At 31.6% G+C, this 58,442-nt stretch overlaps 1 protein-coding gene and 1 long non-coding RNA gene across 5 annotated transcripts; both read right to left on the reverse strand.

The window, feature by feature from the left end:
- Positions 1 to 26,157: 26,157 nt before the first annotated feature.
- On the reverse strand, positions 26,158 to 31,841 carry LOC111711055 (uncharacterized). The gene is made up of 3 exons (XR_002767177.1): positions 31,206 to 31,841; positions 27,041 to 27,141; positions 26,158 to 26,546 (listed from the first exon to the last, which is right to left on the reverse strand). It is a non-coding gene; the product is annotated as an uncharacterized LOC111711055 (long non-coding RNA).
- A 2,230-nt stretch (positions 31,842 to 34,071) lies between these two features.
- LOC111711056 (POU domain, class 2, transcription factor 1) lies at positions 34,072 to 57,925 on the reverse strand. Of its 4 annotated transcripts, none has more exons than XM_023485295.1 (19): positions 57,835 to 57,925; positions 57,118 to 57,191; positions 56,261 to 56,289; positions 56,123 to 56,190; positions 54,116 to 54,193; positions 51,586 to 51,658; positions 50,985 to 51,090; positions 50,111 to 50,199; positions 49,440 to 49,517; positions 48,694 to 48,732; positions 47,017 to 47,061; positions 44,447 to 44,604; positions 42,037 to 42,090; positions 40,590 to 40,669; positions 39,259 to 39,486; positions 38,639 to 38,663; positions 35,804 to 35,914; positions 34,986 to 35,038; positions 34,072 to 34,178 (listed from the first exon to the last, which is right to left on the reverse strand). In XM_023485295.1, exons 1-19 carry the CDS (start codon positions 57,896 to 57,898, stop codon positions 34,128 to 34,130), a joined length of 1,503 nt encoding a protein of 500 aa, XP_023341063.1. In that variant the 5' UTR covers positions 57,899 to 57,925; the 3' UTR covers positions 34,072 to 34,127. The 4 variants fall into 4 exon arrangements, with proteins under 4 accessions (XP_023341063.1, XP_023341062.1, XP_023341061.1 ...); XM_023485294.1 differs by having other exon boundaries at positions 35,804 to 35,911; positions 50,985 to 51,093; positions 57,835 to 57,924; XM_023485293.1 differs by having other exon boundaries at positions 50,985 to 51,093; positions 57,835 to 57,924.
- Between the last annotated feature and the right edge of the window lie 517 nt (positions 57,926 to 58,442).

A 58,442-nucleotide genomic window follows, 5' to 3' on the forward strand; every position in this document is an offset into this window, starting at 1 on the left:
GCATCTAGGGGGGGGAGGAAGGGAAGGCAGTGGATGTAAAGGAGAAGATGTCTTCTGTGAACTGAATTTAATATCTCTAGAGAATTAACTGTGAGAAATTGCAATATAGTAATCACTTCAACTCTACACCTCAACTTTAGTAATATATCTCATTCTCTTCTTCTTCCCATCTTGCATCTTGCAACACAAATTCAAAATGCTCCACACCCTCACCTTAGCTCTATCTTCACAGTAATGTGTAGTACTCTGACCAAAGATAGATATATATTCATAATTAAAGAACATAATTTTACATAGATATATTCTTTAAACTAACACTTTAATGACGGGATTTGCCAAGCCAACATTGGCCGTCTTTAATGGCAAACCCGGATGTTATTGTATGATATAATGTTAAAATCATACAATTGGAGAGGTTTCGTCCAATTTTCCAGCCTTCCTCCAAATACCTTTCAAGTGAAATCTACTTGTATTTTTTGCATCCATAAGTAGGATCAAAATTCTCAAAATATATCGATCTAAAGTTTGAATTTGGTCTTTTATCTTCAATATATAGTCTTAAAATTCAAGACAAGATCCAAATGTAAGGTTGGAGATAATAATAAGTGATCAGTCCAATCCTTTGTGCAGAACCCTGTTATGTAACTGCTAAACAAATCATTATCTAGCTAACGATTAAAAAAATATCTGAAAACAAAAAAATCTATCGTTTTTGAAAGGGATGAAACAAAGTTATGAAAACGAAACGATCATTTTCAAAAGGATCGTTCTGGAAAACGATAGTTTTCAAAAATGGAAAAAATTATTGTTTTGGAGTGAAAACGAGCGTTTGGGAGTAAAAACCATCATTTTTAGAATGAAAATGCTCGATATAAGTGTTAAGTTATCAGTTTAAATGTTAAGTTTATACCAAAAATAAAGCGAAACGGGTTTAAAGCTAGTTTTGCTTGTTTTGTTAAACATTGATATCCCTAATGTAATTAAAAGAAAAAAATGAGTTAAATGGACTGTAAATGAAAAATGAAAGAGGGTATAGGCTGAAAGCTAATCACTTTAGCACTTGATCGCGACCCATGAAAGTTATATCTGATGTTCCTGTCTCGAGAAACTGATATAAAACTGTGTCAATTTTATACGAAAATTCATATATATATATGTCTATATATAAATTTGGCTTGTCTGTTTTGATGTTTGTCTGTCTGTCTGTCTGTCTGTCTGTATCCAATAAACGTCAAAACGGCTGAACCGATCGGGCCCAAATTTTTTGTGGGACATCTAGGGACTCCAGGGAAGGTTTATGAGTCATCAAAATTTCAAATATTTGTCTCCATCAAAATTCGATCGTCATTAAATTTTTTAAAATTTTGAAAATCCGCGAAATTATTTGTGAAAATCCGCGAATTATTTTTGTTTTGTTTTACGATGTACACAACAATTAATTTAGGAGATGGGCGCGAAGCACCCTCTAAGGCTAGAAAGAAGGGCGCGAAGCGCCTTGAATTTCTAGTACATATATATATATATACAATTTTGTATAAAAATGGTAGATTTAAACAGATCATATTCAGCAAATTCACAACCAACCTGAAAACTAAGATATCCCAGAGAAAACTAATTGTAACTTAGGTTTTCTCCAATTATTATTTTATAATTTTATTATTATTTAAAATGGATATAATTAATAATATTATCTATAGGTCAGTATTACATCACAAGAACCTGTGTGCATGTTTTTGGGCAGTATTATGTTTACTAGCTAAAGGGGTGTTTAGATCCCTTGAAACAAAAGTTATTAATATATTTTTATGTTTTCGCTTTCATATCTGTTTTATGTCTAAAAGTGTTTGAATTATCAAAAATTACTATTTATGAATTTGCCCTGAATTTGACAATCTGCAAAAAGCTGGCTAGAAAGTCGATTTAGAACCAGAAAAGAAGAAACAGCTATGGTGTGACCTGAAAAAAAATCAGAATACTGTTTGACCCAAGTGCTAAGATTGTGACCAGACCTGATTAAAAGGAATTGAGTCTTTGGAACAAAATCAAATATTTAAACCACAATATCTTTAGAACTCGATGTTGTAAACCTTTGATATTTCAAACTGAGATTATTTGATCTAACCGAATTCATAGTTTGAAATATCTAAGGTCTGCAACAGTTGGTTCCAAAGATATAGTGATTAGAAAATCAGAGTTTGTGGCAAAAAACTCAATTCCTTTACTTCTATAATTTGCATACCATTGATTTAATAGAGAAAATATCAGGTTGCTGGTTAGACACAAAGAACTTTATATATGCTATTCTGCCATCAAGCCTCCCCCCACACACATCAATTTATCAGATACAATACAATCCAATACAAACTCCAATACAATCATTGACCAAGACTTAGAATAAGTCAATACACAGAAAGAACATGAGTTAAACCCACTGACGTCAACTAAAGATTTGCAGCTCAAAATGCTAATAAATCCTTGGCAAAAAATATATTGAAACAAATTTTATTAATATCATGAGTTACTCTGCTGATAACTCTGGTTTAAAATGTAAACTGTTATTCTTGACAAAGTTAGGTGAAAGAAAACAGTGGAACTTGTTATTTAAAATGTGTTTGAAGTTTTAAAACTTTTTGCATATAAAATTGACAAGGTTTATTCCCTGTAGCATTAAGGAAAACAAGAATCAAACAAGAAAGCAATGACACAAGGGAAACATGTAACCTTTTTTACATTTTCCATTTTAAATAAAATTATTCACTCTTAGGTAAAATTCTAAAGATCCAATACAACTTTTTAATCTAAACATACACATTAGCTCTATAGTTAAACAAAATTTTACCTAGATCTGGACTACATCAATTTTCAAAAACCATTCGAGTTGAGCGTTTGAGTTTACGTCAATTACTTTTTTGTAGACTTTTAGAACTATAATACACTTTTTTAACTTTACACAGCTGTTCTGAAGCCCTATTGGATTTAACCTCAAATACCGAAAAAACGGCTATAACCCCCAGTTAGGTTCATGTCTGGAGGTTATGAAACCACTGCAGTTCAAATGCTTTTATCTTTTTTTTTGAAAATTAATCGCATTTTAGGAAAAATGTCACGAATTTTGACATATCATAAATGACTAAAATGTGAATATCTCCATTGATATTCACCATAGCCGAGTACCAACTATACACATTTACTTTTCAAACCCCTTAAGTTTAACTTGTATCATAGTCGTAGATCTATTGGTTAAGGTAGTTATGATGGTTTTGTAGTTCAACTTTTTAAGGGTGAAAAAGTAAAGTAAAGAAATATATCTTGACAACCTATCTCTATGAGCAGTATTGACTGTTTTAACTAATATTCAGTAACAAAACTTAAAAAAAACACTCACATTTAAGAAGGGCTTGGGACCGAGAGATTGAAGTTTGCAGCAGCAAATTGGGTCTCCTCTGCTGGAGTGGAGGCCACCGGAAGATTTCGTTTCCACTGGAGGGAATATTTTTTTTATTCAGTGCTAATTACTCAATCGTAAGGATGGTAATTTACAATCAGGACACTAATAACTTCATCTGAGGGATGGTAATTAACACGCAGGACACTAATTGCTCCATCGGAGGGATGTTAATTATAGTTGAAGGATTCGATGATTACGTAATAACTGAAATGATAAAAATGTTATGTAATGAGTAATGTTCAATGTTGTCTATTTGTGCATCATTTTGCATATCTTTCTCTTTTCTTTTGGAAAGCTGTATTTTCATAAATTTATTTAAACAAATTTAAACTATACCATTTTTATATGTATTTATATTTTTGTGTGTGAATAAATCTTTATAATAATAATCTAAATTTAGGACACTAATTACTTTACATAATAGATGGTAATTAACACTCAGGATACTCCAAAATTCAAAATTCGCGACGTTTTGCCTAAAATGCAATTTTTTTCCAAAACGTAGCTAGAAACATTTCAGTTGCAGTGGTTAACTAACCTCCAGACAAGCACCTAAATGGGGGTTATAGCTGTTTTTTTTTTGTATTTGAGGTTGAACCCAATAAGGCTTCAGGACAGCTGTGTTTAGTTTATAAGAAGTAATTTTGATCATGTGACTTTATAGATCTGATTCTTAACTCGAACACAACACTGCTTTTCTAAAATATCTACCCAGATTAAACCTAAATATCCTATTTCTAGAATTACTACAATTTATGGCACAAGGATTTATAATAAAATATCAAAAACAAGATCATAGAAAATGTTTTGGAAAACTTGTTTCCACAAAAATTCTTCAAATTAACATTTTTTGAATAAACTTATAAACTTACATATTCTCTCCATCAAAGGTTTAATAAGGTCAAACATATTAGGTCTAAAAGAGAATATTTTTACTTCTCAAATATATAAGATTTCCTGTAATCTTAATATTTTTTTTAACAATTTAAACATACTAAAAATTCACTGAGCTATGAATAGAAACAACCAAGAAAAACTCAATTTTTAGATAGAAAAGCTGGAATAACTCTTTAATTTTTCTCATGCAAAGGTTTAAAGGGTGTTATTGTGAATGGGAGATGCAATCTATTAATGAAGGTTTACTTGAAGGTTATGTTTACAAACCCAGTAATGTTGGACATATATATACCCAGTTTAGTTTAAGAAGAACTTTAATACATAGATTGAAATAATTAAATGTATAAAGTTTTAAAATAAATCCTCTTAAATGTCGGTTAATGTGAATTTAAGTACACTGTGTATAGTAAACATGGTATTAATTAGTAAACTAGAGATTTAACCAGTTTTTTACTTCAATTAGTAAACTAGAGATTTAACCAGTTTTTACTTCAATTCTTTTCCAAATATTTAACATTCTCCCAGTCTGTTACAGGGGATAGAGAACTGAAAAGGTAAGATATAAAGCTTTATGAAAAGTTGAAAAATATGGAAAATTATAAATTTCTTTAGATTCCTTTTTCCTGAATATAAATTATTTATAATAAATTTGTTAATCCAAGCAGTCTGTGCAGCTGAACAGTTTTATTGATCTTGGAGCTATTGCACTCACTAGGGGGCGGAAACGTCATGGGGGTGTGTCTGTACCAAAAGAGTGTGTGTAAAGTTTACCGTACCAAAGGTGTGTACTGTAGGTTTATACAGTACGTATGAATCTCGGTATTTGTACAGTCTAGGAGAGTACATTTGTTTATTGTTAATTGTTTACTTAAAAATAAGTTTTAAATGCATGTAATATATTATTCACATATTTAAGTCAGCACTATAAAGCCAAATTTTCATGCAAAGAATATTACTTGATTAAAGTTTACAATAAATATAGTCGTTATTCAAGCTTAATTATAATTGACAACATTGTTCTGCAATTTCCTTTACTGTAATCATGTTGTGTGTCTGTACCAAAAGAGTGTGTGTAAGGTTACCCTATTGGTCTGCAAAGCAGTGCGACTGGCTTTCTCATGCCCGACCAGCGCTATTTCCTTTCCCTTTATTCCTATTCCCTGCACTCACTGCTGGCTAACAGCTACAAGCATCTTGCCCTTTAAAAGGCAAACACCAGGAGGATCCGTGGATTGAATCTTGAAGTCTTCAAGACTGAAACTTTGTTCCGTGAACAGACAAAATGGTGTGCTGGTATGCTTAGACTAGAGAATTCTAAAATCAAGAAGAGAGCTAGAAATTCCAACCCTGATGCTGATTCATCATGTTCCAAGAAATCTAAATTTGTAGAAGATTATGACTGATACAGTCCTTGATGATCCTGCTCCGGTCCTCACCTTGAGGTTATTAATCCCCCTCAGCCTTTTATCCCTGATCTGAAGATATCCCTGGAGACTATCAGCTCTAGGGTTAAGCAGACCTGGTATGGTTCAAGCTCTGGGGATGTTATGTCAATTCCTGTGTCTGTTTATAGCCCCTTCTCCTGGTCCATTCTTTGAACATAAATGGGCCTCTTGGATGAAAGCTATCAAATCCATGAAGGAGAAGAAACCTATGGAGATCTGTCATTGTGACAATGACATGGACCTTTGCTTGAGTGACGATGACGAGGGGATGAGGAGTTCTGATAAGGATGAGTTCATGAAGGAGATCCAGAAGCATATATAAGTAATTGGACTTTAAGTTTTCTCATTTCTTATATTTATTGGTTCATAATGAGATTAACATGCTCACTGCTCAGTACATTCATAGAAGGTTTTATCCTTAAATCTGATAATTTATCTTCTCATTTATCGTATATTTTGATTCAATAAATTACTCCTGTATATGTCGGCCATGGTCATCCTATACTTATTGCTTTACTGATTATAGTCTACGAACCTGTGTTCTCTTGAAATATATAGAAAAACAATTTACTTAACTCGTAAACTCTTAAAATATTGACCATTTTTTTTTCAAGACAGTTATCATTGTTACATGTTTTAAAAAGATTTGTATGGTCTTACTTAAGTACTTCACTTTTTGGAGTACATATAATAACCCAGGCATTCTAAGCTCTAAGAGGAAAAAAGTGAAAAATGGACCCACCCTAATAAAGCTGTGGTTTTGTAAGTTAGCTACCATTAGAAAAGTATAAAAGCCAGTATCTGAGAGAAATATCTCTGGTCTAATATTGCGGAGAGGGTTAAGAAAGAAAACTGGTATAAAAAGTATAATACTGGTTCTAAACAAAAAAGCCCCGGTCATCAGATTGATGGAGAAACTTTTCCAATTGTGCAGAAACATTATTTTCTTGCTAATACTTATTTCAAAATTCTTGAAATTTGTAACTTTTAATTCAGACGGACACATGACTAATTGACATGATGTTACCGACCTAAAGTGAAGAAATAAATATGTAAGTTTCTTAACAATATGTTTCTTTCCTTTCATTTAAACCTTTCACCTTATTTATTTCTTACTATGAATCCTTTTAGATCAAATATTCTAAGTTTGAAATATCAAAGAATATTAGAAAATTTGAGTTTGTGGCAAAGACTAAGGTAAATAACTAAGATTTCGTCAATATGATATTCAATGTATGTATCAGCTTTAGTAGCACATTTCTTGAATCATACACCATGAAGTAACAGGAATCAATCAAGTCAATCATATGCGTTACAAAAAATATCAAAATCCCTAACGAGAAATGATTTTTTGACGGGTTATCAGATCTGTAAAAGAGATCATGGAGTAAATTTATGCTTTTAAGATTATAATTATTATTTATATTTACACATATTTTAGAACGCTTCAGATCACGCACCTCTGCCCCTTTAGTAAAAGTAAATTCAACATATATGATCAACATATATGAAGCATAAAGTCTGACCGTGTCAACCTTGTTGCACCAGCTAGTCCTGTCCATAGAGCTAGGTACAGTACAAACTGGGACCGGAAAGGTTGACCCGGCTCGGAAATTCAAATGTACTACGGCTGCCCGTTAGATTTTATAGGCAAACAACAATCGATGCATGTTGACAACATTTGATTATTTCATGTTTTTTTTTAATTTTCATAAATTGTGAGGGAAATAAAAATATTTACTTTACGGTGTAACAGTTAATCATGCTCAGTTCGATTTTTTATATCTTTTGGATAGAATATTAGTTCTGCAAATAGCTAGTAGGATATTTGTTTGTACTGGGTTTGTTTTGTAAATTTTAACATTTGATCATTTGACATTTGATATTCTGTTTGAACAGAAACATTCCCATCAAATCATATAGACTTGAGAGCTGTTACTTACGGTACAGCGCGGGAAATAGATCATCAAATATGGACTTGAGAGCTGTTACTTACCGTACAGAGCGGGAAATAAGCTATCAAATATAGACTTGAGAGCTGTTACTTACCGTACAGCGCGGGATGTCAACTATCAACTATAGACTTGAGAGCTGTTACTTACGGTACAGCGCGGGATGTCAACTATCAACTATAGACTTGAGAGCTGTTACTTACGGTACAGCGCGGGATGTCAAATATCAAATATAGACTTGAGAGCTGTTACTTACCGTACAGAGCGGGAAATAAGCTATCAAATATAGACTTGAAAGCTGTTACTTAACGTACAGAGCGGGAAATAGATTATCAAATGTAGACTTGAGAGCTGTTACTTACCGTACAGCGCGGGAAATAGATTATCAAATATAGACTTGAGAGCTGTTACTTACCGTAAAGCGCGGGAAATAGATTATCAAATATAGACTTGAGAGCTGTTACTTACGGTACAGCGCGGGAAATAGATTATCAAATATGTAAATTGCATGGGGAGGACTGAGGAGAGGGAATTATTTGTGAATATTAATATAGAAATCACACACATTATGAATTTGAAGGGTTAATTATAGGGAAAAAAGGAATACTTTTGTTTAACCCTATTTGGCCGGGGGGGGGGCGGGTCAAATTGCCCCTCCCTTATCTTTTTTTGCAATAGCTCAAAAATTGTTTGAGCTGGGAAGCTTAAAGGGGAACAGCTGGGCTTTGATACCTTCTACCTGCATGTCCTCAGACATACTGCCTATGATCTGTTTGATACTACAACCTTAATAAAATTGCATATATATGAATTTTGTATAAATTTGACACAGTTTTATATCAATTTCTCGAGACAGGGACATCTTATTGGTATCGTTCAAAGCCTTAGATTCTCAGGTTTCAGCCTATACCCCCTTTCATTTTTATTTTACAGTCCCTTTGAATTCTTATTTTCAGACATCTTACAAGCAAACTACAAAGTTGAATTTTACAAATACACAATACACATGGCTTTCTTATTGTCTGTAAGTTTTGCATGCATATAATTTAGTTTCTATGCTAAAATTTTTATTCAAGGAGTAGATGAAATTTATAACACTATCGTTTTGGTTCGCAAAAAAATAAAGATTTGAAATAGAAATTTTCTCTTTATTACGAGAAAATTCAAGTTCCAAACATGTCGTGCTAAAATAATAGTGTTATTTTTTTTAGATGTTTGTGTACTTGTCTTGATTCGATGGTTATTTCTGGTTAAAAAAGCCTTTTAACAGTGCAGAAATAAAGTTAAAAGTTAATTTTTGTTTTCATTTAAATTATTTTTTCCCTAGAAATATTCTTAATTTTCTATAAAGAAAATCAGGGAACCAATTCTATTGTATACAGCTGATTTTATGAAGGTTATAACACAGCTATCTATATATATAATTTTCTTGTCTGTTTGTATCCAATAAACGTTAAAACGGCTGAACCGATCAGGCCCAAATTTTGTGTGGGATCTCACATGATCCCAGGGAAGATAGGGAATGATAAAAATTTCAAACATTTGCCTCAAGTAAAATTCGATTTTCATTAAGTTTTGAAAATCCACGAAATTGTTTTTTAAAAACTCGAATTTCTGTTTGTTTTTGCTTTACAATGTATTCAATGAGAAAAAGTTTAATTATAAAAGCCCTCAAGCCTCGTGTTACTGAATTTGTGTTTAATTATAATAAAAATGTTTGTATTTATTTCAAATTAAATTAAATGCAATTTAACAAAATAAAACAATCTTACAAAAATCTTAACACTTTCTGAAATATTGAAATTTAATATTTGGATTTTTCAATTTAATAATCTTTAGATTTGCTTTATAATAACGTTTTAATAGGGATACTGGAAATTCATAATACCACTTTTTAAATGGATTGATGGATAACTTAAAATTACATTTAAAATATATTAAAACTTAAATATCTTGGCATCATTCTTACATTTAACTTTTCCCTTTTCTATTTATACTTAGAGTAAAAACATTAATGTCGTTTTGATGTATTTCAGTAAATAATGACACCAATCTCTTCATATTATATTTGATTCACTTTTTATTAAAACCTGTAGAAAATATTAATAGCTTTCTAGTTTCAAATTCTCCAGTTTTAAAGTTCTCTAGTTTTCAAGTTCTCTAGTTTTCAAGTTCTTTAGTTTTCAAGTTCTCTAGTTTTCAAGTTCTCTAGTTTTCAAGTTCTCTAGTTTTCTAGCTTTCTAAAACTATTCTTTCAAAGGAAGCGTAAACATAATTTCAAGTGAGATTCCAGTTTTAGAGTGGGTGGCAGTGTGATTCACAATGGCACCTTTTAAACCATTTTTAAAGAAGGATGTTGTTATTCTTTCATCTGGACAATTGCTTTAACTGTCATTGCACCATGCATTAGAGAAACCACAATTTAGAATAATACATTCTTAGCTAGAAAACAATGTATATCTCATTCATCTTTGATCAGGAAAAGGTTCAAGATACACCAACTCTGTAAATCAGATTTGTCATTTATGAATGAAAGATCACTTTTAATCACGTTATCAGTCCCCTTTTAAGATCCATAAATTGATATTGATTTTTACAAAGTTTTGGTGGCAACTTATTCCCTTATAAATTGTAATTGAGTTTGATTGCATGATTTTATTGAAACTGAGTATCAATTGTTATCAGTTCCGAGATGGAATTTAAAGAATTTGAGCCGAGGTTTAAATCCGTCAAAACCCGGTTTAAATTTAACGCCGGCTTAAATCTTGAAACATTTGATACAATTTTAAGTGGAACCAAACATATTTAAACCGCGGCTTAAATTTAAACCGCCGCTCAAATTCTTTAAATTCGGCCACCGATTGCAGTAGATTTGCTTGCAATCAAAATGTTACGGATAGAAAACTGAATTGATTGCATTCGTCGCTGATTGGAATTGAGTTGCATTTCAATTAATTGCTTAATTACAATTAAATATGTAATCAGAGTGATTGACAGAGATAAAAACGGACACAGATTACATTACAGAACTTCTGTTGCAAGTAGAATACAAGATGGCAAGAAAAAGATATTGCTAAAATAATAAATTTCAATACTTCCAATTAAACTCTAAAACCACAACGCGGGAATTTGATCTCATTTAAAATGTTTTAGGCCACCATATTTGTTTAACACAAAATTATAATAGAAAATGTAAACCAAAGCGGTTTCATATCTGTTGTGTGTTGTACATAAATAGTAGAAAACACGGACCTAAACCTAATCCAGGTTTTAGTTGGAAGAATGTAAGAATGTATCCACCATCTGAGGCAGAGAGATCCCTGAAGTATTCCATCATTACTCTTATCATATTTAATTACTCTAGTATCGTTATATCTAACGTAATATTGTATTGTTAACACAAATTCGAAATATAAGGATTCTTGGTGAAGCGCTTGCTTATTACAGCTGACCCCGTAAGACTCCCGATACAAAGTTCCTTTTCCAGTTCTCAACCACAACCCCGTCTCAGGAAACAACCCTGGCTCCTTCATGATGGTGATACAGATATCTAAACAGCAGCAGACGATGCCTACATCCAGCCCAATAATGTTCCAAGAGTTCCAACAATTATCATGCGACCATAGAGGCGACACGTAATCCCTCACTCTCGAAAATGATAAACCCAAAAACTCTCCCCAATAATGTGAAGCCTGGAGAGAGCGGAAACCTGTGGTTACAGTTCTAGTTGATCTGCACCACCAACATGAAGCTCTCCAAACCTCCCATAATGTGACCACAGATATTAGTCAATAGTTTCCTTTGTTAATTTCTAACCAACCAATTTCCAGCCCTGTCTAGGGCAAATATTTCAAAACTTTCGTTTTTTAATAAATGTTAAGAAATATCCTTATTGATCTCTTTTATTTTACTAAGATGACTTTGAAGTCAACAATTGTATGTATGTATAATCATGTCATTATTCAATTCAGTTTAGGCTATTTACAGAGATACAGAGAAATGCGTTATTTTTTGAGACAATAAACTATTAACCTAACCTAACCTTAAATCAGCAAGAAGCTGATGAACATGGAGCGTTCTGAATTTGTGTAGCAAGTATATTTCAAGTTTCAAGAAGAAGAGATATGTTGCTAAAGTTCAGGTGTAGAGTTGAAATGATTACTATATTGCAATTTCTCACAGTTAATTCTCTAGAGATATTAAATTCAGTTAACAGAGGACAATGAATGTAAGGCAAGGAAAGTCATTTCAGTGGTGTACGCATTTTTTGTACTGCAGTGTACTGTCTTTGGGTTCTAATATAAACACAAGAGTAGGGGTGTCACAGCCTGACATGGGATCCATCTTTCAAATAAAAAATCAATGATTTATTCTGGTCATAGGAATTTATAACATAAATTATCAAAATCTGCCATCAGACATATAAAATGGGAGTCATTCGATAGTATGGTCTTCCAGGTTAGAATTGTTTAGGTTATAAACTTACACAATTTTATACACCTGTCAGTGCAAACTCTTACTTAATAAAATAAGGACATTTTTTGAAGAATACTGTTTGATTCAATAAACAAATCTGTTAAAAAACCAAAACTATTTATTGCCTAGTAGTAACTTCCTCTAGGATTTAAAGGGTCTAGAAACGATACTTTAAATGACCCTCCATGGATAGAGTGGCATGTGTTCGATTCACAACGACGCTTTGTCTTTATCAAGAATATAAATCCATTTTTTTATTTTAATGTTTTTTAGTCTTAGTTCCTCTGGAAAAAAGTCCCTAGTACATATCTTACTTCAGAAACAATAGAGAATTTATCAGAATTTAACACTTATCCAGCCAGAAAACTATGTCATTTTCCACATTATTAATCAGATTAAGGTTTCAAGGATACAGTTGTTAATTGGGCATGTCCAAGTTTACATACAGGGTTGCTTAAAATAACGACAATGCAGTCCTTTTAAATTTAATTATCTTTGATGAAATATGAATGTTGTCACGACAATTTTGTTTTGGTTTTAACAATTTTGTTACTAGACTTTGATTAAACACTAATTGATAAAGTCTATTAGAAACCTTAAAAGTTTATCAAAACATTAAAACATAATGTATTTGTGTATCAAATCCTTTATTATTATATTTGTTAAAACGAATGTATTGCGCCTCTAATTCTTCTTTTTAAATTACTGATAACATTGCACATAAAAATTGAAAATAGTTTTTGCAATTTTTCCTATTTTTAACACGGTTTTCCTGAATTTCTGAACATCGGTTAAGTCTTTAAAAATTTGGAACAATTCAGTTCAGCCATATTTCAACATTTTTTGAACAATCAAACCATCCGATAAGTTTAATGTAGATTTTTTCAAAATTTCTGATTTATGTAAAATTCCAAAATATGTTTAAAAATGGGGAAAAGAAAACCTGGTTAAATAGTGTATTTAAGGGTACTATTAGAAAAGAAAGAGTAAGAAAACAATTACTGAACTGAATTTAGACAAATTGATGAGATATCTGGATTCTTTAGGTTGAATGGATGTAGAATGGAAACCAATATATCTCAATTCAAGTAAATACACACACTGGTTTAAGTTCTACATTTATCTAGGAGTAGGCTAGGATAGGTAACAAATTCTTTAATACAAGTAAATACACACACTGGTTTAAGTTCTACCTTTATCTAGGAGTAGGATAGGATAGGTAACAAATTCTTTAATACAAGTAAATACACACAATGGTTTAAGTTCTACCTTTATCTAGGAGTAGGCTAGGATAGGTAACAAATTCTTTAATACAAGTAAATACACACAATGGTTCAAGTTCTACCTTATCTAGGAGTAGGCTAGTATAGATAACAAATTTTTTAATTCAAGTAAATACACACATATTTTGTATAATAATTTTTAAATAATTAAATTATCTTTTTGCATTTGTAAAGTAGTTTTTTTCTTTTTTAAATTATATGATTACTATTTGCAAGGCAACCCTTAATCGTTATACTTGGATTAGGTTTTTTAAATCAATTTAAAAGACATGATAATTTTAAGAATGGAATTCTTGCATTATTGTTTGCTTTCCATTGCTTCCATTTGGTGTAAAACTATGTCGAATGTTCAAAAGCCTCTTTGTTGAACAATTGTATAATTCTAAACATTTCATTCAATATTTATAACAGACAAAATAATATACTTCAAAATAATTTTATCAAATACATGATTTGATCAAATACATGATTTTATCACAATAAAGTTAGTTTATTTAATTTTTCTTTAAGTGTCCTTCTATAACTGCAATGCCAAAAATTGACATATACACTAGGATTACTGCAACACCAGGATTATTCTTAGGATCTTAAGATATATATATGTCTGTTTAAAATTTGTATCTTAAACAATTCTTTTTATATGATAAAGTTATCAGAGAGATTTTCGAATATTCTACACAATTTGACCGGTAATAAAAAAGGATCTGACGACAAATAATTATCTTGAAGATTCCTTAATTCTTTAATCGAAAACTATAACCTAGAGCACATTTTTATGTATTTTAAAATGATTTAAAGCACTGAGAAACTCTGATACTGTTTTTTGTACAGCACGCTCTTTAGGGATGCATGTAGTACTTAATACCTTTGAAATGTAATTTGATCTATTTTATTTAATTTTATCATGAAAGTGTTCTGGAGCATGCATTAAACCCAGACAATTCTATTCATATGATTACATTAACATTTAACACATAATCAAAGGTTGAAATATTTTAATTCATTTTATTTTAAAAGAATGTCCATAATTTCAGAAAAGGTGCATCTAATGTTATTTGATATCATCATCAAAACAGAACATTGCATAACTATCCTTCAAGTAATACTATTAACTGTTATACTTAAAAATTATTTTGTTGATTCTTAAGAATCATCGTTAATTTTCTATCTATTTCGTTTATTTTTTCACTAAACAATCGTTCAGCAAAATCTTTTGTTAAATAAAGTTAATTGTTCAGTAAAATTGGGCGTTCAGTAAAATCGTTTGTTTAGGGAAATTGTTTGTTCAATAAAATAGTTCGTTCAGTAAAATAACAATCGTTTTTTAAAAAGTTTGTTACAAAAAATGCTTTGTTTAGTAAAAAACGTTAGTTTTTTCAAATAAATTGGAAAAGGAATTGGGTTTTGCAACAACCTCAAATTTTCTAATTTCTATATCTCTGCAACCAGTGGGTTTAACCCTTTGATATTTCAAACTTAGATTATTTGATCTAACAGAAATAATAGTTTGAAATATCTAAAGTCTGCGACATTGGGTTGCCAAGATATAGAGATAATATTTGAGTTTGTGGCAAAAACTCAGTTCCTTTGTTTGTTTAGTAAAAAAAACATAATATTTTAATTCGTTCGCAAAATTTTTAACCATTCGCTTTTGGTTTTTTTCGTTCGTTTTACAAAACGATCTATTTTAATTCTCTGAATGATCTAAGACCATCGTTCAGAAAAAACGTCGTTTGTTCTTAAAAATTTAGTTCAAAAAATGAATGCCCATCTCCACCTATCTTTTTAACTTTATCAATTTATTTATTCATAATTTTTTTATGAAACAAATTAATTAATACATGTATTTAATGCAGAATGCAGATACTCATTTTTCCAATCTTCTTGTTTCCTGGCTGTCCTGTTTTGCTGATTTCGCTCATTCAATTAGCTGCATACCCCCGCCCCCCCCCCCCCCCTAGGAGGGTTAATATGCAGTTTTGAGAGCTGATCAGGCAATTTGTAGTATTTCAATTTCAGCTCTTGAGTTTCTATATTTATTCCAGTTGTTTTTGATATCGGCCATCTATGCAGGTTTATTGCTGACATTGTTGTATAATGAGAACTTCCCTTTGTCAGCTGCATTACCTGTATCAGTGTCTTGCAGTAATTTAGAAAGAAATTAAAAGACCTCCTAGCCTTAACTGCATTCGGCTAGATTCAAGGTGATTTAGATGTACCCCCTAGGAAAGGAACACCCATGATACCAATGATGATCTCTCTCAGAAAGTTTTTGTTAAGATTCCACAGCAAAGAAGTTTCTGAGTTCTACTATATCTGCTCGTGAAGTAGGATAAGGTTGGAATTTAGGAGGTAGGCGGATGAGGATGGGGGTGTAAGGGTAACGGTATGAGATATACCATAGTCCTCACTTTTAACGTGTATTCCCACGTGGACAGATTTTTTAAAGAAAAAATAACCCGCTAAGCAGGCTGTCCCATCGCTTTAAAACACGGGGAGTGTGTCTTTTGCCTATCATTGTCAGAGGTATTCCATGAGTAATCCAGTTTCCTTTTTGAGAAGGGTGAAAAACCAGTTTATGGTATTTGATTTAAAGTCTATTCAAGGCTCTGTTCCTCCTTAAAACCTGTATCAGCGTATACTTCATCCCTGATCTCCACCTATCTAGTTAAGGGTATAACAGTTTAAATATATTCATTTACCAAAGATAAGAATTTGTTTAATTTTGCCCTTGTTGTAAGTAAGCCTATTTTATAGTAGTAACATATCTAGGTGAAAGTTTAAAACTATCTATCTATCTATCTATAAATAACTTCCAACCATTTACCAAAGTTAGGAATATGCTTAATGCTTCTTTTGTTCTCTTCCTATAATTAGTCCCAGGTTTCATTAACTCCTAATTTACAAACTTGAAATCTGTTTTGTTGAATTTAAACTTATATTTTGAATTTGAATTTATACAATATTCCAAGCTCACTGTATGCATAGAGTATTCCCACAGTGTTATATACAGGGTTGCAATGCAATCATTTTACGTAAGAATTTCATCAGGATTATGCAACAATAGTCAATAATGGAATCATTTAACTGCAAGAAACCCATCCTATTGGGATGACGAAAACACTGTAACTGTTAAAGTTGGAATTGTATTCTATTCTAATTGCATGATGCAATTATTAGTATAAAGTCTACCAAAAATATTTATAAATAAAGGTATTGAGCCAGTTTTCCTCAGATATCTCAATAATTTGATGAGTTTTGGTATAGTGCAGACCATGTAAAAGGCTCTAAATGAATTGAGTCTTAGCCACAAACTCTGATTTTCTAATCACTATGTTTTTGGAACCAAATGATGCAGACCTTAGATATTTCAAACTAAGAATTCTGTTAGATCAAATAATCTGAGTTTGAAATATCAAAGGTTTACAACATCGAGTTCTAAAGATATTGAGGTTTACATATTTGATTTTGTTCCAAAGACTCAATTCCTTTAACATAGAACAATTTTTATTTTGTGACTGTTGAGAAGAAACGCATTTTTTAATGGCACCAATCAATGAACGATTTTTTTAGACAAAAATTAGATTTTCACAAAAAAAACTAAAAAAAAGATTTTTTTTTTACATTTACCAATAATCTTTAATGTATCAGCGGAAACAAATATCGTCACTTTGGCTTATCAAGCTCTATGATCACCACACACTACTTGGACTAAAATTTGCGTTTTTTTTCTGCAAATATCAGAACAGTAAAAATTAGAGTCCTTCTTTCAATTTTCGGGTTTAAAGTTCCCTTTTTAAAGGATTTTTCATTAAAGGTCGGATAAATTTTCACATTTACTCCAAAACCCTGGGAGCACTAAAAAACCCTGGGAGCAATTTCAAAACCCTGAGAGCAGCCATCCCTCCCTCTTCCACCTTACTTGCTTCAAAAATACTGGAGAAACTATCAGAATTAAATTTAAAATGCATAGTTGCCATAATTCTAAATTTTCAATATTTTTCACCACCAAAAAAACATAAACCAAGTTTTCAAAATGCCTTCTTTAAACCAAACACTTAAATCAAAAATTTATTAATAATTCTGTAATGATTTTAAACTTAATTACTGGTGAGAGTTCAATATTAGTTTACTAAGCTTCTTGCAGATTTTGTTTTGAGGCGTTTTTTTAGCCAGGTGTTTCAGTCTCAGGACAATATAAACCAGTGAAACCTACTTCATGAGATTGTACTCGTGAAACTCAGAAGTTCTATGAAAGAATCAGGACAAGATATTTGTTCTGCAGATACCTGGAACTTTTCTTTAAGCTCTGCAATTGTACTCTCCAATTTAGAAACTGACCCCCAGGGTTTTACATCTTTCATTTGATTTATAATACCATTTATGATAACCTTTCTCAGTCGCATCATCAAGCCTGAACAAGTTATTAATAAGAATAATTATGAATATCTTGAATTTTACTTCTTTAAGGCTGATAAATCAAGATATTGGTTTAGCAGGAGAAAAAACTGAGTCCTTCAAAAGACAAAAAAATTTTAAAGGCCAATTAATCTAAGCTAGCTTTATTTAGAATTTCTAAAAACATGGTGTGTGAATATATATTTTAAGCATTGATAAGGAAAAGTAAAAGTAAAAGCGGGGGCATTGCCCCTGTATTCTAAAGAGTTAGTAAGTAAGGGCTAGAAATTAAATCAAAATGGATTATAAACTTTAAGGCTTTTCAAGGAGGCTGGGACGTAGGAGGCCCCCACCCCATAAAATGTTTAACCCCCCCATCATGCCCTGGACTAATCGTAATCAGATTGCAGACTCTCTTTCTCAAATTATTCTAATTAAGAATACTAAAATATTAATTCTTCTTTGAAATCTGGTATATGTCAAACATTCAATACCTTCTCTATAACGCTTTAATATCAAGGGATGTATGTATAGGTATGTTCTGCCAGGATCTGTGTCGAGGTAACTGAGGCAGGCTGGTCTTGGCAAAAACAATGTGGGTTTAGCAGATTTCTATAATTTCTTCTTTGATTTGCTGTAAGAATGTTGGGTTAAATGACGGGAGCAGATAAAAGTTGGAATATTTTTCCAACAGCTCTATTCTGCACGAACATTGGAACTATGCTGATGTTCAAAATTTACTGTCTACTGTTTACATACCTAAGGTCTATTCTAGACACTTTGTTAAAGGTTACCTATTGCCTAATTAGAAGATTTTGACTGATACAGGGTCAGTACAGTGCAAAATTTGCCGGCCTAGATCTGGTTATAGGCAAAATACGAGTACAGTCCATTTTACAAATAGACCAGCTGCTCACCAGGCAAAAGAAGCTGGAATACTTTAAACTGGCTCATTCATCCAGTCGTCTTTGATATGAGAGAACTTGGTATAAATATTTTTTTCTCCAAATTCGATAAACTTGCAAATGTTATACAAATAAAAAGAACGTAGAAATGGAGATGAAATTTTCTTAAAAACAGCTTGAGTCATTTTAAATGAGTTTTTGTCAAATATAACCCTCGATATATTTGACAAAACATCTAATTTCGACGATTTCTCCAGAGGCGTATTCTCAGTGTTGGATCTGATAAGGAAACAGTTTCATGAACAGCTTCGGAACAATGGGATCGTTCTTAATAGTTCTGTTATTTCTCGTGAAAGAACGAGCATTCTTCAAGAACAACACCCAGCCCTAGGTATAGTACCTTTGCACTGGAATTTCAAGCAATAAATCGGCTATTTCTCTGGCCATAGTTATCTTTGAAAAGTAAGACTAATACCAATGAATAGCTAATATAGTTTATTTAGTGTACCATAAAATTACCCAAATAAGTGAATGGTCCCTTTAAACTAAAAATATTCCCTTGGTTCTACCGAGTTCCCAGTTCAACATTTGAGACAAATCAGTCAAGGTGTTCATCGGATTGAACAGATAAACAGAGATAAATTACTTCTTTATATTGTTAAACAATTGTGAGGAAGAATATTTAATGGAATTAAAACTTAAATCTTAAAACCAGTACTTGGGTATTCTATACTATCCTAGGATATAAACTGTGTAGAAGACAAGTATTACAATACATTAAACCTTATCTAAATTCAAATTATTTTATTTTCTTTCCTACTTTACAATTAGAATACTCATTTAAGAAAATAACAATTTCTATTTTAATATTAAAAAGTTTAAAAATTGGTTAAATACAAGGTGTGTAATCTGTCGTCTTTGTATTAAGGACAGAGATCAGGGACAGAAGGGAATCAGTGTTATAGGTATCAATCATGTAGTGACATACAGTACATAGGAAAAGTACGGGTTGTGGCATCTTTATTTATCCAGTGTACACAGATCCTGGGTATGTACAAGGTCGTATAAAGCGAAGCCTAGCAGGTAGCTGAATAAGGAGATTCTACGATTTGCTACAATTGTCAAGGTACCGACACGGATTAATAATTTGTTGAAATTCAAATGTAAACAAATATGGCGGAAAATACTCTGAATGACAATAGATAACATAAATATTTTGAGTGGCTTCACTTCAGACATGTTTTTATGAAATATCAGTTCTCCGATTGACTGCAGCAAAACTTCAAATGTACATTTTTCTGTGAATATTATACAAAGCTTGTGTTTGTCTCGAAAGATCGGAACATTTTAGTGAATAATTTAAAAACAAAGAAATCGGTTTGGACTTTGGAACTTAAGCACCGACATCAAAAAGCTTTTCTTTTTGGTGCTATGGAAACGCCTCACCATGGAAACACTTCAACTAAATAAAGTTTTTAAATTTTTTTGAAAAACGGAAACGCATCAAAAAATATATTTTATAAATATTGGGAAATGACTCTAAAATATTTGGAAATCTGTCACCCTTTCCCAGTTTTAAGGGATTTCCGAAAATAAAACCGAAATTTCTCAAAAGCGGTTTTTGAGGCATTTCCTTGGTGAGATGTTTCCGTGGTGATGCGTTTAATGGTTAAAAAGTACATATCTGCGCTACACTATTCTAAAATTTTATGATCAACAGAAAATTTAATTGTGGTGAAGACTACGGAAAATAATTGATCTAACTTCTATTCAACAGAAAACTATTCATAAGAGTACAATGAAAATTGATTGAAAAATTGCGTTTAATTTAGATTCAATTTGTTTGCATTCAAAGAAAATAATTTTGATTTAGATTATTTGTATAAAAAAATGTGTACAGAAAATTAAAATGTAATTTTACTGTAAGTGCACTTATTTTAGAAATTTAATTCAAAATATAAAAAAATTCTAACATTTTATCATTTAATGGAACAAATTCCAATCCCTAGTTGGATAACAAAGAGGCAATGTTAATAAAATTTAGAGAATGCTCTGTGATTTAATAAAGTTGATTTGTTTGCCATTATTCAAGTACTTTTTATTCTGAAATCTAGTTTTAAAGTTCAGTTTATACTCACTCTCTCTCTCAATGTCTTTTCGTGGTTAACAGAATTCCTTACAAATGTATAGTTATGGGGACGCATTTTGTTATTAATAATTTTTTTTCACTTAAAGCCAGTCTTCCGTGCAATTATTTTACCATTCAAAGATTTTATTTCAGCAAAATAATTTTGTTCTAAAACTTCCGGAATATTGATTTCCCGCCAATTATCCCAACTCGTTTCCGGACTAAAATCGTATACCGGAATTCTGGTGGAAGCCTTATTTTAAGTCAAATAAGATCAGGGGAATAGTGGAGGTTTAGCTTACGGGGGTGCAATTTTTGCACGCGTAAGCGCGCTGAAATTTTTTTTTGAGCACCCCCCTAACGGTTGATGTTATTAGCCAAGAAAAGTAAAAATCTAAATATATAAGTAAGTTTACTGTTTAACTTTTGCTCTAGAGGGGGCCTAGGGGGTGCATGTGTAGGGGGGGCACAGGGGTACCGGCCCCCCACTACGCACCTGAATAAGATTGTTAATGGTTGAAGTGCAAGGAAATTATACACTCATGCCGAAGTATGAATACTAGATAAAATATGTAAATACTTGAAAGTCTTAAAATATTCTTGAAAAGTGAGTTTGACATTTTTATTTGAACCAATATTTAAATGTTGGTTTCTCGTGGAATATTTGTTAAATATAACATATTACTGCTTCTCAAATATATATTTAGAGAAAATGTAAGCAAAATTTTAAGTGAATCTTCCCAGAAACATGACAATGTCTGATTCATAGTTTCTACCATTAAAAGCTTGGTTTGATCAAATATGAATGAAAAATCAACATGCATAACTAGGAAAACTACTTTACTTCGTTTGCGCTTTAAACCTAGAAAAACGACAATATCTCTTTTGCAAAGGGGCATGTAAGTTTGCGAAATTGAAATAGAAACTTATTCAGACGCTTTCTATAATTTGAAAGAAAAGAATTTATTTTACTTATTGCAAATTTATCAATCATTGCAAAACCTTGGTTTTGTTGCAACATTTATATTTTCAATCAGAGAAACCAAATTACCCTTTTTCACGTTCAAGTTGTTTCTCAAGGCTAAGTTTCATGCAGTGAAGTCAACTTGAAAACAAAAAAATGTAAAAATGTTCTGTGTAAATTAATTATTGGTTATGTAGGAACTTAAGAATACAGTTAAACAAACTTTTACAATGCATGTACATTGTACAACGTACATAAAAATATGAGAACCCCGTATATATGGATGGGCTACATTACAGTTTTCTTCGTGTATACACGCAAATCTTTCCCTTAAGTAAAAGTAAATTCAGCCTATATGAAGCATAAAGTCTGACCAGTCAATTTTGTTTCACCGGCTAGTCCTGTCCATAGAGCTAGGTACAGTACAAACTAGGACCGGAAAGGTTGACCCGACTCCGAAATTCAAATGTACTACGGCTGCCCGTGTATAAGTTGTCCTTTATAATTGAAATATCCTGTACAGTGCACATGTTTCAGACTTAGTGCTACAAAAACCTAATCTGGAAAGAAATTTTAAAAGTTTTTTCTTTAATCAATTGCATCAAAATAAATAACATATTGATACAAAAAAAATGTATAAAAAGAACATATAAAATTGTAATTAATTTTTGTTTAGAATATAAATAAAAATTGTATAAGGGTATGAGTTGAAAGAGTTTTGTGACTGTTACTTTCTTATATATTTTCTAATGTGTAAATAAAAATCCGAGAATTTAGATAAAAATCTTAAAAATCAGTTCAATCAAAACTGTTAAATCAAAAGCAGCTGAGTAACTTATGGTTCATTTTATTTAACAAACCATCTTTTAAATGTCTTGCTTTAAAAATTTTTTTTTTTTTTTAGTTTTGGCCCAACACCATCACGGAATTTTAAATTGTTTATTTTTTATATGTTATATATTTCATTGTTTTGTGATGATATGGCAGGGTGTATGTATCTAGTGCTCCAATATAAAGCCTTTTCATTGTGTTAAAAAGAAAAGACTGAAAAAAACATATCTTTTAAATTAAAAATAAAAATAATTCAAATCATTTACAGGCTGTGTAAAAAAAAATCAGGCATTATACACAAAATAGACTCTGGAAAATATCCTAAGCGGCATTTTCATTTATGTGAACTGTTTATTTAATGATTGTAATTTCTAACTATTTCATGCTATGTCCTGAATATTGCCTGATACCTGCTGCTGTATTCCCACCATATTTAAGCAAATTTGAAAATTAAGAAATATTATGGTGCATTAAATACAAGCATGAAAACTATTAAATAAAAAGTTAACAGAAAGAAGGAGTAGTTGGATTACTTTGCTGTTTATATCGGACTCAAGGAAATTTATTTCAGAGGTGTATACATTTTTTATACTGCAGTGTACTTTCTTTGGGCGGAAAAGTAAACACAAGACGGATGTCGAAGCCTGACATGGAATCCATTTTCGCAAAACTAATCTATGACATATTCTGGTCTTAATAAACTATCATGTGAATTTTCAAAATTATCAAAATTAAATGTTTTTATCCCCTCGGATACTAGACGAGCACTGATGCATATATTCTTGTTTACAAATTCCGCCCAGAGAGAACTGGTTTCAATATGTACGTACGCAATTAACTTTCCTTGCATTGGTACTTTGATCGCACTCACCCACCCACCCCAGTCTAAAAGTTTCATGATCCGTGCCGGTACAACATGTACTGTTGTACTGTCCAGTCAGGCTACCCACCACCCAGTGTTAACCCAGCACGTTTTATGCAACAAATGTAGCCTGGCAAGATTACAGTACACCCTTTCTTTGAATCATTTCTCAGTTATCTATTATCTAGCCGTAAACTGCAATTAGAGTTAAGTACGCTTATCACTAGCTCTAAGCCCACGAATCTCCCTTAATTTAGTAGATTCATCTTGAGGTGAACATGAGGTAAGTATGATGTTTCTCAAACTCGGATTTGATTTAATATTTGATTTGATGAACTTCCCGTATATCAACGGAATAAAACTTTAAAATTTAAAGGGACTGTAAGCGTAATTTCAAGTGACCTTCTATTGAAGAGAAGGATCCCCGATTTACAACGGTACCCTTTAAACCTTAATCTACTTAAGCACGTTTAATTGCTTAACACTTAGTTTGCAAAATTCATGCATTTTCAAGGGCTTTTAAAAAATATCTGTCACAAAAAAGAATAAATATCAATATTTACTTTCTAAAAGTGGCAGAAGATGGAAATTTCCTTTTCCTCTGAATGTTTGAAAATGCTGATAAATTAAAACAGTCGATCTATTTTTGAGTGCTCTTAAGAGTTATTCTAAATTAAATTTATAAGTTAAAAACTTCTTTAATCTTGTTAAAATTTAGATCATAAAACGAAAAATCATGAAATATAAGAGGATTTTTATTCCGTAAATGTTGCGGATTAAAAAGTAAATTGGATTAAACTATATTTAGAATAGATAAAGAAACAATTACTTTTATCTTTTATCATTATACATAGTACATCCTTACGATAGTTACAATTAAATTTCAATAGTTGGTGTTTATCTATCTCGTTCTTTATATCAATCTAAAAACGTTAACACTTGGCAATATTGTAGTAAATACCCTACTCCATAAACTGCTCTTGAACATGAATCTATCCAAGTACACCTCAGTTTCACATTGCTGCCAATGTCTAAACCCGCACATTATGTTTGTAAACTATCACTGCCAAACTAATGGGCACGATCTCAGCTCGTATGTTTCAATGAAAACTCGTCAGTTATCTATCTATGTCTACCAGACACTATAAGCTAGTAATCGATCAATGCCAAACCAATGGGCATAATCTCATGACCTATTGATGTCAACCGAACACTAGCTCGAATCAATACCAAACCAAGGGGCACAATTTCAGCTTGTATGTTGCAATAAGAACTCGTCACCTACCAATGTCAACACTGGCACTAACTAGTAATCGATCAATACCAAACCAATGGGTACAAAATTGTCAGCTATCAATGTCAACATGGACACAAGCTTGAAATCCAATGGGCACGATCTCAGCTTGTATGTTTGAACAAGAACCAAATTACTATCTCGCAGAAATCAAAGCAAAGTCTCAATATCAACCAATGTGTTTGAGGTTTATATGTCACAAGTTAAAGTTTAATAGAAGTAATTATAATTCCTACGTCGTTATCAATATCACATGATTAAGACAATCAGGTTACGAATTTACAGCACAGTTAAGATAGGCACAATTAAGATGTACATCATTATATATATAACATGATTAAGCTAATCATGTATTCCATTGAAGCTCAGTTCAAATGAATAATGGGTTTTATGTAGAAGTTTACAAAAGTAGATAGTACAACGTAGTTCAGTTTTACAGAATATTGTGTTACCCAATATTTATTTATGTATTTGAACATGGCCGGGTTGTCGCGCAGAGCTTGTAATTTTAAAAAAAGGTAAATTGAGTTTAACAATGAATTGCTCCACTTTGATTGAATCTAATCAGTTTGGTTAGCATTCCTTTTACTCATCCTGAGACCGAATTTAAAGAATTTGAGCAGCGGCTTAAATCTGGTTGGTTCCACTTAGAATTGTATTCAATTTTTCAAGATTTAAGCAGGCGCTCAATTGAAACCGGTTTTTAGGGGATTTGAGACACGGCTCAAATTCATTAAATTCGGACACTGTCTGTTTAAATATTTCTAGCTCGGAAGGATAATATGTGTTTAAAGTTTACTGTCTCAAAACTCAAGTAATTCAGAGAATTTGTCCAAAAAATGAAAAATTATACATTTTTGAAAAGCCCTTGACCATGCCATTTCAAATATGCAAAAATTGTTGCAAAATTTTAAAAAACCTGATTTTTAATCAAGAAAAACTAAAAATGTGTAAATTTTCTTTGACAGGTTGTTTGCAAAAAATTTGCAATTTTTTTTCGCAAAACTTGTGCAATCCGTTTCCTTATGTCATAGGCTTTCCAAAAAGCTAAATTTTATCAAAATCTGACAAGTGAAAGTGGGTCAAAACAAAGATTTAGTTTGTTACAGGCAAAAGCAGTCATTCAGGCAGTGTGCCTGAGGACTCAGGCAGTTAGTGTTAAAGCCCAGTTTTAGGCCTAAAGGGAGGGCTTTGGGTATGTAAAAAAAGTCAGAAAATTTCAACAGCCTCAGACCAATACTTTTGGAGTTATGTAAAAAAAACTACAGGGGGGGGGGTCAAATTGACCCCCCCCCAGCAGGAATAGGGTTAAAAAATGAAAATTTTGATGCAATATGCAGGCAGGACAATATAGACCTAAATAAGTAAGATAATTTACCCAATGTTGTCGTCATCATATAATCAATAACCTCTAATGTAATAAACTCATTCCCATTTTTAAAAGGTCAGTTATAATCAATCAATAAACCTAATATGCTTTAATATAACATATACATATACATAACATGTTTCGCAACTGGCGTTGCCCTGGGTTATACAAAAATCAAGTATCGTGCCGAGTTTCTTTGGTCCGAACCGTAAGCACCTCTACTCTCATTCCTTCTCATGATGAATCAAAACACAGGAAAAGGCTTCAAGTTTTATTATGGAACAGTACTTCAGTCTAGTAAAATAAAACTTTTAAGGGTCACAGAAAAAGCATTGACGAGCATAATATAAACCATTTCTTATCAAACAAAAGTATTATACCCATCAGGCATTAAAAAACTGTAATCAAGCCAATAATCATAAAATATTACACAAAAACACAAAGAATATTTTCAGATATTCAGATATGACTGCAGTACAGTGACAGTACAACAAAGTGGTGGGTTTACACTTTTTTAAGAGTTAAAAACACTCAGTTTACAGGAGTATATTCAGAAAACTCAAGTACAGGGTGAATTAACCCCCCCCTGAAATTTCTAGTTTTTCTACAATAAATTGTAGTTTAGTATCTTGTATATTTTTATCAATAATATATGAGTTTCAGTTTTCTGTCTTTTTGATTAATTGTATTTTAAATTGTCTATAATTATTACAAATAGGTCTTCAGCCTTCTTTCTTTTGGAATTAATCATAAATTTTTAAATAAATTACAAACTTTAGTATTTATACCTTTTTTCAAATTAATACACAAGAAAGGACCGACAGACGACCCAGGAAACTTTCACATGATATCATTCACATCTTTCACTGCTAAAACCTGCCATCTCCTTCTAGCAAAAAGGGTTTGGGCTGATATCGAATTGAATTCGGAAAAATAAAAGGGAATTTAGAATAATATATCGGAATTGAATTCGATAAAATAAGAGGGGGTATAGGAAGATATCGGAATTGAATTCGATAAAGTGAAAGGGGGTTATAGGCTGATATCAAATTGAATTCGATAAAATGAAAGGGGGTATAGGAAGATATCGGAATTGAATTCGATAAAATGAAAGGGGATATAGGCTGAAACCGAATCATGAATTCGATAAAGTGAAAGGGGGTTATAGGCTGATATCGAATAGAATTCGATAAGATTAAGGGAGTATAGAAACGTATAGAGGGTATAGGAAGATATCGAATTGAATTCGATAAAATGAAAGGGGGTTTAGGAAGATATCGAATTTAATATTACTTTTATCTGATAATTCACTGATTGCATTATTCCACTCAGATAGAAAATAATTAAATTTAATTAAAGAGTAATCACCCAGATATTACAACCTACAGGGTGTCCCACGAAACATGACAGTTAGTAAATAGTTATGAAAGTCGTCTATCATATACTTTATTAGATATTAAAGGCTTTTTGCAGTTTATTTTGTTTAAAAAAAATCTTTTTTTGAAACTTATTTTACTTTGAAACCAATTTTACTACAACATGACTCCCATATAATATTTGTATTATTGTCTAATTGTTATCAAACAACTTAAAAAATTATGGATGAAGACATTCTAAACTATATCACCTAACTGTCATGTTTCGTGGGACACCCTGTATAAACGTCGAATTCAATTCGATGCATTTGTATGTAGTTGATATTTCATAATATTCCTTATTTTTGGGGGATGTTTCTGGTCTCGAGAAATCAATATAAATTTGTGTCAAATATATACGAAAATTCATATATATGCAACAGAATTGCCACCAATGGAAGTGCAGTAAACTGGTCTAGTGTCTTTGTCTATATATATTACGTGACCAGTATACTGCACTACTATTGGTAGGAATTCTGATGACGTCATACGGACTTAATAATATTATCAATCAAACCTATTAAAAATAAAAATAAAATTTTAAAAAGTATAAGTAGTAGTTGGAGAAAACCTAAGAAACAATTAGGTTTCTCTGGGATATCTTCGTTTTCAGATTTTTTTGCGTTTTGCTGAATATGATCTCCTATAAACCTACCAAACCTATACAAATTTGTATATATATGAATTTTTATATAAATTAGATGCAGTTTTTAATAAATTTCTCGAGACAGGAACATCAGATATAACGTACTTTAATGGGTCGCGATCAAGACCTAAAGTGATTAGCTTTCAGCCTATACCCCCTTTAATTTTTTTTCTTTACAGTCCCTTTAATCTTTCCGACAAAGAACATTGTGACATTTTCCGACTGATATTAGGTTGCAGTGTTAATAATGAAATATATTGTATATATAATATATATAAATATGTTAGATTTAATTAACATGATGGGACATATATTCACGGAATAAAAGATAAAGAGAATTTATGAACCAAAAAAATAGAAAAAGATATAATTTACTTCGTTTCTTTGGGGAATTAAACTAAATGCTTAAACACAGGATTAAGTAAAAAGAAAGAAAAATGCAAAATCTGCATTTAATAAGACATTAAATCAATAAACTGTCTGGAGGTTAACTACAATGTTGAAACAATTACAAATACATTAATAGAATTCAACTGTGGTAGAAATGAAGACAGAAAATGATAAATCGACTGATAATTGTTAAAATTACGGAATTTTTTGCCAAATATTTATCTATTGAAATTTATCTATTGTTTTGACATTGACAAGGCAAATAAATCTAAAGAAAGCAATAAACGTACAGGGGGAGTATAAAAAAGGGATAGCCATGTTTTACACAAAATTTTCAAAATTTGTTTATGCGTCAGATTTTAGGTAAAAAAAAACATAGAAAAGTGACATAAAAAATGCCATTTTTAACATTAAAAAAAATGTGTTTAGTCTATTATTTTCATCAAAAAAAATAATCAATAATTGAATGCATGAGAAAATCGAAAAAATTATTTCCAAATTTTGTGTGTATTCTACGGTTAAAATTATTTCCAAATCTGTGTGTATTCTACGGTTAAAATTATTTCCAAATTTTGTGTGTATTCTACGGTTAAAATTATTTCCATTTTGTGTGTATTCTACGGTTAAAATTATTTCCAAATTTTGTGTGTATTCTACGGTTAAAATATTTCCAAATTTTGTGTGTATTCTACGGTTAAAATATTTCCGAATTTTGTGTGTATTCTACGGTTAAAATTATTTCCGAATTTTGTGTGTATTCTACGGTTAAAATTATTTCCGAATTTTGTGTGTATTCTACGGTTAAAATTATTTCCGAATTTTGTGTGTATTCTACGGTTAAAATTATTTCCAAATTTTGTGTGTATTCTACGGTTAAAATTATTTCCAAATTTTGTGTGTATTCTACGGTTAAAATTATTTCCGAATTTTGTGTGTATTCTACGGTTAAAATTATTTCCGAATTTTGTGTGTATTCTACGGTTTAAACGCCTTCTAATCTGTTGAAAATTCAGTAGCAAATACCTAATGCTTGCAGATTTCCACATTAAATTGTTTGTCTTTGTGAATGTTCATGAAATTTAAAAAAACAATCGAATAAACATATTCAGATCAAATTTTTTTAAATAAGATTTTTTTCGTTTCGTTTTCGTTAGTTTCGTGAATATTTTTTTTCAATAATTTTTGTTGTCAAATTTCAATACCTAAAATCCGAAGCAAACAAAATTTAGATTTTTTTGTGCAAAACATCGATATTATCCCGGTTTTTTTACTTACCCTGTTTATAGAAAGCTTTTTTAATACTCTATCGGGGAGGGGGAGGGGGGGGGGGGGAACAATATAAAAAATTGTGTTTTCAGGGGAATAAATTTTAATGTTAAACAAGATGAATCGTTTTTCACAAGTCTTAGGTTGATAAAGAGTATTTTACCCGGATAAAAAACCTCCAATCTCCCAAATTATTTGGTGAAGATTGTCAATGCAACGATCGTAACGATCCTCTAAAAATGACAAGAAAAATGTTAACTTAAACTGAATATTTTCATTGCAATACTGCAACGTTAAAGGAAGTGTTCGCGAAAAATTAAAGGGGGGTATAGGCTGATATCGAATATAACCCAAGAACGTTAGTCCATACAAATTGCATTTTTTTTCCTCAGATGATAAATAATTCAATTAAATTTAAAACTAATCATTCGGATATTATAACCTACAATTGTCGAATTCAAATCGATGTATTCGTATATATATTTGATATTTAATAATGTTTTCCTTTTATTTTTATGATCCGAGAGTTACTTTTGAAAGCATTCATTCATGTTTCGATGATTTTTAATAAAGAAGACGTCATTTTCATATTTTCCATAAAAGTTCGGAAATCCAGTGCCAGCCGTAAAAAAAAACAATTTGTAATCGAAATATAAATAAAAAAAATTTAAAAAATATTTTGAAATATCAACTATATGTGTTCATCGAATTGTAAGTATGAATGAGTAGTTTTAAAGGAATTGAGTCTTTGTAACAAACTCTGGTTTAAAAATCCCCACATCTTTACAATCAAATGTCGTAAACCTTAGATATTTCTAACTAAACATTCTTTTAGATTTAATAATCTACGCTTTAAATATCAAGGGTTCACACCATCATGTTTCAAAGATATAGGGATTGGAAAATGTGAGTGCGTGGCAAAAACTCCTGTGCTCTTCGGTATGAGTCGTCTTTAACAATTTTCTCCTTTATAGAGGTAAAATTAGTAAAATCGATATCGAATTCTAGTTGACGTCAATATATACCACCTTTATTTTTTTGCGAACGCTCGCTTTAATATTATCAAGTCCCAAATGTATTCGTCATCACGTCAAACTAAAGTAAAATAAACTTGAGATTAAAATCTGATAGGTTTTTAACATAACTCATCTTATTGAAGAAATTTGAAAAGAACAAAAAGGTTTTCAATTCAATTTAATTTAATTCAATTCATCCAAATAAATTTACTTTTCGTACTTGTGCAGAGAGGAGCAATAAAGTCGCATACTTCTACAGAGATGTCGCATACTTGTGCAGAGAGGAGCTACCAGTAATGTTGTATACTTGTGCAGAGAGGAGCTACCAGTAATGTCGCATACTTGTGCAGAGAGGAGCTACCAGTAATGTTGTATACTTGTGCAGAGAGGAGCTACCAGTAATGTTGTATACTTGTGCAGAGAGGAGCTACCAGTAATGTCGCATACTTGTGCAGAGAGGAGCTACCAGTAATGTTGTATACTTGTGCAGAGAGGAGCTACAAGTAATGTCGCATACTTTTGCTGAGAGGAGCTACAAGTAATGTTGTATACTTGTGCAGAGAGGAGCTACCAGTAATGTTGCATACTTGTGCAGAGAGGAGCTACACGTAATGTTGAATACTTGTGCTGAGAGGAGCTACCAGTAATGTCGCATACTTGTGCAGAGCGGAGCTACCAGTAATGTCGCATACTTGTGCAGAGAGGAGCTACAAGTAATGTCGCATACTTGTGCTGAGAGGAGCTACCAGTAATGTTGTATATTTGTGCAGAGAGGAGCTACCAGTAATGTCGCATACTTGTGCAGAGAGGAGCTACCAGTAATGTCGCATACTTGTGCAGAGAGGAGCTACCAGTAATGTCGAGAGGAGCTACCAGTAATGTCGCAAAAATGTTACCTTCTATTTCTGTCTAGTTTGCAGTGTCATCAGTGTCATATATCTTTATGATGGACAATAAACAGTTTTTGTTGAATTACGGCTTTAAAAGCCGCCCCCTCTTCACCCCGCCCCAACTCCATCTACTTTCAACCATCATTCAGCTTGAAACCATAAACCATAAACCGGAAATTGAATTAATCCTGAGAAATAATAATTTCAGTCATTTTTCCTGTTATCTTTTCACCCAAAGAGCTGTAGGGGAACGAATCTTCATATTTTTCCCTCATCAGTCTCATCAGATTAATCAATTATGCTTAAGGTTCTCAACATAGACCGAGACTTCAGAGACGACCTTAAATATTGAAAAAGTTATATTTTTCCCAGCAATAATGCATGTTTTTCGGAACTCTCTAAATATAACAATTGAAGCCAAAAGCCAAATGTATACCTTGAATCGTCATTTGTGGTGAACCTCGTCATTTGTGGTGAACCTCGTCATTTGTGGTTAACCTCGTCATTTGTAGTTAACCCCGTCATTTGTTGTTAACCTCGTCAATTGTGTTTAACCTCTTCATTTGTATTTAACCTCGTCATTTGTGGTTAACTTCGTCATTTGTGGTTAACCTCGTCATTTGTAGTTAACCTCGTCATTTGTCGCTAACCTCGTCATTTGTGGTTAACCTCGTCATTTGTGGCTAACTCGTCATTTGTGTTTAACCTCGTCATTTGTAGTTAACCTCGTCATTTTTGGTTAACCACGTCATTTGTGGTTAACCTCATCATTTGTAGTAAACCTCGTCATTTGTGTTTAACCTCGTCATTTGTGGTTATCCTCGTCATTTGTGGTTAACCTCATCATTTGTGGTTAACCTCGTCAATTGTGTTTAACCTCTTCATTTGTAGTTAACCTCGTCATTTGTGGTTAACCTCGTCATTTGTAGTTAACCTCGTCATTTGTCGCTAACCTCGTCATTTGTGGTTAACCTCGTCATTTGTGGCTAACTCGTCATTTGTGTTTAACCTCGTCATTTGTAGTTAACCTCGTCATTTGTGGTTAACCTCGTCATTTGTGGCGAACCTCGTCATTTGTAGTTAACCTCGTCATTTGTGGTTAACCTCGTCATTTGTAGTTAACCCCGTCATTTGTTGTTAACCTCGTCAATTGTGGTTAACATCTTCATTTGTAGTTAACCTCGTCATTTTTGGTTAACCTCGTCATTTGTGGTTTACTTCGTCATTTGTGGTTAACCTCGTCATTTGTGGTTAACCTCGTCATTTGTGTTTAACCTCGTCATTTGGAGTTAACCTCGTCATTTGTGGTTAACCTCGTCATTTGTGGCGAACCTCGCCATTTGTAGTTAACCTCGTCATTTGTAGTTAACCTCGTCATTTGTCGCTAACCTCGTCATTTGTGGTTAACCTCGTCATTTGTGGTTAACCACGTCATTTGTCGCTAACCTCGTCATTTGTAGTTAACCTCGTCATTTGTGGTTAACCTCGTCATTTGTAGTTAACCTCGTCATTTGTAGTTAACCTCGTCATTTGTAGTTAACCTCGTCATTTGTGGCTAACCTCGTCATTTGTAGTTAACCTCGTCATTTGTAGTTAACCTCGTCATTTGTAGTTAACCTCGTCATTTGTGGTTAATTTGTCTTTTTTTGTAAAGAAAATAATCTGTTAAAAGGAGAATGAGCTCATTAACACTTCTTTTATGAAAAATATATTCTATGACACGAAAACAAAATATTTTTATTGGCTTTATTGACGACCAAAAGCAATAAAACACGTTTTTTTAGAGAAAAAAGAAAACATATACTATGTATACAGTACTATGTGTTGAATACTTCTTTTCTTATATGATATATAAAATAGATGTATTCTCTGCTTGTGCTGGAAACCACTTGCCTACTCACTTTGTTTACTCTAACTGCATAAAATTGAGATTTGGCGAGGAATACTAAACTAGAAATGACCACAGAGTACACTCTTTTCAACAGAGCAGAAACTTAGCCTCATCACTTTAACTCAATATTAATATATTTCAACCCGCCTTATACTGTTGCATAAAACGTGTTGGGTCAACCACATACGGGGTACATCAAACGGGCCGGTATGGTTAGGACTAGACCGGCATCCTTGTACAGGTTCAAACGGGCCGGTATGGTTAGGACTAGACCGGCATCCTTGTACAGGTTCAGATCATACAACTTTTAAACTTTACTATATAGTTTATTAATGGAAGTAGAAAAACACATATATTTAGTTTAAAAGAACTGTTCCCAATCTTCCTCACTTCTATTTTGTTCATCATCTACCTGGACAAAATAAACCTTCTTCGATTCTTATGTAAAGATAAGTAATTTTAGGGCAACATACAGTAATACCCAAAAAACGGTGGAACAATGAAGACAAAATTTAACCAATCGTTTGTATATTTGATGTTGTAATAAAGCAATTGTAGATTGTAAATCAACTTATTATGTAAAATGGATCTGTGTACACTCTACAATTGCTGTTTTTCATTTGCAGTACTTGAGTTCTAAAGAGGTTTTCCTATTCGACAGTTTTATGGGTCTCCCTGTTCAAATACAGCTTTTATGTAAAATGAATTATCAAGAGTGATTATGGTTACAGAAATGGAATGTTATAAATAACAAATATCAAAAAGAAAGGGCTTTTCAAAACTGTAAATTTTAGCTACAAGTTCAATTGTTTTAAAAGTAATGTTTTATTTTTTCTTTTTCTTTTTAAAGGGTTAGAATTTTCCTCCTAATAAAATGACAACTTGCTATGAAATATTTCTCTTTGTATATCAAAAGAAAATTCAGACAACATTTTGTTTAGCAGAAAGTTTATATTTGGTGAAAATGTATTGGTAAATACATGTTTAACTTTGCTCCCCCCTGATTTAAACTATATAAAGTTTGGAGCAAATATCCTGATCTAAATTCAGTATACGAAACCAAATCCAGGTTTAAACATTCAACTATTTAAACTACATTCACTCAACTTAACAGTCGATCAATTGTCACGGAATAGAGATCTAAACTTTTAAAAATCTTTTATGAAAAATAGATAAATATCATCTATAAAATTATAAAAAACTATTTTTGAAGGTTTTCCTTTGGTGTCATAAGTAGAGGATTATCTAGGAGATCCTCAGTATACGTCCTGCCTAGAAATATTAGGATTAAGATCTTCATTATACGTCCTGCCTAGAAATATTAGGATTAAGATCTTCAGTATACGTCCTGCCTAGAAATATTAGGATTAAGATCTTCCGTATACGTCCTGCATAGAAATATTAGGATTAAGATCTTAGTATACGTCCTGCATAGAAATATTAGTATCAAGATCTTCAGTATACGTCCTGCCTGGAAATATTAGGATTAAAATCTTCTGCATACGTCCTGCCTAAAAATATTGGAATTTATATCTTCAGTATACGCCCTGCATATAAATATTAGTATTAAGGTCTTCAGTATATATCCTGCCTGGAAATATTAGGATTAAAATCTTCAGTATACTTCCTGCCTAGAAATATTAGGATTAAGCACTTCGGTCTAGAAATATTAGGATTAGAATCATTTAGTATATACACGCACTGCCTAGAAATATTAGTATCAAGATCTTCAGTATACTTCCTGCCTAGAAATATTAGGATTAAGCACTTCGGTCTAGAAATATTAGGATTAGAAACAATTAATCTTCGGTTTATGCCTGCAGCCTAAAAATAAGGCTGCGTCTTTATAAGGTTTTGAAAAGTAAAATATATTTTCTAAAGGGAGGAGGGGGGGGGGGCGAACTGTCCACATACCCCTTATCAAGATTGCACACATATACAACCTGATTTAGAATTTATTTTAACATCTATCTTTCAATCATATCAATATTGTTCTTTGTATAGACTCTAGACCAACCAAGGATTAATGAAAAATACCTGTATTTGATCGTACAAAGCTGTTTTCAACTATAACAGACTTCTTTCCAGGATCGCTTGGAGATCCTGTACTTTGTCTTGTATCCTGAGAAACAGAGAACTCGGTTTCTTCTTACCAACAAATCATTTAATCAATCAACATTAGAGTTCTAAAGTTAATTATTTTGGTGGCCATTAAATAACTATGTTAATGGTTAATGTTTTAAGTATCTAACCCATACTTTACTTTGATTAAATGATGGGCCTTTTGAATTTAACCTTTAAATCTTTATTATGGCTATGGGTTGAAAAAAATTCCCCAAAACAAGATAACCTTGATTTGTGTTTTGTAAGATTAACATATTTTTCATACTTTATTATTTCACTAGGATTTGACCCTCAATGCAAAGTTAGCAATGCCCGATTCACTTGTTCTGATCAGTAGTGTGGAAAATATTGTCGTTTTTCTTGTTTTCAAAGTATTTAAAATTCTGATAATCCTTGTAAAATGCAGAAGTCACTTTTGCAGAGAAATCTCAATTTACAATAATCAGTTGTTAAAATTATTAAGATTGTAGTCTAATTAATATTTGAGGACAGGCCCGTAACCAGGGGGGGGGGGGGGGGAAGGGTGCAGGTGCACCCCCCTTTCTTCTGAAAGGGGGGTGCAATGACGAATTTGCACCCCCCCCCCAGTCCCATATAAAAGAAATTATTTCTCATAATTTTCTAAAATCTAGTTACCAATAATATAGCTCAAGCAAGAGTTGATTATAAAACCAAATTATAATCTTATTGTGTGTTGCTCATTAAAAGTGGGTGTGCGTGTTTGTGTGTGTAGGTGTACTCTGTCAAGTCAACTCATCCTGGACATCCTGAGTCCTGTCTCATGTGCTCCACAGCTGTCGCAGGCTAACTAACAGCTGATCAGTACACTATGTTAATTAAATATAACACAACATCAAAATTTACTCATAGTCATTAAATAGTTGTTTATGCATATAATTAATAAAACATACTGTTTTAATTAGGCTTAGAGTCCATGGAAATAAATTGATAATCTCCTGTAAGCTTTCAGACATTTTGGCCCCCCCTTGGACCCGGTTGAAAAGCTTTTTTAAAAATAAATAATAAATGTGAATATATCATTATCATATTGCAAAGTCTTATTTTTTATGTATATTGTATATGTAAACTGAAAAGTTTCAGACACTAAAATGTAACCCTTAAAAGCTTAAATACACTTGTTAAAAAGGTTAGTCTTTATAGCGTAAATTGACAATGTAATAATGTAAAAACAAACCAAGCATTGCTTAAAAAAAAAAAAATAATAATAATTTCCCTGCGGCTCGCTTCTTTGCACCCCCCCCCTGGAAAAATCCTGGTTACAGGCCTGCTTGAGCAGACTAAGCTTTTAAGGCTACCTTCTTAAATCGGACATTGCCATCTTTATATTGAGGGTCCCTTGAAACTACGCTTTCAGTCCCTTTAACAACTTTAAATATTATTCTGTTTACAAACTACGCTTACAGTCCCTTTAACAACTTTAAATATTATTCTGTTTACAAATAAATACAATGACTGAAACAGAGAGGATCTGAAGACGGTTTAAATTCTGGATAAATTCTCAACTATTAGGAAAGTTGTGTGGCCAGGAAACTGGAAAGTTTACCAAATTTTACAGGAGAATTCCCAAGGGAATTCGGCAAACAGGTCAGTCAGGGGGCAGGAAGGGGACAATAAGGGGACAAGAAGGAGACAGGAAGGAAACAAGAAGGAGGCTGGAAGGGATCAGGAAGGGGACAAGAAAAAGGCTGGAAGGGGACAAGAAGGGGACAAGAAGTAGGCTGGAAGGGGACAAGAAGGGGACAAGAAGGAGGCTGGAAGGGGACTGGAAGGGGACGGGAAGGGGGCCAGAAAAAGGCAGAAAGGGGACAATATGGAGACCTAAGGAGGCAGGAAGGGGACAGGAAGGGGACCAAAAAGAGGCAGGAAGGGGACAATAAGGAGACCTGAAAGAGTCAGGAAAGGTACACTAAGGAGACAGGAAGGGGACCAGAAAGAGGCAGTGAAGGGGACAAGAAGGATACCTATAAGAGGCAGGAAAGGGACACTCAGGAGGCAGGAAGGGGACAGGAAGGGGACCAGAAAGAGGCAGGAAGGGGACAATAAGGAGACCTAAAAGAGGCAGGAAAGGGACCAGAAAGAGGCAGGAAGGAGACAAAAAGGAGACCTAAAAGAGGCAGGAAAAGAACACTAAGGAGGCAGGAAGGGGACAGGAAGGGTACCAGACAGAGGCAGGAAGGGGACAAGAAGGAGACCTAAAAGAGGCAGGAAAGGGACACTAAGGAGGCAGGAAGGGGACCAGAAAGAGGCAGGAAGGGGACAAGAAGGAGACCTTAAAGAGGCAGGAAAGGGACATTGAGGAGGCATATAGGGAACCGGAAAGAGGCAGGGAGGGGACAAGAAGGAGACCTAAAAGAGACAGGAAATGGACACTAAGGAGGCAGGAAGGGGGTAGAATGGAAGAAGGAGGAGATAGTGGAGAAGAAGAGGAAAGATAGGTGATAGCCAGAAAGGGGACAGGGGAGGGAAAACATTATGAGAAAAGGCAGCAAGTGGGAAGGAAGGGAGAAAGAAGGGGAAAACGACAAGAAGGGAACAGGAAGGTTGAAAGGGAGAAGGCAGGAAGATGGTAGAAATTAATTAAGGAGGGTTTTACAGGAATCAATGTTGTCACGTAACCCTTATGTTTATTAACACCCAGTATCTGAAATGTCAATGACATAACTCGATAGTAGGATTTAGAACTAATCATTTGTTTCTTAACTTTAATCTGAAGTATTGAAGTGTTGCCTTTGATTGAAGCCCTCTCAGGAACCTAGAATTAAATTAATTAATTAATTAATTAATTAAAGAATAAGAGGAGGGAGGATTCTCTTCAAATCTTCTAAATTAATTCTTTTTCTAAAAGTAAATGTTTCGTCAAGAGTTTACAAATACCTACAAGAAAGGCACATTTATCTTAATCACACTCTACAATAGACAGAGGGAGAAGTTAAAACTGGTGTGACTTTATAACCCCGTAGCTCTTTTAGTTTTGATTTTACGTACAAGTAAGAGAACAGCAAATTTATCCGGTAACAAAAAACCAACAAGGTTTGTTTTGAGGTTTGTGCTGTATGAATAGGTCATAATCTCTTCATATCCTTCATTTGTAAACTGTCCAAAGTGGACACCCAGGCTAATATACACGGACAGGTAGCTAAGAGCCAGCCCCATGAAACCAATTTTAAACATTTTAATTCTTCTCAAGAACTCTTGAATACGTGAATTTATGGTTGAGAACATAAAAGAAAAGTATTGGATTTATTTCTGATTTTTATGTACAATGTTTAGGTCGTCTTCCAAGTTTCATCCATTATAGGTAACCCTGTCCTTTTTAATTTGAACTGAATCCCTGCATGATTGTTTACCTTTCTCCCTGCTTCCCCCTCTTCATCTACTAGGCTGAGGCTAGAGTCCTCGCTATCAAACTCTTCCATTCGCCCGAGGTCGTCGTTCTGAGCGTATCCTGGCCTCACTTCTTTAGAAGAGGACAAAGTGTTAGATGAAGAGGTCATATTGTGGGTGGGGAATGTTAGGTTTACTCCAGGGTAGTTTAAGCTCTGTGTTTGCTGGTTTGGAGAGGAAGGATGCATTTCCTGCAATAGAATATATTTAAGAATATATTTGACTGGCTGTTTTGCATGCATGGTTTCATGTTTACAAAAGTTGGAAATATATAGAAAGAAAAGTTCTGATATAAAAGAAAAGATCTTGCAAATTAATTCTAACACGATATTCGTCCAGACGTAAGAAAAAACCCTTTAGGGTTGAAGAAATTTTATCTTTTTCTTAGAAAATGAATTTTCTTGTTAAAAAAACGGGTATAAGATGATAAAGGACAGGTTGTATGAGAAGGTATAATATGCATAAGATAATATACGATGGAATAAAATGATGTAACATGACATAAGATGGTATAAGATAGTATAATAGTATAAGATGTTAAAAGATGCAAATAGGATTATTAAAAGATTTTATACTGAGATTGTAGAAAAAGGTATAAGAATATGTTATAAGAAGTTATTAGATTATATAAGATAGTAAAATAAGACTGTATAAGAGGGTATAAGATGGTAATTAAGTAATCAGATGGTATGATGGTATAAGATGGTATTCGATGATAGACGGTAAAAAATGATATATGATGGTATATGGTATAAGATGGTTTAAGATAAAATAAGAAGGTATAGAATCATATAAAATGATATTATGAGAAGGTACAAGATGGTAAAAGATAGAATAAGATGGTTTAAAATTATATAAAATGATATTATAAGAAGGTACAAGATGGTAAAAGATAGAATAAGATGGTATAAAATTATATAAAATGATATTCTTAGAAGGTACAAGATGGTAAAAGATAGAATAAGATGGTATAAAATTATATAAAATGATATTAGAAGAAGGTAAAAGATGGTAAAAGATAGAATAAGATGGTATAAAATTATATAAAATGATATTCTAAGAAGGTAAAAGGTAGTAAAAGATAGAATAAGATGGAATGAGATTATATAAAATGATATTCTATGAGGGTACAAGATGGTAAAAGATGTTATTATAAGATTGTAAGTCGGTAAGATGGCATAATTTGGTATTATAAGATGTTATAAGAGGATATAAAATAGAATAGTAAGTTTTTCACTTCAGCTTAACTTGAACTAAATCTAAATTATACGTTTTTGAAAATTCCAAAACTCGCCTGTTTGGGTTTGCTCTCCAAGGTTGAAAAGTATCTTGTATCAAAATCCAAGGCTGTATTTTCAGGTTGAAATACCGGCTCTAACAATTAAGATTGTACAGATTACTGTTTATCCCGGTTTATAAACGCTCAATTTTTCATATTTAAAGAGTTTCAGGTTCTGATGTACTTTATAAACATTAGTTAACCCTGGTGTACTTTTTGGTTAACTCTGATGTACTTTATAATAATTAGTTAACCCTCGTGTACTTTTTGGTTAACTCTGATGTACTTTTTAAACATTAGTTAACCCTGGTGTACTTTTTGGTTAACTCTGATGTACTTTATAAACATTAGTTAACCCTGGTGTACTTTGTGGTTAACCCTGATATACTTTATAAACATTAGTCAACCCTGGTGTACTTTGTGGTTAACCCTGATGTACTTTGTGGTTAACCCTGGTGTACTTTGTGGTTAACCCTGATGTACTTTGTGGTTAACCCTGGTGTACTTTGTGGTTAACCCTGATATACTTTATTAACTTTGGTTAACCCTGGCGTACTTTGTGGCTAACCCTGGTGTACTTTGTGGTTAACCCTGATATACTTTGTAAAAATTTAACATGATGTAATAAACTGTGTTGCAAATAAATTCTGACAGCATATTTTTTTAGTGATTTTGTTTAAGTTGAAAGGAATGAAATTTTTGCAAAAAATGCTGATTTTCTAATCCCTATATAATTGCAACCCAATGTCGTACAGACCTTAGATATTTTCAACTATGAATTCTGTTAAATCAAATAATCTAAGTTTGAAATATCAAATGTGTACACCATCAGGTTGCGAAGATATATGAATTAGAAAAATTGATTTTGTGGCAAAGGCTCAATTTCTTTGTCGTTCCCTTGTATTCTAACTAATATATATATGTATTCTTGTACATGGTGTCCCAATAAACATGGGAATTCAGTGACGAATTCGATATCGTCTTTTTAACTAATTCTTTGATTTAGTATAGTGATACCTACTGAGAAAGCTGTAATCTGTAAGAGTTTCGTCTGCTATGTTCACATTTTGTTTGTTTATGTTTTGACTGCATACGGTTGTACTTAGTAAAGCAAGAAAATTACAGTATACAAACAGAGTAAACTTGTCCGTCTTCACTGCTCATCTTGCGGAGACATTATAGACACATCTTTGCAGTCTTTTTTCCTGCTTTTAGAAGAAACTCGAGCAGACATAATAATATTCTGGCTTTTGAAATTAGGTATTGCAATGCTAATTCATAACAAAGACGATATCCAATTTGTCACTGAATTCACATGTTTTTGGGACACCCTGTATTCTAACTTATATTTATATATCTATATGTGTAATTTATAAAATTGTTCAATCTAATAAAAATACTAAATCTGTAAAATTAAAAGAAAATTTTTCTGGAACTTTAAGACAGTTTACAATCTGATTCCCTGGTTTCATTTTAAACGAATTTCTTCCGTTCAGTCCCAGGTCTGCTCTACCCTCTACACACAGGAATTTTAATATTTATTTTTTCTCTTCTTCAATTTATAATGTTTCTTTTTGAATGAGAGAAAATGGTTCAATAGATATTACCATCTACAATCTAATGCACTCTCTCATGCAAAAATTGAGCAGCATTTTGCCAATTACTTCTTTTAAACTTAAACTAGAAACATTATCTTATATACCTAGGGCTACACAAAAAAAAGTATAAGTAACTTGGTAAAACCAACCCAAGCGACGCTTAAAATTCAAAGCTGTTTAAAAATTTTAAGAATAACTTTCACTGTTGTCTAGATAGCAGTGAATCTAGTTTTTTAGGCCGACTCCCTTAGGTTAAATGAAGAATTATAATAATAAAAACAGATAAATCGTGCATAATAAATTGATTGGTACTAGTTAAATATTTTCCGATATTTCTCTCAATAATAATGAAAACAGATAAATCGTGTATAATAAATTGATTGGTACTAGTTAAATATTTCTCCGATATTTCTCTCAATAAGATAAATCGTGTATAATAAATTGATTGGTACTAGTTAAATATTTCTCCGATATTTCTCTCAATAAAAATGAAAACGGATAAATCGTGTATGATAAATTGATTGGTACTAGTTAAATATTTCTCCGATATTTCTCTCAATAAAAATGAAAACGGAGAAATCGTTTATAATAAATTGATTGTACTAATTAAATAATTCTCCAATATTTCTCTCTTCAAAATGTCGTAGGAAAAGCGTTTTCAATTTTGAAAATGTTTTTCCATGCTTAAATTTTCCATCAGGAAATTGAAGTGTTTTTAAAACTTTAAACTTTTATGTTTTGCTGATTTTACTCGTCTAGCGTCTAGCTGGAGAAACTTGTAATTTTGAATATTATAAAGGTAGAATAACTGAAAAAAATCAAATTAATTATTTGTTTCACCTTTGACCTTGTAATAAGATAAAATAAAATAGAATTGTACGAAAATATCATTATCTTGCTACCATAAAAGGATATATAGCAGCTCATATAGATTCTTTATTTGTAAAATTAGAAAAAACACGTTGATAACATTATCTCTATATTTCACCCCCTCCCCCCCCCAAAAAAAAATATATATATAGTGGCCAAAATCTCTCGGATAACGTTCGAAGAGTTTTATTTTAAATTAAAGAATTTTTCATGCATGGAAAAGCATACATTTTTGATAAATATTAAAAATTCATATAATTTTCCTTCTTCTTTTCATCTTTTCAACTCTATTCATATCATTTTGTCTGTCATTCTCCCCCATGTAAATCAAATTCAAACTTTTAACCATAAAGTTGGTGTCTTATTAAAACTTTAGAAAACTTTAAATTCCTTTCAAGCTAGTTTATCAGTCTAAAATTTAATGATCTTTGAAGAAAATTTAATAAATTAATCAGGAATTATGAAAACTTTTCAACTTTTAATACGCTTTATATCTGCCTCTGAATTTTCTATGGATTACAGGGTGAAGTGAATTTTTAAAAAAAAGGGATTAAGAGTCAACTTTAAAGGGAATGAAGACGAAATAAAAAATTGGAAAATCCTATTCATACCATTGACATTAAAATTGAGTTTCAAGGTCGTGTAATTTTGTCGAGATGACAATATTTAAATAATAAATCAGCTTGAAATATAAGGACAAGGTGAAAGGATTCAGTGAATCGGACATTCTACATTTGAAGGGTCGCTTTAAAGTACGTAAACAGTCCCTTTAATAATGGAGATTTTTAGATTTCTAGATTTCCAGAGATTTCTAGCAAATATAGAACATTCTGTAAGGACATCAGAACGGAATGGAAATAATAGGGATTTTTTTATTTGTCTTAAATACCCTCTAAAAAATAGCGATCGCTTTTTATACGATGGATCTGATTCTAAGAATTCAATTAAATTATTTTGTACATTTCTTAGAATTTTTGGTTTTAAACCTTAATTATAATTTTAATGCAGATTTTCAGCTTAAGCTTAGTAGTTTCTATATTTCTATTTTAATCGAATTATATTAAACTGTAATTTTTAATTGGAGGTAAATATCATCACAGCTGGGAACTTTATTTTTTGTTTTCCTTTGATTTATCATTTGATCTTGAAATACAAATTGAGATCTTCTGAACTTTATACAGAATCTGCCTAATCTCCAAAATCTAAATCCAAAATTTATCCGTTATTTCATTGCCTGGCTTCTGATCAAACACAAATTAAATTAATCTGCAGATTAACAAAAGATCAAGTTTAAGCATTGATCTTGATATCCACAAAAATAAGAGTTGCCACCTTATATCACATTAATCTAGCAACTTGAGTGTGAATTTAGGTGAATTTTTAGCAATAATATAAATATTTTTCCTTGAGAAAGTTGATCTAAATCTTGAACCGGGGTTAGGTTGAAGTCTCTGTCGGGTTGAAAGGTAGACCCTGCTCCAGGTCTGTGAACTAGTAGGCAAGACGGAGAGGGATGAATTGAAGCCTTCAAATCATATTCACGTCTTACAAAGGATACTTCACTTTAAACACAAGTTTGAACAATAAACATACATCTGATATTAAGGTGTTATATTATAATATTTTGTCTATATAGCATAATATTTGTTTGTTAACTTGTATTGCAATGTAATGTAAAAGTACAAGGGATCATTAATTCATCTCGAAAAACTAAAATTTATGTTATAAGAGCCCAGATTGGTATTGAAGAACTATAATGCATTTGAAAAGACTATTATTGATATTGAATAGTTATATGAAAGGTCTAGGACTGATATTGAAGAACGATAATAAATGTTGAAGGTCTAGGACTGATATAGTAGAACTATGATATATGTTAAAGTTCTAGGACTGATATAGTAGAACTATGATATATGTTAAAGGTCTAGGACTGATTTTGAAGAACTATAATACATGTTGAAGGTCAAGGACTGATATTGAAGATCTATAATATATATTAAAGGTCTAGAACTGATATTAAAGAACTATAATATATATTAAAGTTCTAGGACTGATATTGAAGAACTATAATATATGTTAAATGTCTAGGAGTAATATAAAAGAACTATAATATATGTTGAAGATGACTGATATTGAAGATCTATAATATATGTTAAAGGTCTAGGACTGATATTGAAGATCTATGAAATATGTTAAAGGTCTAGGACTGATATTGAAGATTAATAGTATATGTTGAAGGTCTAGAAATGATATTGAAGATCTATAATATATGTTGAAGGTCCAGGACTGATATTAAAGATCTATAATATATGTTAAAGGTCTAGGAATGATTTTGAATATCTATAATATATGTTGAAGGTTTAGGACTGATATTGAAGATCTATAATATATGTGTAATGTCTAGGACTGATAATGAAGATCTATAATATATGTTGAAGGTCTATGACTGATATTGAAGATCTATAATATGTTGAAGGTCTAGGACTGATATTGAAGAACTATAGTATATGTTGAAGGTCTAGGACTGATATTGAAGATCTATAATATATGTTGAAGGTCTAGGACTGATATTGAATATCTATAATATATGTTGAAGGTTTAGAACTGATATTGAAGAACTATAATATTTGTTGAAGGTCTAGGACTGATATAGAATAACTATAATATATGTTGAAGGTTTAGGACTGATATTGAAGATCTATATTATATTTTAAAGTTCTAGGACTGATATTGAAGAACTATAATATATGTTAAAGGTTTAGGACTTATATTGAAGATCTATATTATATTTCAAAGTTCTAGGACTGATATTGAAGATCTATAATATATTTTGAAGGTTTAGGACTGATATTGAAGATCTATAATATATGTTGAAGGTCTAGGACTGATATAGAATAACTATGGTATATGTTGAAGGTCTAAGACTAATATTGAAGATCTATAATATATGTTGAAGGTCTAAGACTGATATTGAATATCTATGGTTTAGGACTGATATTGAAGATCTATATTATATTTCAAAGTTCTAGGACTGATATTGAAGATCTATAATATATGTTGAAGGTTTAGGACTGATATTGAAGATCTATATTATATTTTAAAGGTCTAGGACTGATATTGAAGAACTATAATATATGTTAAAGATCTAGGACCTGATATTGAAGAACTATAATATATGTTGAAGCTAAGATATTACTGCAGGATATTATATTGTATAATTTATAACACTTTAGCTCTTGATGTTCCAGAGACTTGTCACCAGCTTATACAACTCGGGGGAGGGGGGGGGGGGGGCGAAGCAGAACATTTGGGGTCAGCACCTTTGGGGGTCAAAACCTTTGGGATCAAACCTTGGGGTTCAGATCCTTATTGTAAGAACCTGGGGGGTTAGAACCTTCTCCAGAATCTTAATGGGTCAGATTCCTCTCCCAAACCTGATTAGTCAGAACCCTCTGTAAAACCTGAGGGGTCAGAACCTTCTTCAGAACCTTAGGGGTTCAGAACCTTTTCCGGAATATTAGTGCTCGGAACCTTTGGATCTAAACCTCAGAAACAGAACCTTATGGGGGCAGAAGAGGCCAGATTTCGTGGATCAGAAAGAATATCAAAATATAGAGAGGGCGGGGGCGTTATCTCAGAGAAAAGTAGAGAAAGATGAAGAAAACGGGGGTTGTAGTAAATAGTCTAGTATAGATTAATTCAAAGGGATTTAGACTTTTTCACAAACCCAAATGTTCTAATAGCTAGCTTTGCAACCTGATGGTACAAACCTTTGATATTTCAAATTTAGAATATTTGGTCTAACAGAATTTATAGTTTATATATGAAAGGTCTACGATATCGGGTTGCATAGACATGGGTTAATTAAAAATCTAAGTTTGTGGCACAATCTCAATTCCTTTAGATTCTCAACTTTTAAGATATTTTCTATAAAATTTAATAAACTGTTGAAGAATGTATGAGCTCAAGCTTGCCTGGCGGTTCCTCGGTTATCTTTTTTTCTTTTCTCTTTTTGTCTCCTAAACATATAATACTTGTATTATTCTTCTATATTAAACCTAAACATATAATACGTTTATTATTCTTCTATATTAAACCTAAACATTTAATACGTGTATTATTCTTCTTTATCAAACCTAAACATATAATACTTGTATTATTCTTCTAGATTAAACCTAAACATATAATACTTGTATTATTCTACTATATCAAACCTAAACATATAATACGAGTATTATTCTTCTATATTAAACCTAAACATATAATACGAGTATTATTCTTCTATATTAAACCTAACCATATATTACTTGTATTATTCTTCTTTACTAAACCTAAACATATAATACGTGTATTATTCTTCTATATTAAACCTAAACATATAATACGTGTAATATTCTTCTATATTAAAACTAAACATATAATACGTGTATCATTCTTCTATATTAAACCTAAACATATAATATGTGTATTATTTTACTATATTAAACCTAAACATATAATACGTGTATTATTCTACTATATTAAACCTAAGCATATAATACGTGTATCATTCTTCTATATTAAACCTAAACATATAATACGAGTATTATTCTTCTATATTAAACCTAAACATATAATACGTGTAATATTCTTCTATATTAAACCTAAACATATAATACTATTCTTCTATATTAAACCTAAACATATAATACGTGTAATATTCTTCTATATTAAACCTAAACATATAATACTTGTATTATTCTTCTATAGTAAACCTAAACATATAATACGTGTATTATTATTCTATATTAAACCTAAACATATAATATGTGTATTATTATTCTATATTAAACCTAAACATATAATACATTCTTCTATATTAAACCTAAACATATATACATTCTTCTATATTAAACCTAAACATATAATACATTCTTCTATATTAAACCTAAACATATAATACTTGTATTATTCTTCTAGATTAAACCTAATCATATAATACGTGTATTATTCTTCTTTTTTAAACCTAAACATATAATACGTGTGTTATTCTTGATTTATAATGTTAATAATGTTGATAATGTTAATAATGTTGATAATGTTGATATTGTTAATAATGTTGATAATGTTGATAATGTTGACTGGAGGGTTTGAAAAATTGTGAAATGTGAATACAAGTAATATTAACTCTCTCCTAAATTAGAATGCTGACATTAATTATAGTGTATACAAATACAGGGAATATTAGGACTGACAACCCATTAAAAAGTTAATTAGCTGATTTTTTATTATAATAATTATTAGAAAATTGACTTGTAAAATAAATATATTCGGTTTAAAAAAATATATATTTCCTAAAACTAGAACTTTACAAGTTGCATACAGTACATAATTAGTATTTTGTTGTTTCTATACTTTATTACTGCACCTGTATATCGATTATAATTTTTGACAAAATCTCGACTTTTCGAAATTGTTGAAATTTCGGCTTTTAGAAATTGTTGAAATTTTGACTTTTAATAAAAACCGTAGGTTGTGTGGAATCTTTAACTGTTGTTACATTAAAGAAAGACAAGTATAACAGTTTTGTTTTGTTTTGTTTGATTGCTGTTAAATGACAAATCAAATCTTAAAAGTTTATTTCGCTAAATTTTCATACTTAAAATACTAACCTATTTGAAAACCAAACCCTGACAACATCTCTGTCCAAACTAAAAAAAAACAACACATTATAGAATATTATTGGTTAGGAATTGATTTTTACCACAAACTCTAATTTTTGTTTCTCTATATCTTTGAAACCCAATAGAGTAGACCAGATGTAACAAAGTAAAAATTCTGTCAAGTAAAATAATGATCTGAGGTTAAAATATCAAAGGTTTACACCATTAGGTTGCAAAGATATTGGTAATAGAAAGTTTGAGTTTGTTGTAAAGACTCAATTCTTAGAACCATGTTTACGGGTTTGATCCAGAGGATTATGTAATATTATGCGGCTGGTGGAGTAATTAAAAACATTGAAATAAAAATTTATCGCTTCAGAGGCGTAACAATTATATTTTGTAATGGAGGGACGGGGGTTTTCCTTTTTCTAAATTAAATCTTTCTAGTTTTAAATATTTTTTTAAAAAAGAATTCATTTTTACTACTAGGCACCATTTTTGTCAAAATTTTCATCTTTTCCTATTGAGGGGGTGGGGGGAGGTAGAGGGGGTTAAAGGGATGGGCTACCCAGCCCCCCGGCCCCCCCTTCCTACCGGCCCCTAGTTGTGCCTCTAACTATTTTGAACCTTATTCTAAACCAAATTTAAGAGTTTACTAGATTACCATTTCACAATATTCTGATATCAACATTTTGTGGAAAATTGTAATACAATAAAAAGTCCTGAGGGAACAGAGCTAAAAGTTAGTGTTCTACCTTGTATTGGTTGATATTGTGATAAGCTGTTCATAGGTAGGTTTAGGGCATTGAATAAACACAGTTTCCATATATTCTCTAAACACAAGAACAAGGTTTAGGACTGATTAAACACAGTTTCCATATATTCTCTAAACACAAGAACAAGGTTTAGGACTGATTAAACACAGTTTCCATATATTCTCTAAACACAAGAACAAGGTTTAGGACTGATTAAACACAGTTTCCATATATTCTCTAAATACAAGAACAAGGTTTAGGACTGATTAAACACAGTTTCCATATAAGGTTTAGGACTGATTAAACACAGTTTCCATATATTCTCTAAACACAAGAATAGGTTTCGGACTGATTAAACACAGTTTCCATATATTCTCTAAACTCTAGAGTATGTATATCGTATATGACTGATAAAAAACTCGAATGAAATCGATTCACAGCCTAAACTTTCAAAGTAAATGAAATATAGATATATAAAAAATCACCCAATAGATTTCAAAAGCCGATTCAAAGAAAAATCGATGTTTTCCAAAATTATACCGCTAAGGGGACGGGAACAGACTGAGTAGTGCGTTTTGAAAAGGTTTAAATAAAAAATTTTGACCTATGGAAAAAATATGGAAATACGGAATCTTGCAAAAGTTAACGAAACAGGATTGGTATTATTTTACCTATTTCTTGCTTCTATCTTGGTTCGTTTCCTTCCAAAAAATCTCTTCTGGTCGGGTTCGGAGTCACTGGACGAGGTTTTAGAAGATATCTAGATATTTATATTTTATATTGGATGAGTGAGTCTCAATATTCTATAATTTTACGGGATTGAACTTGAAAGATGTTACAGCTTCAAATATCGTAAATAAAATGTAGACTTGAAGTCTCTCCATGGGTATATGATACATTTGAAAATGGATTTACGTACAGGGTTACCCACAAAGGATGGGACTGGAAAGACGATCAAAAACTCTTTAAATATGACACTCCCAATGTTAAATTAGTATTCGGCCTTAGATATAGTAATTCAATGGTTTATATAATGATTTGGCAAAGAAAGAAACAGGTTTACAGTCGCAGGAAATCGTGAATATAATATCCACACTCCACAGTCTACATTCCCAACACTCTCCAAACTCCCCGCACACCCCACACTCCTCACACACTAATCATGTACTTTTTAACTCAGTAGTTGTACTGTGCAGTGTGTACACTGTACAGGGTTACCCTCAAAGGATGAGACTTCAGAGACGATTGTACGTTATTCATACTTGTCTGTTTCTTTATATTCATGATACCATGCAATTTTATGGTTTCTTTTTTTGCCACATCTCATTAAATAAGCCTTGAAATTAAATATTAAAATTATTACTTCTTCAAAGTTTCAGGTTGTCTTTAGAGTATCATCCTTTGTGGGTAACCCTGTATCTACCTGTATACACCCAATAATAAACTTTATTTTGAAAATTGATTACAATAGAAAATTTTAATGGTTGTTTTTATTGTAAAAAAATATCTGAAAAACACTCCCTTTTCTTTCGTATTATCTCTCACCTTCTTCATGAAGCTGGACCGTTTTGATTTGATTGATTCAACCCATTTCTCCAACATCGGTTTTATCTTTAAACCTCTTCCCAGTGGAATATTCAAACTCTCAAACCTACTGCAAAAAAAAGTTTTTTTTTCGAAATTTTGACTTTTAAGGAGAATTAATATAAGAGAAACTGCGGAGGTGCAGATGGAGAAAGGAGAAAAAAGATGAACATTTGAAATTATTAACGTTGCCACGTACAATTTATTTTACAAAAATTATAAAAAAAAAAATTATAAAACATAGTTAAAAGAATACCTGAAAATACAGGGTTACCCACAATGAGACTTCAGAGACTACTACAAGGAATAATACTCCTGATTCCCTGCAACATGCAGTAAACTTGTTTGTTCTCTTCCAAATAGATAATTTAGGCCGTAGACTCATTCAATCTTGGAACCATCATATTTAAAAAGAATTTTCAGGTCGTCTTAAAGTCTCATCATTTGTGGGTAACCCTGTAGTTTCTGAACTGAACCAGCCCAACATGTCATAAAAAATGTGCAAAAAAATCATAAATCCCCATCCACTCTATTCCTGAGCTCTATTACTCCTTGAGTTTACCTGAGGGTTATTTCATCTATTTCCGGTCCAAATATTAAACTGATTGCATCTACTACATCAGCCAAACCAAATCCTGATCAGATAATAATATAAATATATAATGTAGTAATATCTGTTTGTTTTTTGATCATAAATCAGGAACCCCTTGACCGATTTGCCTCAAATTTTAATTAGGGAACTTGGGAGAACCACGGAAATGTACATAGGTTAGTTTTTAGATTCTAAATTGAGTTGGTCGACTTTTAAAGCGAAAACTTTGCTTCCCGGCAAAATCAACCTGGACAATGCTGAGTTCTCAAGCTAGTAATTATATAAACCTAGATAAGTAGATGTCACGATAACGAAGGGTCGTCGTTAAAGTTCGTTAACAAAGATTCGTCGTTAACGATCGTTTTTAAAAACGATCATTCCGTTTTCGATTTTTCGTCGTCGTCCCTAACAACTATCCACGCATCTTTAAATTAGACGTAAAAAAACTTTTCATTTCTAAAATTCATACCGTATCTAACCTCTTCACAAAAAGCTAAATGGGACGTAATTGGAAGGATTATTAATAAAAATCCTCTTTTGTGTCATGGGATTGCTGTTTTGAAAACATTAACCATTACAATCAGAAGTGAATAATAATAAAATTTTGTAAAATCGCAAATCAACTTTTTTGCAAGTCAGGAATGTTTCAAGTCTGATTTAAATCGTGTGAAGCAATATCAAAGAATTAAAGACACCTCATGCTTTTAAAAGAATGGTGGGTGGAAAATGGTGATTAAGAAAGCCAAAAAAGACGGACAACAAGAAGTAAGAGATAAGAGAAACCAAGAAGTATGTTGTAGTAACAAATAAACAAATGACAATATATATATGTGTGTTTTAAACCATTCAATTTTATTAAAGTAAATTGTTAAAAAAAATGTGGGTTTAATCATGTTTTAAAGGTCTAAACATTTTTCCAAAATATAATTTGAATTGTTCTTGGAAATATTGAGTACAATAAGATGCCATTTCGTGATGTGAATTGAATTCTGAATAAAATGAAATAATTTTTCTATCATTTTATTAAATGATATAATTATCAATTGTATTTAATTTATATCACGAAACCAAAGCTTTTCCTAAATAAAAAATCAAAATAACAATATCCCGGGTAAATCAATTTTGATAATATCCCAGGTAAATTAATTTTGATAATATCCCGGGTAAATTAATTTTGATAAAATCCCGGGTAAACTAATTTTACAATATCATGGGTAAACTAATTTTACAATATCATGGGTAAACTAATTTTACAATATCATGGGTAAACTAATTTTACAATATCACGGGTAAACTAATTTTAAAAATATGCCAGGTAAATTAATTTTAACAGTATAGCAGGTAAATTAATTTTAACAGTATCCCAGTTAAACTAAGTTAACAATATCACGACTAAATTAACCTCAACAATATGCCAGGTAAATTAATTTAAACAGTAACCTGGTTAAATTAATTTTAACAGTATCCTGGTTAAATTAATTTTAGCAGTATCCTGGTTATATTAATTCAAACAGTATCCTGGTTATATTAATTTTAACAGTATCCTGGTTAAATTAATTTTAGCAGTATCCTGGTTATATTAATTTAAACAGTATCCTGGTTATATTAATTTTAACAGTATCCTGGTATTATTAATTTTAGCAGTATCCTGGTTATTATTAATTTTAGCAGTATCCTGGTTATATTAATTTTAACAGTATCCTGGCTATATTAATTTTAACAGTATCCTGGTTATATTAATTTTAGCAGTATCCTGGTAATTATTAATTTTAGCAGTATCCTGGTTATATTAATTTTAACAGTATCCTGGTTATATTAATTTAAACAGTATCCTGGTTATATTAATTTTAACAGTATCCTGGTTAAATTAATTTTAGCAGTATCCTGGTTATATTAATTTTAGCAGTATCCTGGTTATTATTAATTTTAGCAGTATCCCGGTTATATTAATTTAAACAGTACCCTGGTTATATTAATTTTAACAGTATCCTGGTTATATTAATTTTAACAGTATCCTGGTTATATTAATTTTAACAGTATCCTGGAATTTATTTTGATAATATCCTGGGTGAATTTATTTTGATAATATCCTGGGTGAATTCATTTTGATAATATCCTGGGTGAATTTATTTTAATAATATCCTGGGTGAATTTATTTGATAATATCCTGGGTGAATTTATTTTGATAATATCCTGGGTGAATTTATTTTGATAATATCCTGGGTGAATTTATTTTGATAATATCCTGGGTGAATGTATTTTGATAATATCCTGGGTGAATGTATTTTGATAATATCCTGGGTGAATTTATTTTGATAATGTCCTGGGTGAATGTATTTTGATAATATCCTGGATAAATTTATTTTGATAATATCCTGGGTGAATTTATTTTGATAATATCCTGGGTGAATTCATTTTGATAATATCCTGGATAAATTTATTTTGATAATGTCCTGGGTAAATTTATTTTGATATTATCCTGGGTGAATTTATTTTTTACCTGCAGTTACTCTGATAGTTTTGAATATTGTTGAGAAGTTTTGAATCTCCCAGACTCTTGAAACAATATGCTGATCTCCTAAATTACTTGTTTTAAAACAATATTCTGATCTCCTAAAGTACTTGTTTTGAAACAATTGCAATATGCTGATTTCCTAAATTACTTGTTTTAGTTTTTTCCGCAAACTCTTATTTTCTAATTCTTTTATGTTTTCTATCCAATGTAGTTAAGTTAAGGTAATTCTACTTTACGAAGTGTTTCTAAGACCAATTTTGACCACAAGACATCCAGAGCGCTGGAGGCCCTAACCCGTGTTTAAGTATGATTTTTATTTTCCCGAAAAAGTAGTTTACTATTTTATCGTCTTTTGAGATGCTAAGGTAGAATTTTTTACATGAAAACTTCGCAGAGCAGGTCGTTACTTTACTAAATTGTCCCAAGGGATGTTAGGTAACTCAGTTAGCTGTACTGTACACTTACAATTGTTTACTAATATTGATATACTATAGGTTAGGCCAGAATGAACTTATAATAAACAAATATGCAGTATGCTCTCAGTATAGTTAATGGTCTATAAAATTATTAAAGGATTAGCGCATATCATCACTCTATACACTATGACCTCGTTGGTTATCTTCTTCTTTTTTATAAGATTAAATAAATAGCTATGAAATATTTTAAATTCGGTGAAAAAAGTAGGTGTTAGTTCCACACGTTCCACATTTATTGAAAATATATTTCGGTCTGGGTGGACCCTCGTCAGCTCTTGAGATTGTTTCTGTCAGGAAGAAAAAAACAATTAGGTTTCCACGAAATGGCTAAATCTTTTGCGCAAAATTTGCGCTTTTTGCGCAAATTTTTTTGGCGAACTTTTGCACTATTTTTGCGCATGAAACGCAATGAGTTTTGCGCGGTTTTGCGTTATTTTTTTGGCGCAATTTGGGCAAAACCGGAAATATTTTTTGCGAAAGTTGCGCATGAAACGAAATTTTAGTTTTGCGCAATTTTTTTTCCGCAATTTGCGCAAAACCGCAAGTTTTACGCAAAATAGTTTTACGCAAAATGTAATTTTTTAGGCAAATTGTCAAAAATTTATATTATAAGCTTAGAATTAAACAACTAAAGATTTATTCCATACACAAAAAATTATTAACATACGAGTATGATATCGATTATACTACACTCAATTGGTTACTTCCAGTCACAAAAAAATTAAATTAAGGGACCGAAATTAATAAAATAGAAATTAGAGAGTGTGAAACTTGGCAATATTTTAATCCTATTAAATAATTTCAAGCGACCCTTAAAAGCTTTGCCTAATCAAGTTTGAATTATATTCTAAAATTGTTTTAATCAAATTTCTGAAAACTTGAGTTTTGCAAAAGCGGAACAGGGCAATTTAGCGCGAAATGACTTTTGCGAATGATTAAAAAACAACAATTTATAAATTCTTTCGATGTCTCCAAAGTTCTGGGTTAAACTGTGTGAAAACCTGACTGATTGCAATATTAAACTCTCTTGAAATTCAAAATAGAATTTTTGTCCCATTATCTAATTTCAATTTCTCCATTTATCTGTGCAGACAGAATCTATACGTTTTCTTCAAGCAAAGCAAGAAATTGCGGACAACGAACCCGAAACGAAAAAAAGAAAAACAAAATTATATAAAAGAATTCATTAATTTATAAGATAGGAAGAAAGGTGATAACATTAAATAAGATGATTGGAGGTCGTCATGTTTGTGTCCAAGAAACGCCTAAACGATTGAACCGATCAGGCCCAATTTGTTTGTGGCAACTCAAATGACCTCAGGGAAATTTTAATGGACGTAAAAAATTTGAAAAATTTTGCGTGGGAAAATTGTTTTACATTTATCATTTCCGAAAATGCACCAATTTTAACAGAAAAATCTGCAATATTATCAGTTTTTTGAGATCAACAGTAAAAAGCCGTTTAACCAAACTCTAGACCGTTCTTTTTAAATGCTGGCCTAGATTTGATGCTTACCAATATTTGAAATGTTTTTTACAAGTTCTGAAAGCAAGGAATGTTCACCCAGTGTGGAAATCAAATTTCTGAAATGTTCATAAATAAATAAGTTTTTTTCAGAATCTACAAAATGAAAAATTCGGAATTTTTACCGACCTTCCATTCCCAATACCATCTGGAATAACCTAAATCAGAAAACAACATTAATGGGTTGTCAATGTTATTTCAATTAACCCCCTAATCTAAGATTTGCATATCCGATTCACAATGGACTAAGAGAATTATATCGTCGTTTTTATTCCTGAAAAATGTCAAAATTTCCTTCTATCCTTTCTTTCTTTAAAGAAACGACGATTGGAATCCAAATTTTCAGATAGAAAAAAAAGACATCTTCGTATTCAGAAACAAACTTATGAATCTGGAATGACTATCTATAAATGGGGGGAAACTTAATTGAAATTACATTGACAGTCCCATTAAGAGTTCATGATTATAGGGTTCGGTCTTAGTAGTTTTTGCAGGGTTTCATCAAAGCAAGGTTATAATGCAAAGAAAGCTAATTGCAGTTGCGTATACTCTGCGTACATATTGAAGCCAGTTCGCCCTGGGCGGTGTTTGTGAACAAGAATAGATACATCAGTGTTCTTCTAGTATCCGAGGAGGATAAAAAACATTTAATTTTGATAATTTTGATAATTCACATAAAAGTTTCCTTTGACCAGAATATTTCATTGATTTTTTATGCGAAAGATGAAACCCAGATACAGTACACTGCAGTACAAAAGATGCGTACACCTCTGAAATAACTTTCTTTGCATTTAACCTTGATCAAAGCAAGTTTTAGTGGACCAATAGGTTTCAGTTAGGATAGATACTCAGGTTTTTTAGGGTTTAATCTCTATTGGGTTACGTTACAAAGTTTGATTGATATTATTAAATTTCAAAAACTACATTAATTGCATCTTTATGATCAAATGATCAATTATTTTATTGAATTGATTTAATCCTTTTACCTGAAGATTAAAGAGTGGTGTATCCATACTACTGATTATATTACTTGTTGATTGAGAACTGGATGAATTAAATCCTAAAAGCCATGTCAGATCTACATTTTTTATATTTCCATACTATACAATAATATGTTTAGAAAAATAAGAAAGATACAACTGTCGAAAAGAAATACGACTCAAATTATGATTTTAAAAGCTTGACAAGTTGATTTTAAGCCAAACGATGAATTTATAGTCTTACTGTAAATAAGAAATATACATTGTATTTAATACGAAAATATTGTATTTACATATTCCATATCCCAAGGCAAGACATCTATTTATGTGATTGGCCTGCTTTAAAAGTAACATAGAAACATAATATTTGAGGCCTACTTTATATATATATGGCTACCCAAAAAATATGAGAATTTTAGAGACGACTGTGCGGAATTTATAATGTTTCTTTTTATTCAGGATTCCCTGCAACTGTAAACATGTTTCTTTCTTTGCCAAATCATTGAATATGAAATAAAAAGACTTAAACCAGAAGACTTGAAATTATTCCTAGGGGCGTCATATTATAAAAGTTTTTTGTCGTTTTTACAGTCTTATCCTTTGTGGGTAACCATGGATAAGAAAGGAAATATTGCTGTTAATAATTTTTCTACCTAACTCTAGTTTGTGTGAAGAAAGAAATATATTTCTGTTTCTAATTAATCTATAAAATAATATTTCTACCTAACTCTAGTTTGTGTGAAGAAATGGTAATGTTCGGTGGAGCAGGACCTTCACCTGAACACATACTTCTAATATATCAAAATAATATTTGCAATAATCAGAAATTTTTTATACTTTTGCCTAAAAGATGTTTGTGTGAAATCATAGAATTAACTGAAAGTCATAATTTAGCACTGTATTCTGTATTTGATACTTTTTCTTATCTAAATTGCTGTATTGGTTTTGTGCATATAAATTAAAAATGAGGGACTGTTAGCTTCTTATGTACAAGCTGGCTGTGTCAAGTGTGTTCAAATAATAGAGTTATAAAGATGTAGAGTATATAGGTGCACTTGAGTTAAAGCAGAATCAAATAGATGTAAATTTTGTTAACATTTCTCACACTAGAGGCTCTATTATTAAGTTTAAACATGAAGTTTGTGTTGTGTCAACTGAAACTCTTGGTAAAAGACAGCTAGCAGAATCCCGTTTGCTCTTTCAGCTTTCTAAAAACTTAGTGACCTCTACGGCGGAATATTGAGTAAAATGCACATGTAGCAGTATAATCAGACACCAACGGGAGGAGGTTCCAGCTAGCCCAGGCAGAAAATAGGGGAAGATGTGTGGGG

The sequence above is a fragment of the Eurytemora carolleeae genome, unplaced genomic scaffold (assembly GCF_000591075.1).
Source record: "Eurytemora carolleeae unplaced genomic scaffold, Eaff_2.0 scaffold1118, whole genome shotgun sequence".
In the NCBI taxonomy this organism is placed as follows: Eukaryota; Metazoa; Arthropoda; class Copepoda; order Calanoida; family Temoridae; genus Eurytemora; species Eurytemora carolleeae.

Excerpts from the sequence above, each read along its gene's own strand:
- LOC111711056 (XM_023485293.1), bottom strand. The coding sequence starts at position 57,898 with ATGTGTTCAGGTGAAGGTCCTGCTCCACCGAACATTACCATTTCTTCA. Across the intron at positions 57,192-57,834 it reads TTCACACAAACTAGAGTTAG|GATTTAATTCATCCAGTTCT; the intron begins GTAGAAATATTA and ends CATGGCTTTTAG. Across the intron at positions 48,733-49,439 it reads ACAATATCAACCAATACAAG|TTTGGACAGAGATGTTGTCA; the intron begins GTAGAACACTAA and ends GTTTTTTTTTAG.